The sequence below is a fragment of the Tasmannia lanceolata genome, unplaced genomic scaffold, assembly GCF_043159265.1.
Source record: "Tasmannia lanceolata isolate RefF3 unplaced genomic scaffold, GAP_Taslan_0.1 ptg000019l, whole genome shotgun sequence".
NCBI lineage: Eukaryota > Viridiplantae > Streptophyta > Magnoliopsida > Canellales > Winteraceae > Tasmannia > Tasmannia lanceolata.
The window spans coordinates 9,062,189-9,133,752 of record NW_027518696.1 but is presented as its reverse complement, the minus strand read 5'-3'; the positions used below and the strand labels follow the sequence as shown (position 1 = coordinate 9,133,752).

Genomic DNA, 71,564 nt, shown 5'->3' with positions numbered 1-71,564 from the left:
CCTCCGCGACAGAGCTCAAAGAGGCAGGGGTCAAGTGCAAGCAAAAGAAGATGAAGATGGGTAGCTTCTTAGAAGTAGATTTCAGTAAAGGGGTGATGTAAATTCCACATCTCTCAATCTATGATTCCTCTACCAATTCTCTGTTTCGAATCTTTGTCGCCTTCGAGCGATGCTTTCTAATCTCTGGAGCACACTTCAAAAGCTACACCATCTTGATGGATTGTCTCATCAATACCGCAGACGATGTCGCCATACTCAAACCAAATAAGATCATCTAACATATGATGGGTAGTGATGAAGAGGTGGCGCTTCTTTTCAACCGGTTGGGGAAGGGGGTAGCTGTAGATTTCCAAGATTGTTACTTCTCCTACTTGTTCAAGGATGTGAACAAATATTGCGAGACCAATTGGCACCTCTGGAGGGCAAACTTGGTGCGTCGTTATTTCAGGAAACCATGGACCATCATGTCTCTGGTCACAACCATTCTTATTCTCACTCTCACATTCACACAGACCTTCTTCTCCGTCTTCTCGTATGCCCACCCTCCTTAGTTATAACATCATTTGAATTAGTCGACCGTTTAGCAAAGAACAATTGTCACTTGATTTGTTCTAATTTTATTTGATTAAATTGCTTGTTTAGCTAGGAATGATTCTAATGTTTGTAGAAATGAATTTATTAGTAAACCTTTTGCCATGTTAAATGCTTTGAATTGATGAACCCAAGTTCATGTCAGAATTGTTGTGGTTCGAACCACCTGTTCCTGGACTGAGTGTTTTAGTAGCACCAGTTCAAGGCATTTGTATCAATTGGCAAAGTTAGAGGCAATTAATATTTAATAGAGTTGCATTAATTAGAAAATAGCATAGAATGGGCATACTGCCTGTTTTGGGGATCCACAAAGTTGTACAAATATGTTAGAACTCCTCAATGGTCTTGCAGACTAATTCATTTTTGAACAAAAATGGATCTTCCGTGATTAGTCATGAATCTTTTGTCTTTTCCAGCAACATCTGTTTATCAAAACCGGTAGCTGTAATGCTGTTTATCATCTTTTAAGTATAATTGCAGATCTCCGTGGAGAGCTTCGCTATTTCTAGTGCATCTTTCTTCGAGACTTCTGCCCCAGCGCAAGTTATTAGGACCCTGAAAATTCAATTGGGAGTGGATCCAACGGTAGTGATTGCACATCATTGTTAAGCATGTTACTGGTGAAAAGGATCTTCAAGAAAAGTTAAAGACGGGATATACAATATGCAAAAGTCCAGAAATCTTGACAGGAGTGGACCATATTCGATTGGCAAAAGTCCAAAACCTGCAGCGGCTAACCTTGCAAGCTTTGTCTATGCCTCATATGTTGCCAAGAAATGCTGGGCTGTGGGCCAGTGGCTCTTTACCCATGGCATATGTGGTCCATTGTTTTTAGAAGCTCCAAGTCCACTAATATTAGCAGATGGAACTGTCGAGCAGGCCTGTTGATCGCTATCCACACGGGTTTCTTTAGGAACTTGTGTTTAAAATAGTGAATTCGGAGAAAAATCCTCCTGATCAAAAGAGGAAAAGGAAAGTAAAGAAATTACTTTTATTTTACATACATCAAAAAGGATCCTCGATACTTCTTAATTTTGCAATGACGCACGAAACCACCTCTCCTTAGCATTACCTAGCTTATGAATGACCCTTCAAACATTGCCAACCACAATCATATCCCGCTATACTCACTTGCATTACACATGTATCCACCTAATATAATGGGACCAAACCAAGAAACATACCTAGGTAACATACAAAGTAAAATCAGTGGAGGTAAAATAGGAAGAGAGGCTAATGTTGTGAACTTCATTATCTTCTAAGAATGATGATCGTGACCCCAATAAGAAGGGTAGCAGCTAGAAGAGATACAATCGCCCATGGATGCCGGAGATACTCATGCCTCAAGCTGGCCCTCCAAGCATGCCATCTTCGATCAAAATAGAAATTCAGCTCGGCCGACACGCGGGAAAGATAACAATCGTTCACGTCTAAAGCGATCTCTCTACAAAGCCCGTTGAAGAGGCGTGCCACATCTTCTGTTAGAGTAATTAGGTCAAGCAAGAGGTTGCTTGAAGCATTACACCCAAGGTATCTAATTTGGAATACCAAGTTTGTTGCCTCCAGCCCCTATATATATTAGATACACTAGGGTTTTAATAGGTTAGTGGGCCCTAGCCCAAATAGGCCCACTACACCGGTCCATTATCTTATTGGGCTTATATTAGAACATACATGGGTTATATTATATACCCAACAATCTCCTCCTATGTTCTACATATAGCACAATCCAATAGATAGTTAATGTGATGTCCAAACAAAATTATTGAATCATCAATATCACCATATCAATAAAGATTTGTAATCCAACTGAAAACAAAAGTACTTTAAAGAATATCCAAGAGTTTTAGAAATAATCTAAACTCAAACATAAGCAGTTTCACATGTAGGTGAACTATTTAATCAACTGAAAAGAAAATAATAGTTCTCACTGCTCTATAAGGATTCACTCATCAAGTAAGTCATCCTCATCAAGATCCAAATTGAGGCAATCTCCTCCATTTTCGTCAATTCCTGTAAATTACCAAATATGAATTTTATTAAAAATGAATCCAATCATTTGTGTATTTTACTAAAAGTATCTAGTTCTACAGAAAGAACTTAGTACAATTTCATAATGGCTGAAAAATAAATATCAATATCAATAAGCATCAATGTCAAGTTTCAATCAAGAACAAGACCTGAACAGTTTCTTTACAAAGAACCATTCCATATTTTCATTTGGAATGTTACAGGCATCATATCCAAATTGAGTTAAGCTGTATCATCAAGTTTGGAATGAAACAACCTTTTCCAAGAATGACATGTCATCAAATGTGGAATGACATAAAGATAACTGTAAACATCATTGAAACATATCAAGTGCTTATCTTGGCCAAGATAGGGAGATTCGAAAAATTCAAAATAATATGAATGTAGGTTAAGACACGTCTACACAGTCTTTAACCCCATCTCCCTCACAGTTTTAAATATTCAATCTTTGTCCAGTCCTTTCGTAAGAGCATCGGCCAAATTATCCTTCGATCTCACATCAACCAAAGTGATAATACCTTGTTCTATAAGATAATTCAGCGTGGCATGTTTCAGCCTGACATGTCTTCTCTTACCATTAAAGAGTGAGTTTTTCACAACCGTAATTGTAGCTTGATTATCACAGAACAAACTTAAAGAATTAATCTTTACATGGGTCAATGGAATGTCGAGGATCAGATCTCGTATCCACTCTGCTTCATCTCCTGTAGAAACTAAAGCATAAAGTTCTGATTCCATAGATGACAGAGCAATACAAGTCTGTCTGTTTGACTTCCATGCAACAGCGGCTCCACCCAGTGTAAATACATAACCACTAGTAGATTTACTGTCTCCTAATTCTGAGCCCCATGATGCATCAGAATACCCTTCCAGGATAGGAGGATGGCCATTATAACATAGAGCATATCCTTGAGTACCCTTAAGGTATTTCATCAGCCTCATAAAGGCATCCCAGTGCTCATGGCCAGGATTACTAGTGAAACGACTCAGCATGCCAACTGTAAAGGCTATGTCTGGCCTAGTGCAACTCATAGCATACATGAGACTACCAATCAGTTTAGAATAATCTAACTGATTCACACTGTCTCCTTCATTACAGATCAGCTTCTTGGTATAATCAAATGGTGTCTCAATCGGTTTACACTCACTGTATCCCCCATGTAGAAAGTAGTTTTTCAATATAATGGGCTTGGCTAAGAGTAATCCCTTGCCTTTCAAAACTTACTTTCATACCAAGAATGGTGTCAACCACACCAAGATCTTTCATGTCGAATTCTTGAGCCAAAGTAGTTTTCACGTCACTCACTACAGAGAGATCGGAACCAAGAATCAACATATTGTCTACATACAAGCAAATAATCGCAACCTTATTCGACACAGAACGAAAGTAAAGGCATTTATCAGAGTAACTGGTCTGAAAACCAAAGCTCTTTACTAACTTGTCAAATTTTTGATGCCATAATTTAGGTGCTTGTTTAAGACCATACAAAGATTTGTGTAACTTACAAACTTTGTTGTCGAAACCTTCCATGATAAACCCTTCAGGTTGGCACATGTAGATTTTCTCTGTGAGGTCTCCATTAAGGAAAGCCGTTTTTACATCCATTTGATGCACAACATACTTCTCAATAGAAGCCAAAGCAAGAAGAATTCTTATCGTTGTCAAATGACAGACCGGTGAGTAAACATCAAAGTAGTCTATCCCACTGACTTGAGTATAGCCCTTAGCTACTAAACGTGCTTTATACCGAGCTATGGATCCGTCAGGATTAAGTTTCTTCTTCAAAATCCACTTACAGCCCACAGTCTTAGCCCATTTTGGCAAATCGACTAGCTGCCAAGTTTGATTTTGTAACAGAGAGCTCATTTCATCATCAATGGCTTCTGCTCACAACAAAGAGTCCCTAGATCTCATCGCTTCCTTATAGGTTGACGGATCAATCTCTACATGGTAGGTCACAAAATCCTCACCAAAGTTCTTGCGTACTCTATCTCTTGTAGAAACTCTTAAAGGTTCTGATGTAGAAATCAGTTTAGGACAGGTGTCAGAAATATTCTGTTCAAACTCTACATGCGATTCTGTAACCATCTCAGTATCGCCAGGTAGGTTCAAACCATGATCTCTGAGAAATTTATTCTCAAATAATACTGCATCTCTAGATTCTATAACCAAATTGGTAGATAGATCCAAAAACCGATCAGCAGCACTATCTTCTGCACCACCTAGATAAACACAAGTGTTGGTTCTAGGTCCTACCTTAAGTCTCCTAGGGTCTTGTATCCTCACATATGCAATACAGCCCCAAGTCTTAAGAGTGTCATATCTACAAGGATGTTTATGCCATAACTCATAAGGAGTAGAGGGCAACTTAGAGTGTGGTACTCTATTCAAGATGTGATTTGCAGTTAAAGCTACTTCTCCCCAATAGCTAGTAGGCATGCCAGCTGTCAATAACATAGAGTTTACCATTTCAGTTAACGTCCGGTTCTTACGTTCAGCTATGCCATTAGATTTAGGTGAGTAAGGAGCAGTAGTTTCAAGTATTATGCCCTGAGAGGCACAGAATTCCTTGAACTCTATCAAAGTGTATTCTCCTCCTCTATCACTCCTAAATCGCTTAATTTTCAAGTTCAATTGATTTTCAACACCATTTTTGAAAATTTTAAATTTATCAAAAGCTTCATCTTTCGATTTTAGGAGATAAATATAACAATATCTAGAAAAATCGTCTATAAAAGTGATTAAATACTTCCGACCACCTCAAGTAGTGAAACTTTTAAAATCACAGAGGTCAGAATGTATTAACTCAAGAAGTTGTGTGCTCCTAGAAACCGAACGAAAAGGTTTTCTAGTGATCTTGGTTTGTGCACACACTTCACATCTGTCAAATCTAATCGATGTATCTAAAGGTATATTATAAGTTTTAGCAAGTTTGACCATTTTTCTATAGTTCACATGTCCCAATCTAGTGTGTAACAACTTAGGATCAATCAAAGTGGAACTAACCTGACCAATGGTTTCATTTGCTAAACTCAGTCTATACATACCATCGATTAAGAAAGCACAACCAAAATAATAAGAGTTAACAGTTAAAGTTACTCTACCACCCAAAAAAGATGAACACATGCCAGCATTGTCTAAAAGACTAATATAAATTAAATTCTTTTGAATAGCAGGAACTACTTTAACATTTTTTAAAGTTAGTATTTTACCTGAAAAAAGGACCAAGTTCGCAGTTCCAGTGTGAGTCACCTCTGCCTCAGCTCCACTAGCCACTGTAACGGTCTCTTTCACACCAACAGCATCCGTAAGTAGTTTCTTCGAGTTGCAAACATGGCAGGTGGCTCATGTATTTAACCACCGGGCTGAAGAAGTACTGGCCTTACCGTTGCCTAACATGGCAATAAAACTCTTAGGCGCAGCACTGCCCACTATCATATGAGCTTCCTTTTGTGGTGTGTCAGATTTAGCCTTCTTAGGTTGTTTACACTCTGCAGCAAAGTGACCCAATTTCCCATAGTTGTGGCACTTGCCCTTCTTTTTCTGAAAGATAGTCTTTTTGGCCTCCAACTTGGGATGTTCACTTTTAGGTGACTTGGATTTTCGAGAAAATTTCTTGGGATATAATACTGCGTTAGCAGCAGACTGTTGTTGTCTAACCATCTCCAAGTTATTCCTAACTCGATTCTCATCTTCGATTCGAATGAATCGTTTGAGATCATCCAGTCCCACTTGCACCTTTTTCTGATACATCTCGGTTTTGAAAGAGTGCCATGCAGATGGTAACTTGTATATAATTGCACCCACAAGAAATGAATCACAGACAATTCATTATGCAACTTAGATCTCAAATTCTCTAGATCAGTAACTTGAGGAGTGATTTCCTTGTCTTCTTGAAACTTGAAATCCATGAATTTGTCCACTAGATGAGTCTTGGACAATTTCTCCTCTTTCTTGAATTGAGCATCTAAGTTGTCCCATATTGCTTTAGCAGTGTTATATTTACTGTAGGTTTCTGTAAGACGATCTGAAAGACAATTCAACAAGTAGTCTTTGCAGAAATCCTCATCTCTAAGCCATTGAGATTCATCAACTTCTTCATCCGTCTCAGCAAAGGTACTCAAAACGGTATAAAAACAGTTCATATATTTTAGATCGAATTGAGTCTTTCGCTTCCATGAGTTAAACTCAGATCCTCCAAACGACTGAAGTTTGACCATCTCAAACGGCATAGCATTCTTATCCATTGTATATTTAAAATGAAATAACAGTTGGAAAGAGTGCACCTGAATGGAGAGAATTCAACCACGAAAAATTCGACCAAAGAAATTCGGCCACCAAGATTAGCAGCGACAATTTTGGATTCAGCCAGCAACGTCCAAATTCCAATAACACCTAAATGCAAAAGTCGAATAACACCCAAATTGCAAATATCAACCACTGGCGGCCAACAACAAGGTGTCCAAGTGCCACAACCTCCTCCCAAAAAATGTTTCTGCCGTGAGATGATCCTTCACCAAAGAACCATTTTGCTTCAGTTGTGGGTTTCAACCCAGAGAGTGTCTGAAAGATGGGTTTCAACACAAAACATCCAAAAAAGGGGTTCGAAACCCACTTGTGGACCCCGATCCGAGATAGGCGGCGAGGGAACGGGTCCCTCACACCCTCTCTGGATCATCCACGTGTGTGGAGAGCTCTACCAAGGAACTCTCAAAACGGATGCCACCCTCATAGCATAGCACGAGTGTCGATATAAAAGAAAGAGATATGTCTCGATCCGGAGCCAAGGCTCGAAACCAAGACATACCTGAAATAAACTCAGAGTCGCCATCCATGGATATGCCATGGAACCCTAAAATCAAATCCTCTGTGCAATGGATAACCAGAAATATATATGGGTTCGTGCCTGGTTACGAATGGGGAAGGTCTGAGAGCACCCCCGATTCGTCCGAGTGCAAGCACTTGGTCTCTTATGCCATTTATTATTAACTCCAAAGAAGTTTTGGTAAAAATCATCTGAAATGGGAACAATCCTCAAGAATCGTCTACCTAAGCATGCATTTCCTGAGGATAAAGATAATAAACACATATAAAATAAAATGAAAGATGTGCCACCTAAGCATAGCTAGGTTATGAGTGACAAACCTAATGGGTGTCTAAGTTCTGATGTGCAAACACATGCAAGCTACAGCAAAAGGTATAGGATCAGTACGAGAAAGTAAGAAAACACATCAAAACATATAATAACAACATAATAAATCCTAAGACTCTAAATTATTAGCCCGAGTCCTTAGATGGTCTGGTATTCATCCAAAGAAGCCTACGTATCCCCGCCTCCACGAGAATCAAGGCAACGTAGTTCTTCGCGCCTATTCTAAGCTATGATGCCTAAGACACCTAGCCCTCTATCCTAAACTCAATCTAAAAGACCGGACCAATTATTAAAGTTTATTGTACGATTATTTAAATTCCAGTGAATTGTGAATTTTAGGACACCCTATATGCCCTAACTAAATGCAGATTAGCCCTAGGCTAATGCAGGCAGTTCCTACAACCTATGTGTAACTAGGCTATATTTCCTAAGGAAAACCAAAGGTGGACTACTGTATCCTACTCTAGTCATCATTCGGCGATGTGGATCGCCGACTGACCGGACGGAGGCGCTCCTATAACTCTAGGACAAACCCCTAACTCTAAAACAAGCACACAGCAAACAAACAATCAAACAACCTATCAAAAGAAAAACCCTAACTCTAAAACTCTCTATCTAGGAGAAACTCCTAACTCTAGAGGAAGATCTTTTGAAAACAAGATTTTAAAGGTTTTTGAAGAAGGTTTAAAACGTTTATTTACAAAAAAGTTTGGCTGGACTTGGGATGTAAATCCCAAGCTGCACTACGTACCTCGTGAAAGAGGATCAAGCCAACGTAGTTCGAAAATCGAACTCTCCTAATTACTGCTTCTAAAACACTCGACACTTTAGGCTTTTTACGGTTTTTCAAATGTTTTTGATTTAATTTCTAATGTTTTTGAGTTTTAAAATATTTAATGTTTTTGGATTTTAAAACTTTTTCCAATGCTTTTGAAGTTTTAAAGAGTTTTCACCCTTTTGGTCAAAGACCTAAGGGAAAATACAAAGCAAAACCCTAGGGCCAAACCCTAGAGCCAACAGGGGAAACCCCTAAACCAAGTAAACTAACGCCAAAGGCGAAGGAATGATCTAAGATCACAAGCGAGCACAGCTCTCCGAAGAAGACAAATGAGTTAAAGACTCCCTAACAAGAACAAATGGGTCAAAGACTCCTTAACAAGAACAAACGAGTCAAAGACTCTCTAATAACACCAACTAAGAGATGAAAGCGTCAAAGACGAATGAGTCAAAGACGAATGAGTCAAAGACTCACTGAAAGAGAATGAAACACGAGTCAAAGACTCCACTAATAACAACACAAAGGAAGCAACCGAGTCAAAGACTCTCTAATAAAAGCAACTAGAGGACAAAAGAGTCAAAGACTCTAATGATACTGCAAAAGGAAAGGCGAGTCAAAGACTCTCTAATAAACCCAACTGAAAGAACAAATGAGTCGAAGACTCTCTAAGAAAACTGCGAAAGAGATAAATGAGTCAAAGACTCTCTAATAACATCACCAAAGGAATAAATGAGCCAAAGATTCTCTGAAAGAAATGGAAACACGATTCAAAGACTCTCTAAGAGAGACGAAAACACGAATCAAAGACTCCACTGACAACAACTAAAGGATATACGAGTCAAAGACTCTCTAAGAGATGGAAACAGAGTCAAAGACTCCAAAAACACCGACTAAAGGATATATGAGTCAAAGACTCTCTAAGAGATGGAAACACGAGTCAAAGACTCCAAAAACACCGACTAAAGGATAAATGAGTCAAAGACTCTCTAAGAGATGGAAACACGAGTCAAAGACTCCAAAAACACCGACTAAAGGATAAATGAGTCAAAGACTCTCTAATAGATGGAAACACGAGTCAAAGACTCCACTAATGCTAATTAAAGGATAAATGAGTCAAAGACTCTCTAATAACACTACATAAAGGATGAATGAATCAAAGACTCTCTAATCAAGGCTGACTCCTATGCGAATGGACTATCGACTAAGGAGAAGCTTACAAGCAAACGGAATAAGAAGCTACCTAGCCCTCAGGGTGCAACAAATGTGCATATTTGGCAAAGGTAAAACAACCAACCGGGCTGGACAGCTACCTAGCCCTCAGGGTGCAACAAATGTGCAACCCAATACCCATAAGGGTAGGGGTATGAAGCCAAGTCGAGTAGTGTGTTCTCCCAAAATAAAAAAGCATACAAAGAGGATTAACGAGAGAATGAGACCGGACGGGTCTCCCAAACACACAAAGATGGGCTCTAAGCAACCTTATCATTGCCCTTGCAAAGGGGGAAGCAAGGCTAAGACAACTAATTGACCAAATTGGTCTCTAGTTAACATAGAGAAAATTGAGGCAATCTCAGAGAGGATTCTACAAATGAGGCTTGCCTCCAAAGGAGGATTGCCTAACGAGACAGAGTATGTCTCCTAGTACAGGTTCTATTATCTAAAGAAGTCTAGAAGACTACGCTAGTCCACCAAGAGAGTATAAAAGAACTACTAGGCAATCTCAAATTCAAATTCAAATTCAAATAGCATGATAAACAACATTAATTAGCCCAGACCAGCCGCTGGGTAGCCTAATGAAGTAAAAACAATATCAAACACTTCAAAATCAACCACAAACCCCAATACGGGGACTCCAATGAAATCAGATGATGCCAAAGTAATCATCTGATTTCCTGCACATATAATATTTCTACAAACCGCCTTGAAATCAGACGATATTCGTGTCAAGGACATCGAATAGTGCAAATCATCTGGTTTCCTTCTTCAATTAAATAATTTATTTAAAATAAAAATTAATTAGCCCAGACCAGCCGCTGGGTAGCCTAATGAAGTAAAAACAATATCAAACACTTCAAAACCAACCACAAACCCCAATACGGGGACTCCAATGAAATCAGATGATGCCAAAGTAATTATCTGATTTCCTACACATATAATACTTCTACAAACCGCCTTGAAATCAGATGATATTCGTGTCAAGGACATCGAATAGTGCAAATCATCTGATTTCCTTCTTCAATTAAACAATTTATAAAAAATAAAAAAGGATGAGTATGATAAGCTTTTGAGATAATCTCACTTGAACACCCTTTATTACCGCCTTCAAACCCTAACTCAAAGCTTAGTACAAGAGAAGAATATTAAAAAATTTAACAGATCATACAAATGCATCAAATGATATTTCTGATTTTTATAAATTTTGATGCATAACAGGGGGCATATCTGAAAGGTTGGGTAGGCTTACTAAACAAAAGAGGGGAGCGCTACTTAGATTGAACGAGTCCCCTAAAGATGGGCTTGGGCTATCGCCTTCATCGCCCTAGCAATGATAGGCAAGGCAACTGAGGGTAAATCCCTAGTTCCGATCATATAACAAATTCCAAAGGGACATTACTGATAAAAATGATAGTATAGCCGCAAAAGAAACAAAGCCTCTGCTATGACAACAAATACCCAATAATAAAACTGATGGCCCAAACCACAAAAGGCACAAAGCTTCCATGATGACAAATATCGGTAATAAGAGATGATATTTTGAACCACAAAAGAAATTGAATCTCTACTATACATCTTGACATCAAATATCAATGGTACAAAATGATAGTCCAAACTACAAGAGGAACAGTCTCCATGACAATGAATCCCTATTGATCCCATGGGTTATTCTAGGGCCCAATACCATCCATGATTGATCCCATTACAGGAATACTTTGAGATGGACCAAAACCATAAGGAATGCCCACAAACCACTATGACCCCTCAGGTCTAAGGACATATAAAGGGTCCTGAGTAACAATATAGCCTTATCTATATCCTTATCCACAAGCTATTTGTAAATGATCAGATTCAGTGCGGAAACCATTCAACGCACTCATTCTAAAGAGAAGCCCCAACCGTCTAAAACCTTCCCTTCTCACTCTCTTCCATTAGAAGACCACAAGGATTCCCTACATGCGTGCAAATAAGAAACCAATCCCAACAGGACGAATATCAAGAAACAGAATCCTCGTTTACAAGAGTTTCAAATCTCCAACAAACTTCACTCAAGTATGATTCTTGTCCAAAATCACATGCCAACCCTAATTAAAAGGAAATAACCTAAATCTCATACAAAAAAATGAAGAAGCAGAACAATAACATCAAACTCATTCTTTATCAATCATCAACTCAAAAAGGCTCCACTAAAAAAACTCCAAGATGGCAATCTCATTGAACACAGAAGATAAATACCAAGACAGAAAACAGATTGAAACAGTCCCTAAGACATAAAACAAAATTTAAAAGTAATACAGAGAGGCAAGCTGTAAGAACACGCACCTGTTGCTGATTCGCTACTTGTTCTCTGAGCTTACTTGCTTGTTTGCGAAAGGCATCCATGGAAATTGTTGTGCTTTACCTTCTTTTAAGTTTTGGATTCTTTTAGGGCATGATCTGAACAAGATCTCGGAGCGGAATCATGACGCTACCTGGTAAATTTAGCGAAGTATTTTGAGCTGGAGAGAATTACAGCCACGCCCGTCCAACTAAGAATTTTTAGAAACCCTAGATCTACGGAATCAAGAAAGAATAGATGGGTCTTGTTGCAGAAGAGGAGAGAAAGAGAAGAACTTCTGTAGCTTAAAAAAAAAACTGCAAATGCCCAGAGGTGGAAATGAGTTGGGGTTGAGAATACGATGGAAATGGAGATTGAGATGGGTTTGGGTGAAAAATCAATTGGAGGTTGTAGATGGGGTTGAGGTGGAAGATGGAGGTGATTGGAGTGGCCGGATTTGCAGAGGTGGCTGTTATGGGGAGGAGAATGGCGGTCGGTTGATGGTGGCTGTGGGTTTGTGTGGTGGTGAAAGATGGTAGAGATAGATGGGTTGATGGCTACCGGTGGTGGAGATGGACGGCCTATATGGTGGAGATGGAGTTGGCCGACGGGAGGGTTGACCGGAGATGGTGGTAGATTTGGGAAGAAGAAGAAGAAGAAGAAGAAGACAAGGCCGATCGGAGCCCCGACCAACTTACCGGAGGAGTGACGAGAAAACCCTCTCTCTCTCTCTCTCTCTCTCTGCTATTAGGGTTTCAAAATGGGTTTTAAGGGGTTTTGCAGAGAAGAAGAAGGTGGGGTTGCTGGTCTCAGAGAAGGTGGCCGGCCGATCAAAGCTCCGGTTAGAGGTGGTGCCTTGGATCGCAGAGGAGGAGGAAGATGGTAGCGGGGGTTGATCGGAATCGGGGAGTGGCCGGAGAAGTTTCTCTCTTTCTCTCTTCTGCCTCTTTTTCCTCTACCCCCTCTGCGAAAAATGAAGAAAAACCTCCTTTAATGCCCGAGAATCTCAGATCCAGATCTGAGATTTTCCCTGAAAATCTCATATCTGAATCTGAGATTTTCTCTTCTTCTCCCTTCCCTCTCTGATTTTTTTTTAACGAGAATCCCCTTCTCCTCTACCTTCGATGGTTTTTTTTTTTTTTTTATCAAAAACAAAATGATAAATTTGACCCCTTTATTCTACCCCTGGACACCCCCCTTTTCAGATGATTCATCCCCCTTTTGGCCAGCATTGCGCTCACTCCCTTGGTTCGTTCACTGAGCAAACGCGCTCGGTTCTCGACGAAATTTTACAGGGACCTCGGTGGGACCCTGAGCTAGTCTAGAGTGTAATTTGGGGTCCATACACACTGATTTGAAAAAGTTATGCACAAAACAAGGAGGTGCAGGGCACGGTCAAAATGGGGTGTCTACACCACTGTAATTCTACCCAACTGAGCGAAATATCGAGGGTTTGAATAGGCCAGAAAACAGATCCCATTCCCAAATAAAAAAAAATCTGTGGGTCTGAAGAAACCCACGCCCAATACGATTGAGAGAGGGTAGGATTCAGAGTGGATCCAATGTTTCAGCCTCCAAGCAAAAATCATATTTGCAGCAGATGAAGTCTTGGCTTTCTTCAATGAGAATGAGAGACCGACCAAGGTAGGAAAGACAGACGTGTCTTTTTTGGCAAAAAACCAACGATGGAGAAAGAGACACAAGTCTCTTACAAGAGGGTGGGTTCACCACCGTTTCTTCCAATAGCGTGAGAGAGAAATCACAAAGGGATTTTCAAATCTGAAGAGTTATTGAAGAAGTTCCAGACGTGTGGTGATATGCAGCCAACGGTGAGAGAGAAGCCGATTAGGGGATGAGACACGGTCTCTCAAACCGTGAGAAAAGAACTGATTATTTGAGTTCGAAAAGAACCCCAAAAACAGGAATCGAACCGTGTTATCCCTGACCTTGACGAAAAAGAGATCAAAACGAGAGAGAAAGAGAGAGAGTCGATCACAAAAAAAGATTTTTTAAGGTTCTAATGCTTCAAGATTGTTAGAGTAATTAGGTCAAGCAAGAGGTTGCTTGAAGCATTACACCCAAGGTATCTAATTTGGAATACCAAGTTTGTTGCCTCCAGCCCCTATATATATTAGATACACTAGGGTTTTAATAGGTTAGTGGGCTCTAGCCCAAATAGGCCCACTACACCGGTCCATTATCTTATTGGGCTTATATTAGAACATACATGGGTTATATTATATACCCAACATCTTCCTCGCTCCCTAGCCCGTGATCAATGATCCCTTGCCGCCGCAAGTAACCAACATCTTTTGGGCAATTGATCAGCCCATCCATGAAGCTGATGTAAGAGGTAACATGGTTGTTGCAATGGGGGTAGCACTGTTCGAAGGCCATCAGGTTGAGGAAGATGGATTTGGTTGAGTCGTGGATTACCAAGGGAGGGATTTCGAGAATGCTCTTATGGAATTTGATGTCCATGAATTTGTCTGATTTTCCCTTTCGAAATTTGATTCCACAGCTTCTCAGGGCTAACACGCAGTGCACCATGAGTTGGTTCTTGTGCATCTTAACCGTACACCACTCGAACTCGAACGTGGTTAGCTCCTGTTGACGTATAAATGATTAAATAAAATCAACTTAATTGGTTGTTTTGACATGGTGCCAGAGCTATTGCCTTACGGTGGTTTGGCTACCATGATTTTTTTTTATGATAAATAGCTATGTTTGGTTGCTCGGGGGTGGCTCTGAGAGTAGTGGAATAAGAAGTCAAAAGGGGGAGACAAGCATAGATGTCTAGAATTAAGATTCAGAGAATAGTGGACTAGTGGTACGTAGTGTTTGGTTGTGCGGCAGTCCAGAGAGTAGTGAAAAAAGTAGGGTATCGTTATGAATATAGAGGTGAAGAGAGGGAGAGAATAAGACAAGACACTATTTCTTCCATCAAAATTTTACCATTTCGGTATAATTTGGTTTGAATATGAGAAGGGGGGGCATTAGTGCCACATCGGCGCCACATGGGCAAAAAAGCAATGATAATGTTCCAAGCATGTTGGGGAGTGGAGTTTTAATGCAATATTGGCAACCAAACAAAGAATTAGCATTCCCATGCAACCAAACAGGTTAGTGTCTCCACGTAGTGATAGAGGGGCCGGGGGGGCGTAGGAGAAAGAGAGGTTTGAAAGGCGCAAGATGGGATTGAGAAATGGCTAAAAATGAGGAAACTTAAGAATAAAAAGAAAAAAATCTACTCAAAATAGGATCAGCCTTTTTGCTGATTTCTACCCACTTCTCACCCTCGTTTGCTCAAATCTCTCTCCTTCTCCCATCCATGCTCCTCCTCTCTCACCACTTGAAGACACTAATTTATGAAAATATAAATTCATGGCTGCCAGAATTGTTAATACCTGGTAAGGAAGGAGACTCTGGTGGATGACATGGAGCAGATGAAGGCCTTCTTCGTCTAATTCATGGGATAGAGGTGTACCACCTTCCATCAAATACGAGAACTCCATCTGCGCTCTGATTATGTCAGGAAGGGTATTGGGGTCTTTTTTCCACCCGTTTTTGAAGAATCGTGCGGGTTTCGTCCATAAGATGAAAGGTACCCCGTTTAGTACCATGTTGCAATAAATGCCCACGTTCCGTAATTTTCTCTGAAAAAACAATGGGGTCTCCGGCGGGTTGGGTTTCAGATTGAAAAACCCTGAGAATTCTGGGGTTGGATTTGAGTTAAAGTTTAAAAACCCGACCCAAGCTAGATATTTATGTTTTTAGGAGTTCTGGACCATTTACATTTGCAGATAGGATTGTTAATCAGTGCCGTTGATCACTATCCACGCGGGTTTCTTTAGTAACTTGTTGTGTTGAAAATAGTGACATGAGAATTCGGAGAAAAATCTTCTCTGGTCAATAGATGGGAGGTTGGTGAGAGGAGAGAAGGAGAGTAGGACGAAACGATGAAAGAGGCAAGAAGTAGAAATGAAAGGGGGGAAACTCCAAAAGTCATATAGACAATAATTTAGTTAGATGGGTTATGCTCACTCTCCCATCTAACTCTCGACCCACCATGTATCGTAAGCACATGGATGTACTGATAATGATAGTTGGTTTTGTGGGCCACCACAAAACCATCTGGGAAAATCCAGTGTCCCACCCTGAATAGATGATATTCTGACGGGAAGTTATAAATGGGTCCCCCAAAAATAAGTTCGATCAAACCCTTGATTGTTCAGATGGGATCTCCATTAAGCATGGGAGCAGACAATCCTGAACACACATGGTGAGAATGATGGAGATGCGAGTGGTGCTAGCAATACATTTACTTAAATCTATGGCCTAGTGTGAACTGTGAAGCCCACATTTATGACTTCATTTTCATTTTCCTTATATGAAGAAGAAGAAGAAGAAGAAGGGTGAGAAAGAGAGAGAGAGAGGAAGGAGGAGGAGGAGAACGGATGATGGAAAACATAGAAAACCATAGAGAACATACAACAGTAGATATTGATAAAGCATGGGTTACTTCCATGAGACAGAAACTTTCAGCCACTAGCAGCGAGCCCGCGAGTAAAGATCAACACAGCATTTACATAGTCCCCCAGCACATCTATGAGACTGATGAGAAGGCCTACGAACCCAAAATCATCTCCATCGGCCCGTATCATCATGGAAAGCAATGCCTACGAACCATGGAAGAACACAAATGGCGGTATCTAAACGCAATCCTCTCTCGAAACATGGATCTCAGCTTAGAGAATTACTTAGCAGAGATCAAGAAAATGGAGGTGCGAGCGCGAAGCTGCTACTCCGAAAGTATCAACCACTTTGAGAGCAATCAGTTTGTTCAAATGATGGTGCTCGATGGCTGTTTCATCGTCGAGCTTTTCCTCAATTCCGAGGCAAAGATGGCAATGAAGGAAGAAGAGATCTTCCTTCTAAAGAAGGAAGCCGATGAAGATCCCATATATGGCACAAACTGGATGCTTCTCCTTGTAGCCCATGACATGCTCCTCTTAGAGAACCAACTCCCTTTCTTTGTCTTACAGTTTTTATTCAAACTTGTCGACAAATCGAGCACCCCTTCTTCTCTGTCGCAGCTTGCCCTCAATTTCTTTCATAATTTCTTGCCTAGAAAGAATGGAATTGATCCTACAGATGAAGACCGCGGAAAAATCCTTCATCTCCTACACTTGTTTCATTCTGGTTTTTTGCCAGTTAAGAAGAAAGCACTCGATTTCTTGTCTTATTATTATTACATACGCCCCGCGCCTCCCAAGTTAATCCCCTCCGCGACAGAGCTCAAAGCGGCGGGGGTCAAGTTCAAGCAGAAGAAGATGGATATGGGTAGCTTCTTAGAAGTAGATTTCCGTAAAGGGGTGATGGAAATTCCACATCTCTCAATCTATGAGTTTACCAATTCTATGTTTCGAAACTTTATCGCCTTCGAGCAATGCTTTCCAATCTATGGAGCTCACTTCACAAGGTACACCATCTTGATGGATTGTCTCATCAATACCGCAAATGATGTCGCCATACTCAAACAGAATAAGATCGTCGAACATATGATGGGTAGTGATGAAGAGGTGGCGATTCTTTTCAACCGGTTGGGGAAGGGGGTGGCCGTAGATTTCGAAGATTGTTACTTCTACTACTTGTTCAATGATGTGAACCAATATTGCAAGACCAATTGGCACATCTGGAGGGCAAACTTGGTGCATCGTTATTTCAGGAATCCATGCACCATCATGTCTCTTGTCGCAGCCATTCTTATTCTCACTCTCACATTCACACAGACATTCTTCTCCGTCTTCTCGTATGCCCGCCCTCCGTAGTTTTAATTTCATTTGAATTAGTCGATCGTCTAGCAGAGAACAATTATCACTTGATTTGTTCTAATTTCATTTAGATTTATTGATAGTTTATGTGATTGCTATCAAGTTTGAAGAAATGAAGTTATTAGTAAACCTTTTGCAGTCTGTAAGTTTTTAATTAATAAACCCAAGTACTTGCCAGAATTGTTGTGGTTCAAAATCACTTGTTCATGGCCAGAGATTTGTAGTAACAGTGGTTGTTTCCACTGACAGCTTGACTGGAGGCAAAGTAAGTACTCATGGTAGTTGCATCAATTAGCAAAGTTTGAAGAAATTAATAGAGCTGCATGGATGAAATTTAGCATGGATATTGAATTCTGCCTATTTTGGGAATTCTCAAAGTTCTTCTACAAATCAGTTAAAACTCCTTAAGGGTCTAACAGACTAATTAATTTTTGGACCAAAGATCGGATCTTCCGCGAATAGTAATGAACTAATGATTCTTATATATTTTCCAGCAGCATCTGTTTATCCAAACTGGTTGCTATAATGCTGGTTATCATCTTTTAAATATAATTGTAGATCTCCGTGGAGATCTGCACTATTCTTGCTATGAGATTTTGCACTAGCACTAAGTTATTAGGACCCAGAATATTCAATTAGTGGATCCATTGGCAGTGGGACTGCACATCATTGTTAAACATATTTGCACAATGCTTAAGCATGTTCAAGTTGAATACTGGTGAAAACTTCCCAGGTAAAAATCCTGAAGACAGTTTTATTTGTAGTTCTGTTCCTTACCTTGGGTACAGTAAATAGTTCAACTAAGAAATCCCATTTGACTCGTACCCATCCCTAGCTATGAGAAAGCATTTAGTTTAAAACTCTTTGCCTTTGGAAGCGTGTCTTGATAAAATTTGAACATTGATGCAGGCAGAGACTCTTTCTTCGAAACCACCAAAAACTATTGACTCCTTAAAATTCAATTAAGAGAAAAGCGTCTTAACACCCATCTAAACTAACACACTTTCTTCAAGACGACCTAAAAGTATTGACTCCTTAAAATTCAATTAAGAGAAAAAAGTCTTAACACCCATCTAAACTAACACAGCCATTTACAAACTGCAACTAGAACTGAGAAAAAACTGCCATTTAAGGGAGTTTTTATATGGGTCCGTGTGTATCTGCAGCCGATTTTATAAGAGGCTGCCCTTGGATCAAACACCAAGGGCAGCAACTATGTTGTACCCAATAGTCAAACAACTGGCCGTGGCCCACTTACATTTTCTGGTTGGACCGTTGATCAAGGCTGTTGATCAATGGGACTTTGGTGAGAAGAAAGAAAAGCAGGAAGAATCGAGGAAAGAGGGAAGAAGCCTACATCTATGACTAGATTTTCATTTTCCTTATATAAGAAGAAAAGGCTGAGAGAGGAAGGGGGAGAAAGGGATGATGGAAAACAAAGATAACCATATGGAACATGCAGTAGATATTGATGATGCATTGGTTACTTCCATGAGACATAAACTCGCAGCCACTACCAGCGAGCCGGCGAGTAAAGATCAACACAGCATTTACAGAGTCCCCAAGCACATCTATGAGACTGATGAGAAGGCCTACGAACCCAAAATCATCTCCATAGGCCCCTATCACCATGGAAAGCAATGCCTACAATCCATGGAAGACCACAAGTGGCGCTATCTAAATGCAATCCTCTCGAAACTTGGATCTCAGCTTAGAGAATTACATAGCAGCGATCAAGGCATTGGAGTCGCAAGCGCGAAGCTGCTACTCCGAAAGCATTGATCACCTCGAGAGCCATGAATTGGTCCAAATGATGGTGGTGGACGGCTGTTTCATCGTTGAGCTTTTCCTCAAGAGCAAGGAGACAATGATCGAGTGGAAGAAGGCCATGGACGAAGGAAATTTCTTCTTTCCTGACTGAAAGAAGGAAGCAGAAGATCCTATATATGGCACAAATTGGATGCTTCCCCTTGTAGCCCATGACATGCTCCTCCTAGAGAACCAACTCCCTTTCTTTGTCTTACAGTCTTTACTCGAGCTTGTCAACAAGTCGCGCACCCCTTCTCTCTTACAGCTCGCCCTTGATTTCTTCAATCATCTCTCGCACGGAAACAATGGAATTAAAACTACAGCCGAAGACCCCAGAAAAGTCCTTCATCTACTACACTTGTTTCATTCTAGTTTCTTGCCGGTTAACAAGAAATCACGCGAATTCTGCTCTTACTATTGCTACTTGCCCCGTCTTGCTTTCACAGACAGGTCCCTGGCTTCGTGGAACAAAAGACGGCCCGCACCGCCCAAGTCGATCCCCTCTGCAACAGAGCTCAAAGAGGCAGGAGTTAAGTTCAAGCAGAAGAAGAGCATGGGTAGTTTCTTGGATGTAAATTTCAGTAAAGAAGTGATGGAAATCCCACATTTCCCAATCTATGATTGTACCAATTCTCTCTTTCGAAACTTATTGCCTTCGAGCAATGCTTTCCAATATCCGGAGCTCATTTCACAAGCTACGCCATCTTGATGAATTGTCTCATCAATACGCCGAACGATGTTGCCATACTCAAGCATAATAAGATCATAGAACATACGTTGGGTAGTGATGAAGAGGCGGCGCTTCTATTCAACCAGTTAGGGAAGGCAGTTGGCGTCTATTTCGAAAATTGTTTCTTCTCCTGCCTGTTCAAGGATGTGAACAAATATTGTGAGACCAATTGGCACGTCTGGAGGGCAAATTTGATGCGTCGTTATTTCAACAATCCATGGACCATGATGTCTCTGGTTGCTGCCATTCTCATTCTCACGTTCACATTCACGCAGACCTTCATCTCAGTCTTCTCGTATGCCCACCCTCCTCAGTTCTAATTTCATTTGAAATAGTAAATCGTTTAGCAAAGAACAATTATCATATGATTAATTCTAATTTCATTTGAAATTGTTACGGTAAGAACAATTCTATATCATGTTTGAAGAAATGAATTAATTAGTAAACCTTTTGCCAGTCTAGAAGTTTTTAACTGACGAACCCAAGTTCATGTCAGAATTGCTGTGGTTCGAACCACCTGTTCATGGCTGGAGAGTTTTTGTAACACTGATTGTGCCAACTGGCTACTTTCTTTTAACCGGTGAAAAAGGTTTGAAATGGGTGTCCGCAGAATTAAAAGGCGTGTAAATATCAGCTGCATGCGAATATATCATTTCCCTTTGTTTAGATTTTTAATAAAGAAGGCCCATCATCTATAAGCAGACATCATACGATGTATATTTTTTGAAAAATCACTTGGGCTCACTTTGTTCAAAGATCTAGACCGTTCATTTAATGGGCCCCAACATAAATCGGCCTTGCCTCGGAAGTCATATCATTAGGATGACCCTAACTCTTTTGATCTGTAAAGAATTATATATGGTGTCGTTCTTCTACATATCGGAGGGTTAGGATCATCCTATGGAGATGATTTTTGGGTCACAACCTATTTACATTGAAGCCAAACAAGTGAATGGGTTGGATCCTATATGGCCTCCGTAATTAGGTGCACATATATTAGGTGGGCCCTCTGTGCATGGCGTCTGTGTGTATGTGCACATATTTTTTTGTTGTGAAAAGGCCTTCAAACAACGTGGTATATGACGTATCATATACTTTTTTTGTTGCCCCTTCGAACAAGATGGGGCCAACCTATTATAGCACATAAAGAAGAGATTAAATGGCGTTCGTGATCATTGTTCCAAGATCTAAACCAATCAATTGTTTGGCCTCAATGTAAATAGGCTATGTTTCAAAAATCATCTCCATTGGATGACCCTAGCCCTCCAATTTGCTAACGAATGACACCATATATAATTCTCTATCTAGGTTAGGATCACCCTATGGCGATGATTTTAGCGGCACTTTGAATCTTCGAACAAAGTGGGCCCATGTAATTTTTTTTCTTGAAATATACATTGTATGATGTTTGTGCATAGGCTATGTATTTTTTGAGGAATGATAGATACAAGGGAGCCCTTGAATAAAGAGCCGCAAAAGGGCTCATAATTGGATTCACGTCAACAAATGTAACTAATTTTTCTTTTTCAACCGATTTTAAAATGTAACTGAAAATGGCGTGATCCAATGAAGAGCCCTTTTGCCACTCTTTATGCAAGGGCTCCCTTGTATCTATCATTGCTCGGTTTTTTTTTTTTTTTTTTTCAAAGATCTAAACAAGAAAATGATGTATTTGCCCCCTTTTTCTTTTGTGGACAACCATTTTCCACTGTGAAAAGGCTATAGTCATAACACAATAGAGGGGGTGGCCCGAGGAAGAAAAGGGGTCGAATATATCACTCCCCTAAACCATTCGGTTGCTGGCTACACCAAGTGTTCACGTTACAAGAGTGGAGAATGGATAGAGTGTGTGTGTGCAATGAGAGAAGGTTGAGGGTAGTTTTATTATTTTAAAATTTTTAGGGGAATGGTATTTTCCCTTCTCTGATGGATAAAATCCCCCTTTAACGTTATTCATTAAGTTTTAAAGGCAAAGAAAAACGTTAAAGGGGGTGAATTTATCCTTCAGCGGTGAACCATTCTCACAGAAACAGTTAGTTGAGGGTATGGCAAATTTTAATGGAAAAATAACTGCCGTTTGTTGTTTGTTTTTTGAGGGTATGGCAATTATATTCCAAAATCAGGTACTAAAAGACGAGGAATGATAGATTGAAGGGCCGTCTTTGTGCAAGGGCTAAAGAAGGGCCCTTGAATAGATCCACGTCATTTTTAAAGTCGGTTGAGAAGCTGAAATATAAAATTCTTAAAGGAGAAATGATAGATACAAGGGAGCCCTTGCATAAAGAGCCGCAAAAGGGCTCTTTATTGGATCCACGTCATCAAATGTGTCATCAAAATTTTACTTTTTCAACCATTTTAAAATGTAACTGAAAATGACAGTTTAACAATAATTTTGCAAAGCAAGACTAATTGGCAAACATCCTTCTTTTCTGTTTGCCACTGGTGGAGCAAAGATGAATGGAGATTGTCATTGTCTTTGCCAAAGTAACCTTTTCTCACTTGATTTATGCTCTGATTTCGGCCATTAACAATGACCATGAAGAAGGAAATTAGGGTTTCTTCCTGACGACAGTAAGTAGGAAGTAAGGCTTTCAGAGGAGAGAAGAAGAAGAAGAAGAAAAGGGTGAGAGAGTAGGAGGAGGAGGAGGAGGAGGAGAAGGAGATAATGGAAAATGCAGGTAACCAAGTAGATATTGATGAAGCATGGGTTACTTTCATGAAACACAAGCTTGTAGACACTAGTAAGATGCCGGCGAGTAAAGAGCAAAGCAGCATCTACAGAGTCCCCAAACACATCTATGAGACTGATGAGAAGGCCTATGAACCCAATATCATCTCCATTGGCCCGTATCACCATGGAAACCAATGCCTACAAGCCATAGAAAACCACAAATAGCGCTATCTAAATGCAATTCTCTCCTGAAACATGGATCTCTGTTTGGAAAACTACTTAACAGTGATCAAAGCAATGGAGATGCAAGCACGAAGCTGCTACTCCGAAAGCATGGACCACCTTCAGAGCAATGAGTTTGTTCAAATAATGGTGGTCGATGGCTGTTTCATTGTCGAACTTTTCCTCAAGCACAAAGAGGCAGTGAAGGCAAAGGAGAAAGGAGGGTTCGAAGAAGATCTCATATATGGCACAAATTGGATGCTTCCCCTTGTAGCCCATGACATGCTCCTCCTAGAAAACCAACTCTCTTTCTTTGTTTTACAGTCCTTATTCGAACTCATGGACAAACCGAACACCCCTTCCTCTCTCTTGCAGCTCACCTTCGATTTCTTCGATCCTCTCTTACCAAGAAACAGTGGAATTCATCCTCCAAGCAACGAAGTTCTTCACCTCCAACACTTGTTTTACTGGCGTCTTTCTCCACCTGTGGATATTACTTTAGACTACTGTGAAATCCAATGCTTCAGCTACAATCCCACTCTTTCTTTGGACAGCGAGTCCTCAGTATCAGGCAGCGAAAGACCACGTAAACCATGCAAGTCGATACCCTCAGTGACAGAGCTCAAAGCGGCTGGAGTAAAGTTCAAGCAGAAGAGGATTGGTATCTTCTTGGATGTAAATGTCAGTAAAGGGGTGATGGAAATCCCACATATCTCAATCTATCATTCTACCAATTCTCTCTTTCGAAACTTTATCGCCTTTGATCAGTGCGTTCCTACCTCAAGAGCTCACTTCACAGACTACACCATCTTGATGGACTGTCTCATCACTACACCGAAAGATGTTGCCATACTCAGGCAAAATAAGATCATCCATCATATGTTGAGTAGCGATGAAGAGGTGGCGCTTCTTTTCAACTGGCTCGGGAAGGGGGTCGCCATCAATTACAAAGATAGGCACCTGTCCAAAATGTTCAAGGATGTGAACAAATATTTCGACACAAATTGGCATGTCTGGAGGGCAAACTTGGTGCGCAGTTATTTCAGCAATCCATGGACCATGATATCTTTGGTGGCAGCCATTGTTATTCTCACTCTCACATTCATACAGACCTTCTTCTCCGTATTGTCGTATGCCCACCCTCCTTAGGTCTAATTCCATTTGAAAATGTTTAGCTAAGAACAATTCTCAAGTGATTGCAATCATGTTTGAATAAATGAATTTCCTAGCAAAACTTTTTCCAGTCTAGAATTTTTAATTGATGAAAGCAAGTTTATGTCAGAATGTAGTGGATCGAACCACCTGTTCATGGCTAGAGTTGTAGTAACACTGGTTGTGCCCACAATGTTCGACAGGAGGCAAATTACTAATGGCAGTTGCATCAATTAGTAAAGTTAGAGAAAATTAATAGAGCTGCACTAGATGAAATTAGCATGGAATGGACATTCTGCCTGATTTGGGAATCCTCAAAGCTGTACAAATCTGTTGACATGTTTTGTCCCCGAAAACTATTTTTATGCCCATGGATCTCAACTCAATTCTCTCATACTAGTGAGAAATCCGACAAGGATTTACTCATCACATATCAGAATATCTCGGAATACAGTACAGAATTCATCAATTTAGGCCCTCCTCAAGGATCCTACTGACTAATAAATTTTTGGACCAAAAATTGGATGTTCTGCAATCTACCATGAATATATCTTCTGTAGTTTCCAGCAACATCTGTTCATCAAAACCTATAATGCTGGTTAACATCTTTTAAAAGTATAAGTGCAGACCTCTCACGACGTTCACTATTACTCAAACATCTTGCTGAGATTTTTCAATTGCACCATAGTTAAGCAAGTTATCAGGATCCAGAAAAAATCAATTAGAAGTGGATCCAAGAGCGGCCTGACTACACCATCAGCCATGTTCTAACTGTATACTCGTGAAAAATCTCACCCATCTAAACTAACAGCCATCAAACTACTGCTACAAAAAGAGAGAGTAGAAACTGCCATTTAAGGTTTCATTTTCTATTTCCTTCTATTTTTGGTGTGCTCAAATGTCTGGATATGAGATTTCCCTGCTGAATATGGATCTCCATCATTTCATGTTTCAATCTTCCTTTGCATGCCATACTTGAAAAGTCAAGATCATCCAATGAAAGCAAAGAGGAATAATCTGGTGGAAATCATTGCCATACAGGACATTGAGGGTTGGACAATCAAACTGGCCATCCATTAAGTGAACCCCACATTATAGAAGAATCACATTAATCTTTTCTCACTTTAACCGTCCGTTTGCAAGCCATCAATCAAATAGTTCACCTAATTATCAGCCACAATAAATCCATCTAAGGGATAGTTTAGATCAGCAAGTGATCCATCCACACTATTTGCACTAGATCATTAATCAAAATTCATCTGCATGAAGGGAAATCATGTTATCATTGTTTCATTATTCCTTGCCTAATGCATCATATAACTTTTGTATTCTATGCTAAAGCCTAACGCATTCTTGGTACCTAAAATTGTCCAGGAAAAGTTGAGTTTTAGACATTGCATACTGAATGTTTTCATAAAAACAAAAATAGAGAGGACAGCTAATATTCACAAGTTCTCAACCTATAAACTCTTTCTAGTGCAAATTACTATAGCTGAACTGGCCAAGCTTATGTTTGTCAAAAAGGGCCAACTTGTTGATTTTGCACACATCCATTTTCTCAAATATCAAAAGGCTTACAACTGAATCTCAGTCCCTGAAGGAATAAAAGATACCGTACATCTAGCATCCTGCCTTGTGCCCGCTAGCCGGCCAACACCTTTCTAATTTATTTGAATTTTTTGGAGTTGAGGCTACCCGTTGCTTATGTCACGTGGTTTGGGTGCTGGCTACATGGGGGAAGATAAAAAAAAGTGCATAGGGCGCATAGCCGTTGTCGGTGAGTGCCATTTTTCATGATTCCTTTATCAACCCTAAGATACTTGAAGAAGCGTGAGACTGGTGAATCTAGTGTCAATCGATTCATTTGTGACTTTTCCGAGTCATTGGAATAGCTTATTTGGTTAATGACTTATTTTGTTCCAGTATTGAACATCTAAGCAGAGAGAGAGAGAGAAAAGAGAGAGATAGCAATTGGCAAATCCCTTCTCGAGAATGGTAGCATGTTGGGACCCACATTTTACACTTCATGTTTTGATTAGGTGGGGCCCACCATCTCCCCTATCCGGCTATCCCATGCATTATGTAGAGCCCACAATTTTCATCTTATATTTTGATGTAGTGGGGCCCAATATTTACATCTCATGTTCGGATGGGTGGGGCCCACTATTCTTACTGAAATTTTTTTATGAGGAAATTTGTTTTTCTTTTCAAGATTAGAGAAAGGTGATATGATTGGTTAATTTAGAGAAGCATTTTCATAAATTGAAGGTCCTTCTAAATCAGAATTGAATAGGGTTGGTTCAACTTCTTCTTTTTTTTCTAATGTTAAAAAAGTAGGAAATTTTTGGAATCCAAAATTCCAAATCAGCCTTTCTCTGCCCATTCCCACTTTCTCCACGATAAAAATTCCAAAATTCTTGCTTTCGAAAATTCCAAAATTCCAAAATTCTTGCAATCCAAAATTCCAAAATTCCGAAATTCTTGCAATCCAAAACTCCAAATAAGTTTTCTTGTTCTTTGTATTTTATTCTTGCTTTCGAATTGTGTAGATCTTCTCGATCACCCCGGGTTTCCCTTGTTACTTTTCCCTTTAATTCATTCCAAAAGAAAAAGGGTCAGATAGTCATAGGAGCAGCAGCAAGGGATGATGGAGAATGCAGATGAACAGATGGATATTGATGAAGCATGGGTTACTTCCATGAAACACAAGCTTGCAGCCACTAGTAGCGTGCCTGCAAGTAAAGAGCAAAGCAGCATCTACAGAGTCCCCAAGCACATCTACGAGACTGATAAGAAGGCATATGAACCCAAAATCATCTCCTTAGGCCCCTATCACCATGGAAAGCAATGCCTACAAGACATGGAAGATCACAAATTGCGCTATCTCAATGCAATTCTCTCTCGAAACGTGGATCTCAGCTTAGAGAATTACTTAGCAACGATCAAGAAAATGGAGACGCGAGCTCGAAGTTGCTACTCTGAAAGCACCAACCACCTTGAGAGCAATGAATTTGTTCAAATGATGGTGGTTGATGGTTGTTTCATCGTCGAGCTTTTCCTCAATCACGAGGAGGCAGTGATGGCAAGGGAGAAGGGAGAGTTCGTTCCTGGCCGAAACAAGGAAGCCCAAGAAGATCCCATATATGACACAAATTGGCTGCTTCCCCTTGTAGCCCATGACATGCTCCTCCTAGAGAACCAACTCCCTTTCTTTGTCTTACAGTCTTTATTCGAACTCGTCCACAAATCGAATATCCCTTCCTTTCTCTTCCGGCTTACCTTCAATTTCTTCGATCCTCTCTTGCCAAGAAACAGTGGAATTCATCCTCCAAGCGACAAAGTTCTTCATCTCCTACACTTATTTTACTGGCATTTTTCACCATCTGCGGATAATATTTTAGACTACTCTGTAATCCAATGCTTCACATACAATCCCACTCTTGCTTTGGACAGCGGGCTCTTGGCATCAAGCAACAAAATACAACCTGAACCGCCGACATTGATCCCCTCAGTGACGGAGCTCAAAGAGGCAGGAGTCAAGTTCAAGCCGAAGAAGATGATGGGTAGCTTCTTGGATGTAAATTTTAGTAAAGGGGTGATGGAAATCCCACATATCTCTATCTATGATTCTACCAATTCTCTCTTTCGAAACTTTATCGCCTTCGAGCAGTGCTTTCCTACCTCAAGAGCTCACTTCACAGACTACACCATCTTGATGGACTGTCTCATCAATACACCGAAAGATGTCTCCATACTCAAGCAAAATAAGATCATCCATCATATGTTGGGTAGCGATGAAGAGGTGGCGCTTCTTTTCAATCAGTTGGCGAAGGGGGTGGCGGTCAATTACGAAGATAGGTACCTGTCCAAAATGTTCAAGGATGTGAACAAATATTGCGAGACTAATTGGCATTACTGGAGGGCAAACTTGGTGCATAGTTATTTCAGCAATCCATGGACCATGATGTCTTTGGCTGCAGCCATTGTTATTCTCATTCTCACATTCATACAGACCTTCTTCTCCATCTTCTCTTATGCCCGCCCTCCTTAGGTCTAATTCCATTTGAAATTGTTTAGCTAAGAACAATTCTCATGTGATTGCTATCATGTATGAAGAAATGAATTTAGTGGAAAATCGTTTGCCAGACTAGAAGTTTTAATTGATGAAACCAAGTTGATGTCAAAATTGTTGTGGATCGAACCACCTGTTCATGGCTAGAGTTGTAGTAACACTGGTTGTGCCCACTGCTTTGTTTGGTTGCACAAAAGCTCGGCAGCCATCGGAATTTGGTTTGGATTTGGCATGCCATTCCATATTTGGTTGCCAAAATAGCATTGGTCTCCCTTGGTTGTCTCCCATGTAATAATTACTTGTGTGATGATGTGGATTCCTTGCCCCCTCTAAAAGCAAATCCTTCCAAAACTAATGAATTTTGGTTGAATTTTCTTGGGAATGATGCTCTCTCTATCTCTCTCTTCCCTCTCTCTCTTTCGTCATCCCTATATTGGTAATGACACCCCTACTTACTCCTATTTTCCGAGGATATGCCACTGATTCACTATTTCCCGATGTAATTCTAGACAATTCAAAATGCTTGTCTCCTACCGTTTGACTTCTATTGACTTCATATTCTGTGAAACAACCAGTTACTCCAATAGCTTAAGCTTTTGGAGAAGTTGGTTATTTAACATGGTATCAGAGCCAAAGTTCACAAGTTCAAACCTCCTGGATAGCAAAAATCCACATGCAATGGTCGGCCCAAAGTGGGACCACATGTGCCACGTGTTTGCCAAGTGGGCCACACGTGCGGGGGAGTGTTAAAGTTTAAAAGATAAATAACACCTTCCGGATAGCAAAATTCCACATGCAATGGCCAAATCTAAAAGAGGGGCCACATGTGCCACGTGTAGGCCAACCCAAGAAAGAGGGGCCACATGTGAGGGGGAGTGTTAAAGTATAAAAGATTAAATGACGCCTTCTCCAACAGCTTAAGCTATTGGAGAAGTTGGTAAGTTTAACATGGTATTAGAGCCAAAGGTCTCGAGTTCAAGCCTCCCGGATAGCGAAAATCCACATGCAATGGTCGGCCCAAAGTGGGACCACATGTGCCATGTGTTTGCCAAGTGGGCCACACGTGCTGGGGAGTGTTAAAGTATAAAAGATAAATAACGCCTTTCACCATTAGCTTAAGCTTTTGGAGAAGTTGGTTATTTAACATATTCCACTACTTTCCGAGCCACCCCGAGCAACCAAACAGAGCACACAGTGTTTGGCAGGTAGTTGCATCAATTAGAAGAGCTTTTGCAGAGGAAAAGTATACATGGTAGTTGCACCCATTTAAACTAATAGCTATCAACAAACTACAGCTGAAAAAATGAGGGTAGAAACTGGCATTTAAGGTTTCATTTTCTCTGTCCTTCTATTTTTGGTGTGCTCAAGTGTATGGATATTATATTTCCCAGCTGAATATGGATCACTGTCATTTCATGTTTCAATCCTCCACTGCATTCCAGGCTTGAAAGGTCAAGATCATCCAATGAAAGCAAAGATGAATAATATGGTGGAAATCATTGCCGTAAAGGATATTGATGGTTGGGAAATCAAACTGGACCACCCATTAAGTGAGTTCCCAAATAATAGAAGCCACCAATCAAGTAGTTTACCTAATCAGCCACCATAGTAAAGCCAGCAAAGGGATAGTTTAGATCAGTAAGTGATCCATCCAAACTATTTGCAATTTGCATTAGATCATTAATAAAAAATTATCTGCATAGATGGAATTGTAAATCATGTCATCCTTGTTCAGTTACAAAAGTTGTAAAGAACAACAATTCATAAGATAACCCCACAAAACCAACCATCATTGATATGCTTCAATATTCCTTGCCTAGTGGATCATATAACTTTTTTATTACATGCTAAGCCTAATGCATGCTTGGATCCAAGAAAAGTTGAGATTTTGACATTGCAAACTGAAATTTCTCATAAAAATGAAAATTGAGAGAACTAATAATCTCAAGTTATCAACCTATAAAACTCTTTCTAGTGCAAATTACTATAGCTGAACTGGCCTAGTTTATTTTTTTCAAAAAGGGCCAACTTGCTGATTTTGCACACATCCATTTTCTCAAATATCAAAAGGCCTGAAATTGAATCTCAGTCCCTGAAGGAATAAAGGATACCTTATAATGGATTGAAAAAGGACAATAAATAAAAGAAACAAGAAGAAAAGGAGCGGAAATTTTTTTCCTCTGGCAGTAGGCTTAAAACGTCTTCTCTATGTTGGTTAATTTTTGTCATTTTTGGGAAAGATTCAAAGCTATTCCAAGCCTTGCGTGACCAATCAACTTCACTATTTAAGTACTAAAATGGTTGTACACAATATTTTCAAGATTGTCAAGGCCCAAAACATTAGTTTTACCTGCATTCTAGTAGTGCAACTGTGCTACCTTTCTGTAGGCGTGCTAGTGCTGAAGAAAACTGAAACCACATGTGGATACACCTGAGGGGATTGAGTCATGGATATCGGTTGACCCTTGCGGTAGCTATCCACCACCTGCAAGGACTGCAATGCTTGAGGAGCTAACCCAGCACCAAGAAAGTAATAAGTATCATGGTATGGAGCAATTGGAACATCAATTGATGACCAATAGCTCTTGAAACTAAATTCAGTAAACCAACCAACACATTGAACACCTTTGATGAGCAAGGCTGGCCTCGAACATGAACTCATCGGTCTCTTCTCACAGTATTGGCCGGAGAATTCTGCTCAGAAAGGATCTTTAAGATATTAACGAACGCCCGAAGTCAATCCCACACACTCAAGCCATAGAGAGCTTCAACAGGTGACTCCTGAAACTTGAAGCAATTCTCCACGACAGGGTACTATGGTTGGCCAACAAAACAGAAAAAAAAAAAAACAAATAAATAATATCAGTAAATTTTGAGAAATTTTATTTCTATTAAAACAAAATTCTCCTGTTACAGACCTGAAGTGGCTTTGGTATCTTGGTTTTGATGTATGGCCACCATCTATCCTCTACAAGTGACTTTACGAGACAGCAAGCACTCAACCTTGTGAATAAGAGAAATAAAAAAAAGTTCTTTGCGTTCTTCCTCTTCTTCTATATTGTGTTTTTGCTATTTATTTTCTACAGAGTGGTATCAGAGCAGAAGTTCTTGGGATTTCCATAGAGCAGAAATGCCTAGGCGACTTCAAGAAAACACCGGCAAGGGTTCGGTAAGTTCACAACATGGCAGGTAACACAAATTCTTCAAATTTTCAGCAAAGTGTTCCTTTATTTAAAGGTGATAATTTTCAATTTTGGTCAATTAAGATGAAGATGTTATTCGTGTCTTATGAATTATGGGAATTGGTAGAGAATGGGTATGACAATTTTGCAGAACTTGAAAAATTGACCGCGGCACAGAAGAACGAATTAAATGAGAATAAAAAGAAAGATGCAAGGGCTCTTTTCCTCATCCAACAAGCCATGGATGAACCAATATTTCCAAGGATCATGGCTGCAATTATATCAAAAGAAACGTGGGATTTGCTTCAAGAGGAATATCAAGGTACTTCGAAGGTAATCTCTGTTAAGTTACAGACCCTTCGTCGTGATTTTGAGAATTTGATTGTGAAAAATACTGAATCAATTCAAGTTTTTTCTCTAGAGTGAGTTCTATTGTAAATCAAATAAGAATTTATGGAGAAAAATTAGATGATCAAAAAATTGTTGAAAATGTGTTAAGGAGTCTTCTGAATAAATTTGATCATGTAGTTGCTGTCATAGAAGAGTCTAAAAATTTATCTAAATACTCTATTAATGAATTAATGGGTTCTTTGGAAGTACATGAGCAGAGATTGAATAGGACTGCAGAAAATCCACTGAAAGTGGATTTAAAGAAAAAATCAGAGAATACAAATAAGAGGAAAAGGATTGTACGCTCGAATGCCCAATCACATGTGGGCACACTTTGTTAGGATGATCCAAAGCATTCATTTGAAAGGCCCTTACATAGATGGGGTGTGTACTAAAAATCAGCTCCATAGGATCATCCTAACCCATCCATTTGTGGAGGGCGAAATGGACAGACCACAAATCTACCCATTTTTCCCTGGGGTTAGGATGATTCAATGGAGCTGATTTTTAGTACACATCCTATCTATGATAGGGCCTTGCAAATGAATGCTTTGGATCGCCACAAAAAATGTGGGACCCATGTGATTTGGGGCAATCGAGCATACCATAAGCTTGGTACGCTCGAGCGTACAATCATTTTCCTCTACAAATAAATCAAAGTGGAGGTAACCATGAATTTACTTCTTTATTTTGTTCCATTTGCAAAAAATCAAATCATACTGATAAGGATTGTTGGTATAAGGATAATGAAAATCAAAATAGAAATTTACAACAATATTTTTATTACAAAAATATTGTCATATTGAAAAAAAAATTGTCATCAAAAGGCTAGAGAACAGGCAAACTATCATGAAGAGAAAAGTTGAAAAAAAAGATAACGTATTTTTATCATGTCTTACTGCTAATGTTGAATTGAATGATAAAATATGGTATTTAGATAGTGGTTGTAGTAACCACATGACCGGGAACAAGGATTATTTTCTAGAAATTGATGAAACTGTCAAACCACGAGTAAGGATGGGTGATAACATTCATGTTAGTGCCCATGGAATTGGTCCTATTGTAGTTTCTATAATTGTTGGCAAGAAACAAATTCAAGATGTTATGTATGTTCCTGGGTTGGCTCCAAACTTGCTAAGTTTGGGTCAATTAATAAAAAAGGGCTACCGTGCTATCTTTGATGAAGGAGAATATAAACTTTATGATAAGAAAAGTATGAAACTAGTTCTCTCCATTAAGATGACAGAAAATAAGATGTTTTCACTAGTGTTTTCAAAATTAGTATTCAATGCTTTTACTGCATCTAATGATGACTCTATGTTATGGAATAGAAGATATGGACATTTAAATTTTGATGGATTATCTTTATTACAAAAAATTGAATATGACTGTTGATATTCCTTCTTTGAAATAGGATGGAAAGGTCTGTGAAGCTTGTGTTTTGAAAAAACACTACCGTGAGCAATTTTCAAGTAGTAAGTCTTGGAGGGCATATAAGCCGTTGATGCTTATACATGCCGATATTTGTGGCCCTATGCAAACTTTATCCTTGAGCGGAAATAAATATTTTATTCTATTTATTGATGATTACACAAGGATGACATGGGTTTACTTTCTGAAATAAAAAGATGAGGCTTTTGCTATCTTCAAACAGTTCAATGCTCTTGTTAAAAAACAAAGTGGTCATTCTATTGTTACTCTTCATACTGACCGTGGTGGTGAATTTATTTCCAAAGAATTTTAGGATTTCTGCCATGAAAGTGGAATCAAAAGACAGTTGACAGCGAGTTACACCCCACAACAGAATAGAGTCGCAGAGCAAAAAAATAAAACCTTTGTTGAGGCTGAAAGGACCATTCTAAAAGACAAAGGGTTGCCTAATGATTATTGGGCTGAAGCAGTAGCCACGGCAGTATACCTATGCAATCGCGCTCCTAGAAAAGCTGTTCAAGAAAAAACTCCACATGAGGTTTGGAGTGGAAGAAAACCCAATGTAAGTCATTTTAAAATTTTTGGTTCTATAGCCTATGGGAGAGGGGACAGACAAGACTGGATCACTATCCACGCGGGTTCGTCTATGAGAGGGGAGGAGAGGAGAGAAGACTAGGACAAGACATTGGATCGCTATCCACGCGGGTTACTTTAGCAACTTCTTGTCTAGAAAATAGTGAACCCAGAATTTGGAGAGGAACCCTCTTTGAGGAGACTAGGAAAAAACGACAAAAGAGGGAAGAAGAAAGGAAAGGAGGAGGAGGAAGAGGAAGCAAAGGAGGGAAAACTCAAAAAATCAAGGGAAATGATTTCAACGCTACAATGTTTTGATAAACATTCGCTCCACATGTTTGTCGTGTAGTATTTAAGGGCTTTAAGAGCTTTTTAAGAACCGTAATATTCCTCTGACAGCCCTTTAAATACTACACGACAAAAGTTGGACTGCATTTTTATCAAAATATTGGAGCGCAAAAATCATTTCCCAAAATCAAATGGCCAATAATTTATTTGGATGGGTTATGCCCACTCTCCCATCTAACTCTTGGACCCACCATATGTGGTAAGCACATCCATGTAATGATCAGGATAGTTGGTTTCTCTTGGGAAATCCAGTCCCACCGTGAACAGATGATGTTGGGGAAATTATAAATGGGTCCCACAAAAATAACTTCCACGATCGAGCCCAGTTGTCGTCGATGTGGGATGGAAGCATGAACCAGTCAATCATGTGTACACACATGGTGAGAATGATGGAGATGCTAGTGGTACTAGCAATACACACTTTTTATCTATGGACTAGTATGACTGTGAAGCCCACATTTAGGACTTCATTTACATTTTCTTATATAAAGAAGAAGAAGAAGAAGAATAGAAGGGTGAGAGAGTTTCAAAGGCTCTCCACGAATAGTGAGGCCGATAGACTAGCCAGGGAGGGAGTTTCAAGGGCGGACTTGGAAATTTTCGATTTCCCACCACCTTGATTTATTTTGTGTATTTTTCTTTTTTGGTTGCCTTTTACTTGATCATCTTGATCCCAGGTTGCTTCCGGCTTCCTTCTTTAGTAATATAATTCTTTGCCCCGAGAAAGAGAGCGAGAGAGAGAGAGAGGAACGATGGAAAACACAGATAACAATAGAGAACATGTACAGTAGATATTGATGATGCATGGGTTACTTGCATGAGACAGAAACTTGCAGCGACGAGGAGCGAGCCATCGAGTAAAGAGCAGAGCACCATCTTCCGAGTCCCGAACCACATCTATGAGACTGATGAGAAGGCCTACGAACCCAAAATCATCTCCATCGGCCCGTATCACCATGGAAAGCAATGCCTACAAACCATGGAAGATCACAAATGGTGCTATCTAAATGGCGCTATCACAAATGCCCCGTACCACCTATTATAGCACATAAAGAAGAGATTATATGGCGTTCGTGATCATTGTTCCAAGATCTAAACCAATCAATTGTTTGGCCTCAATGTAAATAGGCTATGTTTCAAAAATCATCTCCATTGGATGACCCTAGCCCTCCAATTTGCTAACGAATGACACCATATATAATTCTCTACCTAGGTTAGGATCACCCTATGGCGATGATTTTAGGGGCAATTTGAATCTTCGAACAAAGTGGGCCCATGTAATTTTTTATGACTATGGCCTAGTGTGAACTGTGAAGCCCACATTTATGACTTCATTTTCATTTTCCTTATATGAAGAAGAAGAAGAAGAAGAAGAAGGGTGAGAAAGAGAGAGAGAGGAAGGTGGAGGAGGAGAACGGATGATGGAAAACATAGAAAACCATAGAGAACATACAACAGTAGATATTGATAAAGCATGGGTTACTTCCATGAGACGGAAACTTTCAGCCACTAGCAGCGAGCCCGCTAGTAAAGATCAACACAGCATTTACAGAGTCCCCAAGCACATCTATGAGACTGATAAGAAGGCCTACGAACCCAAAATCATCTCCATCGGCCCGTATCATCATGGAAAGCAATGCCTACAAACCATGGAAGAACACAAATGGCGGTATCTAAACGCAATCCTCTCTCGAAACATGGATCTCAGCTTAGAGAATTACTTAGAAGAGATCAAGAAAATGGAGGTGCGAGCGCGAAGCTGCTACTCCGAAAGTATCAACCACTTTCAGAGCAATCAGTTTGTTCAAATGATGGTGCTCGATGGCTGTTTCATCGTCGAGCTTTTCCTCAATTCCGAGGCAAATATCAAGAGGAAGATGGCAATGAAGGAAGAAGAGATAGAAGAGATCTTCCTTCTAAAGAAGGAAGCCGATGAAGATCCCATATATGGCACAAACTGGATGCTTCCCCTTGTAGCCCATGACATGCTCCTCTCAGCGAACCAACTCCCTTTCTTTGTCTTACAGTCTTTATTCAAACTCGTCGACAAATCGAGCACCCCTTCTCTGTTGAAGCTTGCCCTAGATTTCTTTCATCATTTCTTGCCTAAAAACAATGGAATTGATCCTACAGATAAAGACCCCGGAAAAATCCTTCATCTCCTACACTTGTTTCATTCTGGTTTTTTGCCAGTTCAGAAGAAAGCACGCGATTTCTGGTCTTATTATTATTACATACCGCCAACCAAGTTAATCCCCTCCGCGACAGAGCTCAAAGCGGCGGGGGTCAAGTTCAAGCAGAAGAAGATGGATAAGGGTAGCTTCTTAGAAGTAGATTTCCGTAAAGGGGTGATGGAAATTCCACTTCTCTCAATCTATGATTTTACCAATTCTATGTTTTGAAACTTTATCGCCTTCGAGCAATGCTTTCCAATCTCTGGAGCTCACTTCACAAGGTACACCATCTTGATGGATTGTCTCATCAATACTGCAAACGATGTCGCCATACTCAAACAGAATAAGATCATCGAACATATGATGGGTAGTGATGAAGAGGTGGCGATTCTTTTCAACCGGTTGGGGAAGGGGGTGGCCGTAGATTTCGAAGATTGTTACTTCTCAAAACTGTTCACGGATGTGAACCAATATTGCGAGACCAATTGGCACATCTGGAGGGCAAACTTGGTGCATCGTTATTTCAGGAATCCATGGACCATCTTGTCTCTGGTCGCAGCCATTCTTATTCTCACTCTCACATTCGCACAGACCTTCTTCTCCGTCTTCTCGTATGCCCGCCCTCCGTAGTTTTAATTTCATTTGAATTAGTCGATCGTCTAGCAAAGAACAATTATCACTTGATTTGTTCTAATTTCATTTAGATTTATTGATAGTTTATGTGATTGCTATCAAGTTTGAAGAAATGAAGTTATTAGTAAACCTTTTGCAGCTATTTACAACCCAAGCCACCATCCTTTTAAGTATAGAATAAACCAAAATAACTTTCGAATTTACGAAGCCATGCCACTGGCCCTAAAAAAACGAGTTTTACTTCTCAAACGTGTATTTTCACCCAAAATAGAAAACCAACCATATTCCCTCCCATTCCACCACCCAAATCTTCCATAAATTGCCAAATCTTTTCAAAGAAAATAAAACCAAAATCTAGATACCATATCCCCACAAAAAATCTGATTTTCCCCTTTAACCTTCCCCAAAATGCCCAAATCATTGTCAAATCCCTAATTTTCCATCACCAACGGCCATTTTACCTATAAATACCCTACTTCATAACCCTTCAAATCACAAAAAAATCACAAGGCACAAGCCTCACACTACAAGCTTCCAAACTCGCTCTCTCTCAAGCTCTCTCTTTTTATATTATCTGCAATTTTCTTCTCTTAGCCTTTTACATTTTTTTCAATTTTTCTCTATATTTTCATTGTCCTTCCATCATTTACCACCGGGGCAGCAGCTTGACGCAGTCTAAAAGGCCTTCAAACATCCCCTTACGACTCTCAGCTCCAACCTCTCCTCCTCTGCCTGGCTCGTGCATAGTTCGGCATCCATCTCTCAAACAGGGAAGGCCTGAACTCTTTATACTCTTATTCATAATCTGTCCATGCTAATTTGTTGTTCTGTTTATGTTTTGCTTAATTTATTTATGATCATCTCCTAAACAATATCATTTGCACTTTCAACTGATCTACAGCAGTAGACCTTTGCTTTGTCTGACTTTGTCATTCATTCAAGTTCAAATTTTATATAGAAACCAGTCTTTCTTGCCATACTGCTACACTTAACACATCTCTCTTTGTTTTAGAGCATTTCAGCATAGGACATTCACGTACTCTTGCTCGGTCTCCATTCGCTCACGCTAAAGCTCATCAAAACAGCCAACAGGTCCTTTCGTGCCGCATACGCTCCGGCGAACAGATCTTAGACTTCAGTTTCGCCTCTAGTCACGAATTTTAAAGTGCACTAAGACGGTCCAAAAAGAAAAAAGAAAAAAATCAGTTCACTATTGTACACCAGCATTGTAATTAATTGATCAAGCAAAGCTCACCACAACAGGTTAGTACTCCGAACCTTAAAACTCGCAGAAAGTGACTGAAGCCTCAAGCCTCAAAATTATCCCAACTCCTAAGATAAGATTGAACTTAAATCAAATCCTGAAATTTCAAATTTAGTAGTTTTCAGTAAGTACTCGTGGTAATTGCATCAATTAGCAAAGTTTGAAGAAATTAATAGAGCTGCATGGATGAAATTTAGCATGGATATGGAATTCTGCCTATTTTGGGAATTCTCAAAGTTCTTGTACAAATCAGTTAAAACTCCTTAAGGGTCTAACAGACTAATTAATTTTTGGACCAAAGATCGGATCTTCCGCGAATAGTAATGAACTAATGATTCTTATATATTTTCCAGCAGCATCTGTTTATCCAAACTGGTTGCTAAAATGCTGGTTATCATCTTTTAAATATAATTGTAGATCTCCGTGGAGATCTGCACTATTCTTGCTATGAGATTTTGCACTAGCACTAAGTTATTAGGACCCAGAATATTCAATTAGTGGATCCATTGGCAGTGTGACTGCACATCATTGTTAAACATATTTGCACAATGCTTAATCATGTTCAAGTTGAATACTGGTGAAAACTTCCCAGGTAAAAATCCTGAAGACAGTTTTATTTGTAGTTCTGTTCCTTACCATGGGTACAGTAAATACTTCAACTAAGAAATCCCATTTGATTCGTACCCATCCCTAGCTATGAGAAAGCATTTAGTTTAAAACTCTTTGCCTTTGGAAGCGTGTCTTGATAAAATTTGAACATTGATGCAGGCAGAGACTCTTTCTTCAAAACCACCAAAAATTATTGACTCCTTAAAATTCAATTAAGAGAAAAGCGTCTTAACACCCATCTAAACTAACACACTTTCTTCAAGACGACCTAAAAGTATTGACTCCTTAAAATTCAATTAAGAGAAAAAAGTCTTAACACCCATCTAAACTAACACAGCCATTTACAAACTGCAACTAGAACTGAGAAAAAACTGCCATTTAAGGGAGTTTTTATATGGGTCCGTGTGTATCTGCAGCCGATTTTATAAGAGGCTATCATTGGATCAAACACCAAGGGCAGCAACTATGTTGTACCCAATAGTCAAACAACTGGCCGTGGCCCACTTACATTTTCTGGTTGGACCGTTGATCAAGGCTGTTGATCAATGGGACTTTGGTGAGAAGAAAGAAAAGCAGGAAGAATCGAGGAAAGAGGGAAGAAGCCTACATCTATGACTAGATTTTCATTTTCCTTATATAAGAAGAAAAGGCTGAGAGAAGAAGGGGGAGAAAGGGATGATGGAAAACACAGATAACCATATGGAACATGCAACAGTAGATATTGATGATGCATTGGTTACTTCCATGAGACATAAACTCGAAGCCAGTACCAGCGAGCCGGCGAGTAAAGATCAACACAGCATTTACAGAGTCCCCAAGCACATCTATGAGACTGATGAGAAGGCCTAGGAACCCAAAATCATCTCCATAGGCCCCTATCACCATGGAAAGCAATGCCTACAATCCATGGAAGACCACAAGTGGCGCTATCTAAATGCAATCCTCTCTCAAAACTTGGATCTCAGCTTAGAGAATTACATAGCAGCGATCAAGGCGTTGGAGTCGCAAGCGCGAAGCTGCTACTCCGAAAGCATTGATCACCTCGAGAGCCATGAATTGGTCTAAATGATGGTGGTGGACGGCTGTTTTATCTTTGAGCTTTTCCTCAAGAGCAAGGAGACAATGATCGAGTGGAAGAAGGCCATGGACGAAGGAAATTTCTTCTTTCCTGACCGAAAGAAGGAAGCAGAAGATCCTATATATGGCACAAATTGGATGCTTCCCCTTGTAGCCCATGACATGCTCCTCCTAGAGAACCAACTCCCTTTCTTTGTCTTACAGTCTTTACTCGAGCTTGTCAACAAGTCGCGCACCCCTTCTCTCTTACAGCTCGCCCTTGATTTCTTCAATCATCTCTCGCACGGAAACAATGGAATTAAAACTACAGCCGAAGACCCCAGAAAAGTCCTTCATCTACTACACTTGTTTCATTCTAGTTTCTTGCCGGTTAACAAGAAATCACGCGAATTCTGCTCTTACTATTGCTACTTGCCCCGTCTTGCTTTCACAGACAGGTCCCTGGCTTCGTGGAACAAAAGACGGCCCGCACCGCCCAAGTCGATCCCCTCTGCAACAGAGCTCAAAGAGGCAGGAGTTAAGTTCAAGCAGAAGAAGAGCATGGGTAGTTTCTTGGATGTAAATTTCAGTAAAGGAGTGATGGAAATCCCACATTTCCCAATCTATGATTGTACCAATTCTCTCTTTCGAAACTTTATTGCCTTCGAGCAATGCTTTCCAATATCCGGAGCTCATTTCACAAGCTACGCCATCTTGATGAATTGTCTCATCAATACGTCGAACGATGTTGCCATACTCAAGCATAATAAGATCATAGAACATATGTTGGGTAGTGATGAAGAGGCGGCGCTTCTATTCAACCAGTTAGGGAAGGCAGTTGGCGTCTATTTCGAAAATTGTTTCTTCTCCTGCCTGTTCAAGGATGTGAACAAATATTGTGAGACCAATTGGCACGTCTGGACGGCAAATTTGATGCGTCGTTATTTCAATAATCCATGGACCATGATGTCTCTGGTTGCTGCCATTCTCATTCTCACGTTCACATTCACGCAGACCTTCATCTCAGTCTTCTCGTATGCCCACCCTCCTCAGTTCTAATTTCATTTGAAATAGTAAATCGTTTAGCAAAGAACAATTATCATATGATTAATTCTAATTTCATTTGAAATTGTTACGGTAAGAACAATTCTATATCATGTTTGAAGAAATGAATTAATTAGTAAACCTTTTGCCAGTCTAGAAGTTTTTAACTGATGAACCCAAGTTCATGTCAGAATTGCTGTGGTTCGAACCACCTGTTCATGGCTGGAGAGTTTTTGTAACACTAATTGTGCCAACTGGCTACTTTCTTTTAACCGGTGAAAAAGGTTTGAAATGGGTGTCCGCAGAATTAAAAGGGGTGTAAATATCAGCTGCCAGCGAATATATCATTTCCCTTTGTTTAGATTTTTAATAAAGAAGGCCCATCATCTATAAGCAGAGACATCATACGATGTATATTTTTTGAAAAATCACTTGGGCTCACTTTGGTCAAAGATCTAAACCGTTCATTTAATGGGCCCCAACATAAATCGGCCTTGCCTCGGAAGTCATATCATTAGGATGACCCTAACTCTTTTGATCTGTAAAGAATTATATATGGTGTCGTTCTTCTACATATTGTGCATAGGCTATGTATTTTTTGAGGAATGATAGATACAAGGGAGCCGCAAAAGGGCTCATAAATGGATTCACGTCAACAAATGTAACTGATTTTTCTTTTTCAACCGATTTTAAAATGTAACTGAAAATGACGTGATCCAATGAAGAGCCCTTCTACTGCTCTTTATGCAAGGGTTCCCTTGTATCTATCATTGCTCGTATTTTTTTTTTTTCAAAGATCTAAACAAGAAAATGATATATTTGCCCCCTTTTTCTTTTGTGGACAACCATTTTCCAGTGTAAAAAGGCTATGGTCATAACACAATAGAGGGGGTGGCCCGCGGAAGAAAAGGGGTCGAATATATCAGTCCCCTAAACCATTCGGTTGCTGTCTACACCAAGTGTTCATGTCACAAGAGTGGAGAATGGATAGAGTGTGTGTGTGCAATGAGAGAAGGTTGAGGGTAGTTTTATTATTTTAAAAATTTTAGGGGAATGATATTTTCCCTCCTCTGATGGATAAAATCCCCCCTTTAACGTTATTCGTTAAGTTTTAAAGGCAAAGAAAAACGTTAAAGGGGGTGAATTTATCCTCCAGCAGCAGTGAACCATTCTCAGAGAAGTGTTAAATCCGTAATTAGGTGCACATATATTAGGTGGGCCCTCTGTGCATGGCGTCTGTGTGTATGTGCACATATTTTTTTGTTGTGAACAGGCCTTCAAACAACGTGGTGTCCCACTGTATATGACGTATCATATACTTTTTTTGTTGCCCCTTCGAACAAGATGGGGCCCACCTATTATAGCACATAAAGAAGAGATTATATGGCGTTCGTGATCATTGTTCCAAGATCTAAACCAATCAATTGTTTGGCCTCAATGTAAATAGGCTATGTGATACGACCACAAATCAACGGCCAACTTCCACAAGGAACCGGCAATCACCCAAGCATCTCAGTGATTACACATATTAGCAGTTATGGGAAGTTATATTACTTGTGGTCATAATTCCAATGGAAGTTATTTTCAGTTATCTTATTTTCTGTGTAAAGGGATGATGTATTCACATTTGAAACAGTAGAATAATTATCATAATTCTCAATTTCATCTTCTCCCACTTCCATTTTCTGGAGGACCTGTCCTCGAAAACAGGGATCTATCATTGGTGCTTTCATTGATTCTTCTCCCATCATGGCAGAAGGAACCCGCCTCCGCATACTCGACGAAACCGTCACCAACCACACCGATCAACTCGCCACCATAACGGAGCAATTAGCCGCACTGGTCACCACCGTCACATCCTTCGACGGAAAGTTGGAGCAACTCCGTCTAAACTGCCCTGAACCACGCACGCCCGACACTCAATCCACCCACACACCCAATTCCCGGTTCCTAAAGCTAGATTTTCCGCGATTTGACGGAATTGATCCGCTTGGCTGGATCTTCAAAGCCGAACAATTTTTTGGCTACCACAATACGCCCAGTGATCAACGACTCACAATCTCCTCATTCCACATGGATGGAGCAGCCCTTGCATGGTTTCAATGGTGCCACCGAAACCATCAATTTCAAACATGGGACGGATTCACCCGAGCGCTCGAAACACGGTTTGGCCCATCTCAATATGTCGACCACCAAGGCACATTGTCGAAATTAACACAAACTACAACTGTTCTTGCGTATATTACAGACTTTGAAACCTTAGCAAACCGTACTGATGGCCTACCACCATCCTTCATGCTTAGTTGCTTCATCTCTGGCCTCAAACCAGAAATTCGCCGCGAAGTCCAAGTATCCCAACCAACACACCTTGCACAGGCTATTGGCCTAGCAAAACTTCAGGCTGAAAAACTAAACGACATACATCGTTCGTCGTTCCGACCCATTCCTTCCACCCCATCCCCACAACCGCCACCACCAACTACATCAACATCAACCCGTTGTCCTATCCGCCACCTTACACCCGCAGAAATGCAAACTCGACAGGAAAAAGGATTATGTTTCAACTGTGATGAAAAATTCTCCCGCAACCACCGTTGTAAGCCACAATTTCATCTCATGCTCGCCGATGAAACCGATGAAACGATTGACATGGCATACCCAAACATTGAACCCGGACTAGTGGTCCCTGAAGACAACCTTCTACTGGATACACCGGCAGAAATTTCTCTTAACGCATTCCAAGGGCAACCGTCCCCACGTACCCTCCGCTTCACCGGAAATCTACACGGAGAACACGTCCAAATTCTTGTCGATGGAGGAAGCACCCATAATTTCATCCAAGAACGCGTCGCTGCCCATCTAAAACTGCCATCCCACTCACACCCACCATTCTCCGTCACCGTTGGTAGTGGTGAAACCCTCACGTGCAAGGGACTGTGCAAAGATGTTCCACTTAAAATTGGAACAACTACCTTCCAAACAGACCTTTTCATCCTACCATTACATGGCACAGATGTTGTCCTCGGAGTTCAATGGTTAATACCATTGGGACCTGTTACCTTCGATTACCGCCACCTTTCCATGTCCTTTAAGTGGAACTCCACCAACGTCACTCTCTTTGGTGAATAACTACCAACAGTCCATTCCATTCAACCATCACAACTACAACGCTACTTTCGCACTTCCGCCGTAGCCTCATTGTATAACATCTGGCCAGTTCCCCCACAAAGGACACCTCCAACAACACATCCAGACTTACACCTAATACTAACCGAATACAGCTCTCTTTTCTCACCACCCCATAGCCTTCCTCCCACTCGCCAATGTGACCACCGCATCCACCTAACCCCTGGATCAGCCCCTGTAAACGTCCGACCCTACAAATATCCATATTACCAAAAATGCGAAATCGAGCTATTGGTTACAGAAATGCTAAAGGACGGTATCATACAACCAAGCACCAGCCCATTTAGTTCACCCGTCCTTCTTGTCAAAAAGAAAGATGGTACATGGCGATTTTGCGTCGACTACCGTGCACTCAATGCCGTAACAGTGAAGGACCGTTTCCCTATTCCGACAGTTGAGGAATTATTTGATGAATTACATGGTTCTCAATATTACTCAAAACTGGATCTCCGCTCCGGTTTCCACCAAATCCGTGTCCACCCTGCAAGCATACTAGCAACCGCATTTCGAACACACGACGGTCACTATGAATTTTTGGTCATGCCCTTTGGCCTAACCAATGCACCCTCTACCTTCCAAGCTGCCATGAACACCACATTCTCCCAGTTCCTTTGTAAGTTTGTCCTCGTCTTCTTTGATGACATCTTGATTTATAGCCCCACTTGGGAAGCCCACCTTGACCACCTCCGTCAAGTCCTCCAACTGCTCTATGTCAACCACTTCAACCTCAAACTCTCCAAATGTTGTTTCGGCGAACAGAAAATCGAATATCTTGGCCACATTATCGCAAGTCACGGTGTTGCCGTCGACCCTACAAAAATCCGAGCCATTACCCAATGGCCACGTCCGACAATCATCAAACAACTCCGGAGCTTCCTCGGTCTAGCCGGCTACTATCACCGTTTTGTCAAAAATTATGCCTCAATTGCAGCCCCTATAACCGACCTCCTCCGAAAGGATTCGTTTCATTGGTGTCCAGCCGCTGAGTCCGCATTCGAGTCTCTAAAATCTTCCCTCACTACAACACCCATCCTACAACTCCCGGATTTCACCGAGACATTCATCGTCGACACGGATGCTTCCGGTAAAGCTATTGGCGTTGTTCTGTCCCAACAAGGCCATCCCATAGCCTTTTTCAGTAAGACACTCTCAACCCGCTTACAAGCATCATCAACATATGCACGGGAAATGTTTGCCATAACTGAATCAGTCCTTCGCTGGAGACACTACCTCCTTGGCCACGATTTCCTCATCCGCACGGACCACCGACCTCTCCAATATCTCACTACAAACTCCAGAGCAACAATATTGGCTCCAAAAATTGGTGGGCTACAACTACAAAATAATTTACAAACCCGGCCGCGAAAATGTAGTGGCTGATGCCCTTTCTCGCTGCACCGATTCAGAACTGTTCGCGTTCACCATGCCATACACAAATATCATCCACAACATCCAAAAGGAAATTGTGAACGACCCTCATACCCAAACACTCCTCGCTGAACTACAAGCGACCCCGGCCACAAACCCACATTACACTCTCAAGAACGGAGTCCTCTACTACAAAAACCGTGTCTACCTACCCCCAACATCATCTTTGAAGACTGTGGTTTTCAAGGAACTCCACTCTACACCATCAGGTGGTCATTCCGGATACACAAGAACATTGGCACGGATTCGACAAAGTTTTTATTGGCAAAGGATGCGGAAGGATATCCAATTTTGGGTCGGCGAATGCCTCATTTGTCAACAAAGCAAATACTCAACCCGCTCACCACAAGGTTTGTTACAACCGCTACCCATCCCTACACGTGTATGGGAGGATATAGCGATGGATTTCATCACCAACCTACCAACTTCAAATGGGAAAACAACCATCTTCGTAGTGGTGGACCGTCTAACAAAATATGCCCACTTCATGGAATTAGCCCCAAACTATACTGCAGCCAAAGTTGCAGACACGTTTATATCCAATGTGGCCAAATTACACGGGATACCTCGTAGCATCGTCAGCGACCGTGACCCACTGTTTCTCAGCTCTTTCTGGAAAGAGTTGTTCCACAAACAAGGCACGACACTTCGCATGAGCAGTGCCTACCATCCTCAGACAGACGGCCAAACAGAAGTCCTGAACCGTTGCCTGGAACAGTACTACGAAGCTTCTGCATGGATCATCCACGACAATGGACAAACTACCTCACTTGGGCGGAGTATTGGTACAACACCACACAACATTCAGCGATTGGTATGACGCCATTTGAGGCGGTATACGGCCGAGCACCACCAGCCATTCCAGACTACGTGCCATCAATTTCCGGGGAAAATACAGTCGACAACGAATTACGCACAAGGGACGACATCCTCTGTCAACTCAAGCAAAACTTGGAACGTACCCAACATCGCATGAAGCAACAGGCCGATCAGCGAAGAACCGACAAACAATTCTGGAGCTTGCGTTAATTTCGACAATGCACCTTGGTGGTCGACATATTGAGATGGGCCAAACTGTGTTTCGAGCGCTCGGGTGAATCCGTCCCATGTTTGAAATTGATGGTTTCGGTGGCACCATTGAAACCATGCAAGGGCTGCTCCATCCATGTGGAATGAGGAGATTGTGAGTCGTTGATTTGTGGTCGTATCATCGTTTCAAAAATCATCTCCATTGGATGACCCTAGCCCTCCAATTTGCTAACGAATGACACCATATATAATTCTCTACCTAGGTTAGGATCACCCTATGGCGATGATTTTAGGGGCAATTTGAATCTTCGAACAAAGTGGGCCCAAGTAATTTTTTTTCTTGAAATATACATTGTATGATGTTTGTGCATAGGCTATGTATTTTTTGAGGAATGATAGATACAAGGGAGCCCTTGCATAAAGAGCCGCAAAAGGGCTCATAATTGGATTCACGTCAACAAATGTAACTCATTTTTCCTTTTCAACCGATTTTAAAATGTAACTAAAAATGGCGTGATCCAATGAAGAGCCCTTTTGCCACTCTTTATGCAAGGGCTCCCTCGTATCTATCATTGCTCGTTTTTTTTTTCAAAGATCTAAACAAGAAAATGATGTATTTGCCCCCTTTTTCTTTTGTGGACAACCATTTTCCAGTGTAAAAAGGCTATAGTCATAACACAATAGAGGGGGTGGCCCGAGGAAGAAAAGGGGTCGAATATATCACTCCCCTAAACTATTCGGTTGCTGGCTACGCCAAGTGTTCTCGGTACAAGAGTGGAGAATGGAGAGAGTGTGTGCAATGAGAGAAGGTTGAGGGTAGTTTTATTATTTTAAATATTTTAGGGGAATGATATTTTCCCTCCTTTGATGGATAAAATCCCCCCTCTAACGTTATTCGTTAAGTTTTAAAGGCAAAGAAAGACGTTAAAGGGGGTGAATTTATCCTCCAGCAGTAAACCATTCTCACAGAAACCGTTAAAGGGGGGATTTTATCCTTAAGAGGGGGAAAATATCATTTCCCAAATTTTAATGGAAAAAATAACTGCCGTTTGTTGTTTGTTTTTTGAGGGTATGGCAATTATATTCCAAAAGCAGGTACTAAAAGACGAGGAATGATAGATTGAAGGGCCCTCTTTGTGCAAGGGCTAAAGAAGGGCCCTTGAATAAATCCACGTCATTTTTAAAGTCGGTTGAGAAACTGAAATATGAAATTCTTAAAGGAGAAATGATAGATACAAGGGAGCCCTTGCATGCTCTTGATTGGATCCACGTCATCAAATGTGTCATCAAATGTAACTGATTTTACTTTTTCAACCATTTTAAAATGTAACTGAAAATGACAGTTTAACAATAATTTGGAAAAGCAAGACTAATTGGCAAACATCCTTCTTTTCTGTTTGCCACTGGTGGAGCAAAGATGAATGGAGATTGTCATTGTCTTTGCCAAAGTAACCTTTTCTCACTTGATTTATGCTCTGATTTCGGCCATTAACAATGACCATGAAGAAGGAAATTAGGGTTTCTTCCTGACGACAGTAAGTAGGAAGTAAGACTTTCAGAGGAGAGAAGAAGAAGAAGAAGAAAAGGGTGAGAGAGTAGGAGGAGGACGAGGAGAAGGATAAAGGGATAATGGAAAATGCAGGTAACCAAGTAGATATTGATGAAGCATGGGTTACTTTCATGAAACACAAGCTTGCAGACACTAGTAAGATGCCGGCGAGTAAAGAGCAAAGCAGCATCTACAGAGTCCCCAAGCACATCTATGAGACTGATGAGAAGGCCTATGAACCCAATATCATCTCCATTGGCCCGTATCACCATGGAAACCAATGCCTACAAGCCATAGAAAACCACAAATGGCGCTATCTAAATGCAATTCTCTCCCGAAACATGGATCTCTGTTTGGAAAACTACTTAACAGTGATCAAAGCAATGGAGATGCAAGCACGAAGCTGCTACTCCGAAAGCATGGACCACCTTCAGAGCAATGAGTTTGTTCAAATGATGGTGGTCGATGGCTGTTTCATTGTCGAGCTTTTCCTCAAGCACAAAGAGGCAGTGAAGGCAAAGGAGAAAGGAGGGTTCGAAGAAGATCCCATATATGGCACAAATTGGATGCTTCCCCTTGTAGCCCATGACATGCTCCTCCTAGAAAACCAACTCTCTTTCTTTGTTTTACAGTCCTTATTCGCCTCATGGACAAACCGAACACCCCTTCCTCTCTCTTGCAGCTCACCTTCGATTTCTTCGATCCTCTCTTACCAAGAAACAGTGGAATTCATCCTCCAAGCAACGAAGTTCTTCACCTCCTACACTTGTTTTACTGGCGTCTTTCTCCACCTGTGGATATTACTTTAGACTACTGTGAAATCCAATGCTTCAGCTACAATCCCACTCTTTCTTTGGACAGCGAGTCCTCAGTATCAGGCAGCGAAAGACCACGTAAACCATGCAAGTCGATCCCCTCAGTGACAGAGCTCAAAGCGGCTGGAGTAAAGTTCAAGCAGAAGAGGATTGGTATCTTCTTGGATGTAAATTTCAGTAAAGGGGTGATGGAAATCCCACATATCTCAATCTATCATTCTACCAATTCTCTCTTTCGAAACTTTATCGCCTTTGAGCAGTGCATTCCTACCTCAAGAGCTCACTTCACAGACTACACCATCTTGATGGACTGTCTCATCACTACACCGAAAGATGTCGCCATACTCAGGCAAAATAAGATCATCCATCATATGTTGAGTAGCGATGAAGAGGTGGCGCTTCTTTTCAACTGGTTGGGGAAGGGGGTCGCCATCAATTACAAAGATAGGCACCTGTCCAAAATGTTCAAGGATGTGAACAAATATTTCGACACAAATTGGCATGTCTGGAGGGCAACTTGGTGCGCAGTTATTTCAGCAATCCATGGACCATGATATCTTTGGTGGCAGCCATTGTTATTCTCACTCTCACATTCATACAGACCTTCTTCTCCGTATTGTCGTATGCCCACCCTCCTTAGGTCTAATTCCATTTGAAAATGTTTAGCTAAGAACAATTCTCAAGTGATTGCAATCATGTTTGAATAAATGAATTTCTTAGCAAAACTTTTTCCAGTCTAGAATTTTTAATTGATGAAAGCAAGTTCATGTCAGAATTGTAGTGGATCGAACCACCTTTTCATGGCTAGAGTTGTAGTAACACTGGTTGTGCCCACAATGTTCGACAGGAGGCAAATTACTAATGGCAGTTGCATCAATTAGTAAAGTTAGAGAAAATTAATAGAGCTGCACTAGATGAAATTAGCACGGAATGGACATTCTGCCTGATTTGGGAATCCTCAAAGCTGTACAAATCTGTTGACATGTTTTGTCCCCGAAAACTATTTTTATGCCCATGGATCTCAACTCAATTCTCTCATACTAGTGAGAAATCCAACAAGGATTTACTCATCACATATCAGAATATCTCGGAATACAGTACAGAATTCATCAATTTAGGCCCTCCTCAAGGATCCTACTGACTAATAAATTTTTGGACCAAAAATTGGATGTTCTGCAATCGACCATGAATATATCTTCTGTAGTTTCCAGCAACATCTGTTCATCAAAACCTATAATGCTGGTTAACATCTTTTAAAAGTATAATTGCATACCTCTCACGACGTTCACTATTACTCAAACATCTTGCTGAGATTTTTCAATTGCACCATAGTTAGGCAAGTTATCAGGATCCAGAAAAAATCAATTAGAAGTGGATCCAAGAGCGGCCTGACTACACCATCAGCCATGTTCTAACTGTATACTCGTGAAAAATCTCACCCATCTAAACTAACAGCCATCAAACTACTGCTACAAAAAGAGAGAGTAGAAACTGCCATTTAAGGTTTCATTTTCTATTTCCTTCTATTTTTGGTGTGCTCAAATGTCTGGATATGAGATTTCCCTGCTGAATATGGATCTTCATCATTTCATGTTTCAATCTTCCTTTGCATGCCATACTTGAAAAGTCAAGATCATCCAATGAAATCAAAGAGGAATAATCTGGTGGAAATCATTGCCATACAGGACATTGAGGGTTGGACAATCAAACTGGCCATCCATTAAGTGAACCCCACATTATAGAAGAATCACATTAATCTTTTCTCACTTTAACCGTCCGTTTGCAAGCCACCAATCAAATAGTTCACCTAATTATCAGCCACAATAAATCCATCTAAGGGATAGTTTAGATCAGCAAGTGATCCATCCACACTATTTGCACTAGATCATTAATCAAAATTCATCTGCATGAATGGAAATCATGTTATCATTGTTTCATTATTCCTTGCCTAATGCATCATATTACTTTTGTATTCTATGCTAAAGCCTAAAGCATTCTTGGTACCTAAAATTGTCCAGCAAAAGTTGAGTTTTAGACATTGCATACTGAATATTTTCATAAAAACAAAAATAGAGAGGACAGCTAATATTCACAAGTTCTCAACCTATAAACTCTTTCTAGTGCAAATTACTATAGCTGAACTGGCCAAGCTTATGCTTGTCAAAAAGGGCCAACTTGTTGATTTTTCACACATCCATTTTCTCAAATATCAAAAGGCTTACAACTGAATCTCAGTCTCTAAAGGAATAAAAGATACCGTACATCTAGCATCCTGCCTTGTGCCCGCTAGCCGGACAACACCTTTCTAGTTTATTTGAATTTTTTGGAGTTGAGGCTACCCGTTGCTTATGTCACGTGGTTTGGGTGCTGGCTACATGGGGGAAGATAAAAAAAAGTGCATCGGGCGCATAGCCGTTGTCGGTGAGTGCCATTTTTCATGATTCCTTTATCAACCCTAAGATACTTGAAGAAGCGTGAGACTGGTGAATCTAGTGTCAATCGATTCATTTGCGACTTTTCCCAGTCATTGGAATAGCTTATTTGGTTAATGACTTATTTTGTTCCAGTATTGAACATCTAAGCAGAGAGGTAGAGAGAAAAGAGAGAGATAGCAATTGGCAAATCCCTTCTCGAGAATGGTAGCATGTTGGGACCCACATTTTACACTTCATGTTTTGATTAGGTGGGGCCCACCATCTCCCCTATCCAGCTATCCCATGAATTATGTAGAGCCCACAATTTTCATCTTATAATTTGATGTAGTGGGGCCCAATATTTACATCTCATGTTCGGATGAGTGGGGCCCACTATTCTTACTGAAATTTTTTTATGAGGAAATTTGTTTTTCTTTTCAAGATTAGAGAAAGGTGATATGATTGGTTAATTTAGAGAAGTATTTTCATAAATTGAAGGTCCTAAATCAAAATTGAATAGGGTTGGTTCAACTTCTTCTTTTTTTTCTAATGTTAAAAAAGTAGGAAATTTTTGGAATAATTTTTCTTTCCAAAATGTTCCGGAAAATTCTTGCAATCCAAAATTCCAAATCAGCCTTTCTCTGCCCATTCCCACTTTCTCCACGATAAAAAAAACACTAGATACAGATTTTTTTCAGCCAACCCATTACAAAAAATCCCAGTTTCTTTTGAGCCTCAAAACCTTCAATATATCTAAGGACCTTGCAGACTAATTAATTCTTGGACCAGAAATTGGACACGATTAGTCATGAATCTTGTGTGTTTTCCAGCAACATATGTTTATCAAAACCGGTCGCAATAATGCTAGTTATCATCTTTTAGAAGTATAATTGCATATCTCCCTAGAAAATTCAATTAGGAGTGGATCCATTGGCAGTGTGACTGCACCCCACCTTGTTAAGCATGCTTGCACAATCCTTGAGCATGTTCAAGCTGAATACTGGTGAAAACTTTCTAGGTAAAAACCCTGAGGACAGCTTTACCTGCATTTCTGTTCCTCACAATGGGTACAGTAAATAGTTCCAACATCATGTCGGGCACAAAAGTGTGCAAAAGAAATCCTATTTGAGTCGTACCCATCCCTAATTATGAGCAAACATTTAGCTTCAAACTCTTGTATTTAGAAGCGTGGCTTGATGAGATTTGAACATTGTGGCTTGATGAGATTTGAACATTGTGGCAGGCATAGACTCTTTCTTCAAAACCACCTAAACATATTGATTTTTAAAGATTACTTTGAAGAAAAGCACTCTTAACACCCATCTAAACTAGGCTACCAAGAAACGCTATGCTGTGGCCCACTTACATTTGCTGTTTGGAGCGTTGATCAAGTCTGTTGAAAATGTTTTACCGAGAGTTCCTAGAAAAATTGAACTAGTCAAAACTCAAAAGATAGGACGTTTGGGAGAGGAGGGAAAGAGGGTAGGATAAGGATTGTTGGGAAATTATAAATGCGTGCCACAAAAACAGGTACCTGTCCATGGTCAAGGATGTGATGGAGAAATTATAAATGGGTCCCACAAAAATAACATTGGTATTGGATGTCCAGTGGCAATAAGCATGAAACCAGCAAATCATGTACGCACATGGTGAGAATGATGGAGATGCGAGTGCTACAAGCAATACACGCACTTAATCCATGGTGAGAATGATGGAGATGCGAGTGCTACAAGCAATACACGCACTTAATCTATGGACCAGTGTGAACTTTGAGGTCCACATTTAAGACTCCCTTTTCCTTTTCCTTTTCCTTTTCCTTTATGAACAAGCCTCTTTGGATGCTCAAAGGAGTGGGGAAGTAGAACAAAAATTAGGGTTGTAACCATGGTTTTAAATTTCATCCGAAATCTCGGATTTCGGGCAAGACAGAAACTGAAACGTTCCGAAACCGAAATTGGCGAAACGTACCAAATTTCGGTCGAAATTTCAGAAATTTCTTCAATTCCGGCGAAATTTGGAAAAAAATATTGATTTTTTATTACTTTCCCAAATTTCGGCCCAAAAAATCGACATTTCGAGTGTCTTTAACGAATTTCGGCTGAAATTTCGGTTTCGGCTATGTCCGAAATTTATGCCGAAACCGAAATTTCAAATCATGGGTGTAACTCGGGTCGGGCTGGTCTGGTCTAGTTTTCCAAAACCCTACCCTACCTGAGAATTATCTCAGGTTGGGTTGGGTCTAATTTTTTACAGGAAAACCCGATATTTGTAAACCCGACCTTACCCAAGATGGTTTCTCGGGTTGGGTCGGGTCGGGACGGGTTTTGATTTTTTAGCGTAGGATAGTGACTAATTTTGAAGTTTGTAGGAAAAAAAAAAACAAATCTTCACACCAAAAATCTCTAAATTTATGTCATCAAGTGTATAAATTTTAGGAAAGGTAAAAATCTATATCAACGCCATTATTTGTGGGTGCCGTGTCGGCCAACATGTTGCCCTACTACCCCCAAAATATTTTTCTCTCGTTGGAAGAGGAAAAGGTGGGAATCTTCTCTCTCTAGGGAATTGCCCTTGCCAAAAGCCCTCACTTTTCTTTTCTGTTTGCCATGATCAAGCAAAGATGAGTGATCTCGTCATTGTCCATGCCAAATTCACCTTCTCTCACTGATTTATGCCCGAATTCCTACTAGTCTTTCTCAGTTTGGTTAAACGTACCATCGAGAGGGATTGTAAGTGGGACCTCCATACACCACTCATGAGCAGTACGTAATAACACCTGATTTAATGTACTCACACCTGCACCTTCCCCCTTAAAATCCTAACCTTCCTACCGGGTACATTACCATAGCTCGATCATCATCCCCTCCATGGAGGTTTTCTAGGTGGATAGATGAAATATCCAATTGAGTGGCAGGCTCCAATATTTCATATCATTGTGTAAGGAGATAGGCGAACTCTAAGGTCGATAGGCTAGCAAGGGAGGGTTGCTTAAGGTCGGATTTGGAAATCTTTGATTTCCTTCCCCTTCATGCGTCTTCTTGTTCTTTGTATTTTATTCTTGCTTTCGAATTGTGTAGATCTTCTCGATCACCCTGGGTTTCCCTTGTTACTTTTCCCTTTAATTCAATTCTTTGCCATTCCAAAAGAAAAAGGGTGAGATAGTCATAGGAGCAGCAGCAAGGGATGATGGAGAATGCAGATGAACAGATGGATATTGATGAAGCATGGATTACTTCCATGAAACACAAGCTTGCAGCCACTAGTAGCGTGCCTGCAAGTAAAGAGCAAAGCAGCATCTACAGAGTCCCCAAGCACATCTACGAGACTGATGAGAAGGCCTATGAACCCAAAATCATCTCCTTAGGCCCCTATCACCATGGAAGGCAATGCCTACAAGCCATGGAAGATCACAAATTGCGCTATCTAAATGCAATTCTCTCTCGAAACGTGGATCTCAGCTTAGAGAATTACTTAGCAACAATCAAGAAAATGGAGACGCGAGCTCGAAGTTGCTACTCTGAAAGCACCAACCACCTTGAGAGCAATGAATTTGTTCAAATGATGGTGGTTGATGGCTGTTTCATCGTTGAGCTTTTCCTCAATCACGAGGAGGCAGTGATGGCAAGGGAGAAGGGAGAGTTCGTTCTTGGCCGAAACAAGGAAGCCCAAGAAGATCCCATATATGACACAAATTGGCTGCTTCCCCTTGTAGCCCATGACATGCTCCTCCTAGAGAACCAACTCCCTTTCTTTGTCTTACAGTCTTTATTCGAACTCGTCCACAAATCGAATATCCGTTCCTCTCTCTTGCGCCTCACCTTCAATTTCTTCGATCCTCTCTTGCCAAGAAACAGTGGAATTCATCCCCCAAGCGACAAAGTTCTTCATCTCCTACACTTATTTTACTGGCGTTTTTCACCATCTGCGGATAATATTTTAGACTACTCTGTAATCCAATGCTTCACATACAATCCCACTCTTGCTTTGGACAGCGGGCTCTTGGCATCAAGCAAAAAATACAGCCTGAACCGCCGACATTGATCCCCTCAGTGATGGAGCTCAAAGAGGCAGGAGTCAAGTTCATGCCGAAGAAGATGATGGGTAGCTTCTTGGATGTAAATTTTAGTAAAGGGGTGATGGAAATCCCACATATCTCTATCTATGATTCTACCAATTCTCTCTTTCGAAACTTTATCGCCTTCGAGCAGTGCTTTCCTACCTCAAGAGCTCACTTCACAGACTACACCATCTTGATGGACTGTCTCATCAATACACCAAAAGATGTCTCCATACTCAAGCAAAATAAGATCATCCATCATATGTTGGGTAGCGATGAAGAGGTGGCGCTTCTTTTCAACCAGTTGGCGAAGGGAGTGGCAGTCAATTACGAAGATAGATACCTGTCCAAAATGTTCAAGGATGTGAACCAATATTGCGAGACTAATTGGCATCACTGGAGGGCAAACTTGGTGCATACTTATTTCAGCAATCCATGGACCATGATGTCTTTGGCTGCAGCCATTGTTATTCTCATTCTCACATTCATACAGACCTTCTTCTCCATCTTCTCGTATGCCCGCCCTCCTTAGGTCTAATTCCATTTGAAATTGTTTAGCTAAGAACAATTCTCATGTGATTGCTATCATGTATGAAGAAATGAATTTAGTGGAAAATCGTTTGCCAGACTAGAAGTTTTAATTGATGAAACCAAGTTCATGTCAAAATTGTTGTGGATCGAACCACCTGTTCATGGCTAGAGTTGTAGTAACACTGGTTGTGCCCACTGCTTCGTTTGGTTGCACAAAAGCTCGGCAGCCGTCGGAATTTGGTTTGGATTTGGCATGCCATTCCATATTTGGTTGCCAAAATAGCATTGGACTCCCTTGGATGTCTCCCATGTAATAATTACTTGTGTGATGATGTGGATTCCTTGCCCCCTCTAAAAGCAAATCCTTCCAAAACTAAAGAATTTTGGTTGAATTTTCTTGGGAATGATGCTCTCTCTATCTCTCTCTTCCCTCTCTCTCTTTCGTCATCCCTATAATGGTAATGACACCCCTACTTACTCCTATTTTCCGAGGATATGCCACTGATTCACTATTTTCCGACGTAAGTCTAGACAGTTCAAAATGCTTGTCTCCTACCGTTTGACTTCTATCGACATCATATTCTGTGAAACAACCAGTTACTCCAATAGCTTAAGCTTTTGGAGAAGTTGGTTATTTAACATGGTATCAGAGCCAAAGTTCACAAGTTCAAACCTCCTGGATAGCAAAAATCCACATGCAATGGTCGGCCCAAAGTGGGACCACATGTGCCACGTGTTTGTCAAGTGGACCATACGTGCGGGGAAATGTTAAAGTTTAAAAGATAAATAACACCTCCTGGATAGCAAAATTCCACATGCAATAGCCAAATCTAAAAGAGGGGCCAAATGTGCCACGTGTAGGCCAACCCAAGAAAGAGGGGCCACATGTGAGGGGGAGTGTTAAAAGTATAAAAGATTAAATGACGCCTTCTCCAACAACTTAAGCTATTGGAGAAGTTGGTAAGTTTAACATGGTATTAGAGCCAAAGGTCTCGAGTTCAAACCTCCCGGATAGCGAAAAGCCACATGCAATGGTCAGCCAAAGTGGGACCACATGTGCCACGTGTTTGCCAAGTGGGTGTTAAAGTATAAAAGATAAATAACGCCTTTCTCCAATAGCTTAAGCTTTTGGAGAAGTTGGTTATTTAACATATTCCACTACTTTCCGAGCCACCCCAAGCAACCAAACAGAGCACACAGTGTTTGACAGGTAGTTGCATCAATTAGAAGAGCTTGAGCAGAGGAAAAGTATACATGGTAGTTGCACCATCCTTGCCGGTGAAAAATCTCACCCATTTAAACTAATAGCTATCAACAAACTACAGCTGAAAAAATGAGGGTAGAAACTGGCATTTAAGGTTTCATTCTCTCTTTCCTTCTTTTTTTGGTGTGCTCAAGTGTATGGATATTATAATTCCCAGCTGAATATGGATCACTGTCATTTCATGTTTCAATCCTCCACTGCATTCCAGGCTTGAAAGGTCAAGATCATCCAATGAAAGCAAAGATGAATAATATGGTGGAAATCATTGCCGTAAAGGATATTGATGGTTGGGAAATCAAACTGGACCACCCATTAAGTGAGTTCCCAAATAATAGAAGCCACCAATCAAATAGTTTATCTAATCAGCCACCATAGTAAAGCCAGCAAAGGGATAGTTTAGATCAGCAAGTGATCCATCCAAACTATTTGCAATTTGCATTAGATCATTAATAAAAAATTATCTGCATAGATGGAATTGTAAATCATGTCATCCTTGTTCAATTACAAAAGTTGTAAAGAACAACAATTCATAAGATAACCCCACAAAACCAACCATCATTGATATGCTTCAATATTCCTTGCCTAGTGGATCATATAACTTTTTTATTACATGCTAAAGCCTAATGCATGCTTGGAACCTAAAATTGTCCAAGAAAAGTTGAGATTTTGACATTGCAAACTGAAATTTCTCATAAAAATGAAAATTGAGAGAACTAATAATCTCAAGTTATCAACCTATAAAACCCTTTCTAGTGCAAATTACTATAGCTGAACTGGCCTAGTTTATTTTTTTCAAAAAGGGCCAACTTGCTGATTTTGCACACATCCATTTTCTCAAATATCAAAAGGCCTGAAATTGAATCTCAGTCCCTGAAGGAATAAAGGATACCTTATAATGGATTGAAAAAGGACAATAAATAAAAGAAACAAGAAGAAAAGGAGCGGAAATTTTTTTCCTCTGGCAGTAGGCTTAAAACGTCTTCTCTATGTTGGTTAATTTTTGTCATTTTTGGGAAAGATTCAAAGCTATTCCAAGCCTTGCGTGACCAATCAACTTCACCATTTAAGTGCTAAAATTGTTGTACACAATATTTTCAAGATTGTCAAGGCCCAAAACATTAGTTTTACCTGCATTCTAGTAGTGCAACTGTGCTACCTTTCTGTAGGCATGCTAGTGCTGAAGAAAACTGAAACCACATGTCGATACACCCGAGGGGATTGAGTCATGGATATCGGTTGACCCTTGCGGTAGCTGTCCACCACCTGCAAGGACTGCAATGCTTGAGGAGCTAACCCAGCACCAAGAAGTAATAAGTATAATGGTATGGAGCAATTGGAACATCAATTGATGACCAATAGCTCTTGAAACTAAATTCAGTAAACCCACCAACACATTGAACACCTTTGATGAGCAAGGCTGGCCTCGAACATGAACTCATCAGTCTCTTCTCACAGTATTGGCCGGAGAATTCTGCTCAGAAAGGATCTTTAAGATATTAACGAACGCCCGAAGTCAATCCCACACACTCAAGCCATAGAGAGCTTCAACAGGTGACTCCTGAAACTTGAAGCAATTCTCCACGACAGGGTACTATGGTTGGCCAACAAAAACAGGAAAAAAAAAAAAACAAATAAATAATATCAGTAAATTTCGAGAAATTTTATTTCTATTAAAACAAAATTCTCCTGTTACAGACCTGAAGTGGCTTTGGTATCTTGGTTTTGATGTATGGCCACCATCTATCCTCTACAAGTGACTTTACGAGACAGCAAGCACTAAACCTTGTGAATAAGAGAAATAAAAAAAAATTCTTTGCGTTCTTCCTCTTCTTCTATATTGTGTTTTTGCTATTTATTTTCTACAGAGTGGTATCAGAGCAGAAGTTCTTGGGATTTCCATAGAGCAGAAATGCCTAGGCGACTTCAAGAAAACACCGGCAAGGGTTCGGTAAGTTCACAACATGGCAGGTAACACAAATTCTTCAAATTTTCAGCAAAGTGTTCATTTATTTAAAGGTGATAATTTTCAATTTTGGTCAATTAAGATGAAGATGTTATTCGTGTCTTAAGAATTATGGGAATTGGTAGAGAATGGGTATGACAATTTTGCAAAACTTGAAAAATTGACCACGGCACAGAAGAACGAATTAAATGAGAATAAAAAGAAAGCTGCAAGGGCTCTTTTCCTCATCCAACAAGCCATGGATGAACCAATATTTCCAAGGATCATGGCTGCAATTATATCAAAAGAAACGTGAGATTTGCTTCAAGAGGAATATCAAGGTACTTCGAAGGTAATCTCTGTTAAGTTGCAGACCCTTCGTCGTGATTTTGAGAATTTGATTGTGAAAAATACTGAATCAATTCAAGTTTTTTCTCTAGAGTGAGTTCTATTGTAAATCAAATAAGAATTTATGAAGAAAAATTAGATGATCAAAAAATTGTTGAAAAAGTGTTAAAGAGTCTTCCGAATAAATTTGATCATGTAGTTGCTGTCATAGAAGAGTCTAAAGATTTATCTAAATACTCTATTAATGAATTAATGGGTTCTTTGAAAGTACATGAGCAGAGATTGAATAGGACTGCAGAAAATCCACTGAAAGTGGATTTAAAGAAAAAATCAGAGAATACAAATAAGAGGAAAATGATTGTACGCTCGAGTGCCCAATCACATGTGGGCACACTTTGTTAGGATGATCCAAAGCATTCATTTGAAAGGCCCTTATATAGATGGGGTGTGTACCAAAAATCAGCTCCATAGGATCATCCTAACCCATCCATTTGTGGAGGGCGAAATGGACAGACCACAAATCTGCCCATTTTTTCCCTCCGCTTTTGGAGGGGTTAGGATGATTCAATGGAGCTGATTTTTAGTACACATCCTATCTATGATAGGGCCTTGCAAATGAATGCTTTGGATCACCACAAAAAATGTGGGACCCATGTGATTTGGGGCAATCGAGCATACCATAAGCTTGGTACGCTCGAGCGTACAATCCTTTTCCTCTACAAATAAATCAAAGTGGAGGTAACCATGAATCTACTTCTTTATTTTGTTCCAATTGCAAAAAATCAAATCATACCGATAAGGATTGTTGGTATAAGGATAATGGAAATCAAAATAGAAATTTACAAATATTTTTATTACAAAAATATTGTCATATTGAAAAAAAAAATTGTCATCAAAAGGCTAGGGAACAGGCAAACTGTCATGAAGAGAAAAGTTGAAAAAGAAGATAACGTATTTTTATCATGTCTTACTGCTAATGTTGAATTGAATGATAAAATATGGTATTTAGATAGTGGTTGTAGTAACCACAGGACCGGGAACAAGGATTATTTTCTAGAAATTGATGAAACTGTCAAACCACGAGTAAGGATGGGTGATAACATTCATGTTAGTGCCCATGGAATTGGTCCTATTGTAGTTTCTATAATGGTTGGCAAGAAACAAATTCAAGATGTTATGTATGTTCCTGGGTTGGCTCCAAACTTGCTAAGTTTGGGTCAATTAATAAAAAAGGGGTACCGTGCTATCTTTGATGAAGGAGAATATAAACTTTATGATAAGAAAAGTATGAAACTAGTTCTCTCCATTAAGATGACAGAAAATAAGATGTTTCCACTGGTGTTTTCAAAATTAGTATTCAATGCTTTTACTGCATCTAATGATGACTCTATGTTATGGCATAGAAGATATGGACATTTAAATTTTGGTGGATTATCTTTATTGCAAAAAATTGAATATGACTGTTGATATTCCTTCTTTGCAATATGATGGAAAGGTCTGTGAAGCTTGTGTTTTGGAAAAACACTACCGTGAGCAATTTCCAAGTAGTAAGTCTTGGAGGGCATATAAGCCGTTGATGCTTATACATGCCGATATTAGTGGCCCTATGCAAACTTTATCCTTGAGCGGAAATAAATATTTTATTCTATTTATTGATGATTACACAAGGATGACATGGGTTTACTTTCTGAAATAAAAGGATGAGGCTTTTGCTATCTTCAAACAGTTCAATGCTCTTGTTGAAAAACAAAGTGGTCATTCTATTGTTACTCTTCATACTGACCGTGGTGGTGAATTTATTTCCAAAGAATTTTAGGATTTCTGCCATGAAAGTGGAATCAAAAGACAGTTGACAGCGAGTTACACCCCACAACAGAATGGAGTATCAGAGCGAAAAAATAGAACCTTTGTTGAGGCTGCAAGGAGCATTCTAAAAGACAAAGGGTTGCCTGATGATTATTGGGCTGAAGCAGTAGCCACGGCAGTATACCTATGCAATCGCGCTCCTAGAAAAGCAGTTCAAGAAAAAACTCCACATGAGGCTTGGAGTGGAAGAAAACCCAATGTAAGTCATTTTAAAAATTTTTGTTCTATAACCTATGCTTTTGTTCCATCTGAAAAAACACAAAAGTTAGACGATAAAAGTAGAAAGTGTATTTTTATTGGTCACCATTTTATTAGAAAAGTCACTGCCAAAGGAGAAGTTGATTTAAAGCATTGCAACACTGAAGGTCAAGTGGCGGATATTTTTACTAAAGCTTTGCCAGAAGAAAAGTTCAAGAAATTTCGTCAGATGATGGGAATACAGTCATTCACCTAGTTTGACTCAAGGGGGCGTGTTGGAAATAATTCAAACGGTGGAATTATTTTAGAAAGTGAGTGAGTCTTTTTTTGTCATGTTTCTTATTTCTTAGAACCAGTGATGAGTCTTTTATTGTTTTAGGAAAGTGTTGAATTAGGAAAGTGAGGAACGTTTCTATCTTGGAAGGTGTGTTTCCTTTTTGTGGTCAAGAGCAATATCTTATAAGGATGTATGTGTTAGTTGGTTTTAGATGTGAATAAGAGAAATAACTTGTGTTCTTCCTCTTCTTCTATATTGTTTTTTTGTTATTTATTTTCTACACCCTCCTTAGTTGTCAACGAGTGCGATCTTAATGGTCTATATAGGCTTCCCTGGAAGTTTGGAACCCTAAAACAAGGGTTAGGTCCCATTAGTAAATTTCTTATTTTTGAGCAGCAAATCAGTCATCCCATAATGAGCAATGTAATTACCAATATAACCATCGTCAAATCTGTAATTACTTCTAAATAGATTGTATGCACAATTCCCTCAAACAGTTTCCAAATTAATCACATTTATTAAACCCCCCTTTTGATCTAAGTTTAATATTGAATTTAACTGTTTTTCCAATCAGTTAAAAGCAAGATCATCTCATGGGCAGACCAAGCAGCAAGAAGAAAGTCACGCGTAGGCTTTTTAACAGAGGCTACAACCCTTTTCGTGGTCAAGGAGGTATGGAGAGAACGTTGCGCCAAAAAAATGGATGGAAAAACCTCGCCCGCTTTAAGAATCATAAACACCATCAAAGGCCACATTAGATTTATCTCTGATTATGCCATCAACTGCAAGGTTCCTTCTATGCTATAAAAGTTAGCCTGAACGCAATTGGGCATCACCACCCGAGTTCTTAAGTGCACAAAAGATGGTTGGCTCTGTTGGAAGAGTCCACCTAGGGCTTGTTCAAGTTGAATACAGACGGGGCAGCAAAAGGTAATTTGGGAAAATCTAGTGGCGAAGGGATTCTTAGGGATGAGAATGCCAAAATCATCATGGCCAACTCCATTTGTTATGAGAAAAGCACTAATATGTTCAAAAAAAGAAAAAAAAAAAAACTCCTAAATGCTACCCTGATGCTCTATTTATAGAGAAAGTGGGTTATAGAATCTTCCACGTGACATGTTGCCCCCCTCCACGTGGTCCCACGTGGCCCATTGTGATTTTTCCAACTACAGTCTACATCCATGTGATCCCTTGTGACCCCATGTAGCCCACAACTACCTCCATGTGGCCCCATGTGATTCTCCAACCCCCGCTCCACATCATTACCCCCTCTTCCTCCTTATTACAAATTTGACCTCACTACAATGGCCACTCAAACAGACACTCATTACAGCTATACCTCACTACAAAAGACCCACTCAAACACTCAACTATACCTCACTACTACAAAGAGAGATATGATGCCAAAGCGTTATTGGTGCTCTTTCTTTTATGGTGTGTTCCTCTTCTATTTGGGTTTTGGGTTTCTATCCTCTCTCTTTTCGATTTTCTTCCACTAAACTAGGATTGCGACTTAGGTTGGATCGGATTGTGGTTAACAAAATGTGAATCGGCAAAACACGGGATGACAAAAATTCGAGTTTAATATGGTATTGGTTCAAAAAAACATAGTAAAAAAAAACAGAAACACAAGAAAAAGAATATAGAATTTTGCATTTACAAATATTGTGAGGGTAAAATTGGAAAGATGGCCAAAAAAACATGTTTTAAACTTGTTTAAAACTTTTGCCTAAAAACATATTTGAAGTTTTATTCGTTGTAAAAGTTTTAAATGGAGTTTTAAACGGCAAACCAATAAAACGCGTTTTTTTCCAAGAAAAAAAAAAAAAAAAAAAACATGGAGTTTTGCTAACTATGGGTTGGATCGGGTTTTCCAAAACCCTACCCTACGAGAGAAATTACCTTGGGTTGGGTAGGGTCGGGTCTAATTTTTTATAGGAAAACCCGAGATTTGTAAACCCCACCCTACCAAGGTAGTTTATCAGGTTGGGTCGGGACGGGTAAGGTTTTAATTTTTTAGCGTAGGATAAGTGACTAATTTCAAAGATTGTTAGGGGAAAAAATCATCACACCAAAAATCTCTAAATTTATGTCATCAAGTGTAAATTTAAAAAGAAACTATATTTTCACATAACAAACATGATAACCATAATGAAAACAACTATATCAATATATTGGGAAATAATTGATATGTTATTCAAGAGATATTTAAGAAAATCATAGTAAACCTATATGAGTCGGGTTAGGTTTAGGGTTTTATTTCTTTAAACCCGACCCTACCCAAGGCCCATGATTTCTAAACCCGACCCATGTTATTTTTGGGTCAGGTCGATGCTCGTCCGGTAAAACCCGACCCACGACGCAACCTTAATAAAAACCAAGTGTGAGGACTACATACTAGAGGTGCAACTGGGAAAGGCAACCCTATTTAATTTTGGGCTGGGTTAAAACTTGAGGCCTTGGGTAAGCCTGTGGGACCTGGGTAGAAGTCATCCTCAAAAGCTAGCCATTAAGGAGAGAGTGCCTTGTAAGTCCTACAGATCAGGTTCTATATTCCGACGTGGGATCTTTTCTTTCGGGTGGAACCCCAATAAACGCGACCCCATCACTCTAATTTTATTGTGATTTTATTATGATTTTCGAAATCTAAGGGTCGAATTATTTATCATGATAAATCAGTGACTCCAAAGTGGTGAGAGAGGGGAAGGCGGATGAAATGGCAAAAATCCGGAAACAAAATACAAGAAACTAGCGTCTCCAAGTGGTAGAAGTGGCAAAAAATCAAGAAACTGCTGATTGGATTTTAAGTAAAAAATTTTGTTTCCTGATTTTTTTGTCGCTTCTCAACACCGAAGACAGTAGTTTCCTGTTTTTTGTTTCCTGATGTTAAGTGACTTCACCCACATCTCTACTTGGAGACACAGATTTAGCATGAAAAAAATTCACCTTAGCCAAATGGGCCCTTAATCCCTTATTGTTTCTCCCCTGGGCCAACCCGAACCCTACCAGACAAGTTGGGTTAGGGTTGAGAGATTTTGAGGCAGTAGTGTTAGGGTTGATTCTCCTCGACCTGAGGCTCAGGCTAGGGTTGAGGTGAGGTTGGCCTCAACCCAATCCAACCTAGCCCAAGTTGCACCCCTAGTACATTGCATCGATACTGTTTCTCAACATCATCAAATAATGTTGGGAGCTGAATTGACCATTCACCTAACTGCAGGTGATAAGCATTTGCTCAATTGCCCCATTGCCATATCTGGGTGACCATTAGGCCGTGGTTCTTACCTAACCAAAGATTAAAAGGAAAAAAATATATTTTTAGGCCATGTTTGACAAGCATGAATTTATTTTTCACCATAAATTTAGTTTCTCAAGTGGTGAGAGACAGGTAGGGCACTAGGGCGGGTGGGAGGGGGATAAATTTTTTTTCATGAATGCTTTACTGAAGATTCAAGGTTTCCTGGTGCACCTCACACATGTAGACATATGAAAATGGTTAGCAACTCTGTTTTTTTTCTTAAATGATGGTATTTTATTAGATAAGAGAGGCCGAGACCAAGATGGTCATCAAATCACAGGCACAAGAAGGATACAAAAGAGAAAAACACGACTAGGATAACAAAGCCTCAAGGCCGTAAGAAATAACTTTGAATGTATTTGATGGGGTCCAAAATCTGCAGCCAATCGGCTGTTGACACGTGGCCCTTACAGGAACCACTGCAAAGCCAACACCTGTCCCTGCTAGGTATGACGCCTGGACCAATCGGGGACTTCCACCTGCCCCTCCTAGGTATGAAACCTGGTCCATACAGGGGCTACCACCTGTCCTGGACAGGTGGCTCAGGATCACTATAAATAGCCTTCACTTGTGCTAAGGTGAGGGATCTGAGATCAAAACCCTAAGCTTTTTGCTCTGACATTGCTCTGCACTCCTGCTCATACTGACTTGAGTGTCGAAGCGCCCGTCCGGAGCACCACTCCAGGTTGGTCTTCTCACCCTTTGTATTCTTGTCTGTGCCCTTGTGCAGCACAGGACTCCTTAGCCCTTCAGCTGTGGCTTGCCAGATCAGCCCTTCCGGCCCTACCATAACCTGTTACCAATTTTAAACCTAACAGATTTGGCGCCATCCGTGGGACCCCGAACCAAAAAGTTGTTCGGAACCTCACTCAAGCAATGGTAGGGAAAAACGGAAAGCATGTGCCAACCTCCCGGACGACCCGGGCTACAGCCCCCCGCGAAGGAAGAAGCGAGCGACTGGCCTCGCAGATAAAGGTCGGGGTGGTAGGGGAGCAAAGTCCGACTCGCTCGGACCGCTCAGACCCTACCCCGACCCCAAGGGAGATGCGGGCCCTTTTCCAAGAAATGACCGCTGTGATTGCGCAGTTCAGGAATCCGGCCCCCGCACTCCAGCAGCACCCAGTCGAGGCTTCTCAGCCCACCCAGAGGAGGGGAAGCTCCCGCCGAGAGCACACGCCCCTGCCCCGGGATCAGACTCGTCACTCCACAAGACGAGATCACCTCTCCCGGGACAAGCATGTGCGCCCCGAGCCTCGCCTACATCACCGGTCACAATCTCCTTCCGTACAAAAGCATGGTAGCCGGAGAGACCCCACGCACGGAGAAGGATCGCGGCACCGGCGAGGGAGTCCGGCCAGTCAGTCCGGCTCTGCTATGAGCCCGTCGGCAAGAAGAGAGAGGCCCGTCCACCGGGCAGAGAGAGACGACCCGATGTTACTAAGGATCCAGCAGATCGACCACCGGATTGAAGAGCTCGCCAGAGAGCAGGGCCGGCCTGCCTCCCGGATCTTCACAAGCGCTCCCCCATTTTCGGACAGAGTGCTCAGCGCGGCAGCCCCCGCGGGCTGGAAGATGCCGCAGATTTCGCAGTATGACGGGACCACCGACCCCGTGGACCACTTGGAGACTTTCAGGACTTCAATGCTCCTCCACAGGGCGTCGGATGGATTACTTTGCCGGGCATTCCTCACCACATTGACTGGAGCCGCGAGGGACTGGTACTCGCGGCTCAAACCCAGGTCCGTGGACAATTTCGATGACTTTGGGGACGACCTAGCCCGTCACTTTATGAGCAGCAGAAGACCTAGAAAGACGACGGCTTCGCTGATGGCCCTCAGGCAGGGAGATGATGAGGCCTTGAAAGTGTTCGTTGGTCGCTTTAATAGGGAAGCCCTTCAGGTTCCCAACCTAGATCCCTCCGCGGCCACGAATGCCCTTCTGGCCGGCGCCCGATCAACTGACTTCAGACGAGCAGTGGCCCGGCGCAATCCGCAGTCCCTCGCAGACCTGATGGCCGGGGCGAAGGAGTACATCTCGGTGGAGGAAACTCTCGCCGCCCTGGACTCTGCTAGCAAGAGAAGGCCTGAGGAGAAGAACCCTACCAAGCAGCGTAGGGATGATAAATCTCAGAAGAAGGAGAGAAGCCCTTCCCGCAAGGAGAGAAGCCCCCACCCGAGAGAGCATTACACGCGGCTGACCGCGTCCAGAGCACATATCCTGGCAGCCATTCGGGAAGAGGATTTCATCCGGTGGCCGGAGAGGCAAACCTCGACAGGGAAAAGAAACATGTCCCAGTACTGCAGGTTCCACAAGGACCACGGCCATGACACCAATGCGTGCATTCATTTGAAGGAGGAGATCGAGCAGCTGATCAGCAGAGGGTACCTCGGAAGGTACTTAAAAAATAATGACAACAGAAGAGAGCGCAAGGACAAGCCGAGGAACAGAGGCAGAAGCCCCCGGGGCGCTCAACCTCTGGGCGACCGCATCCAAGCTCTTGCCCCGGCCAGCCCCCCTCCTCAGGTACCTCAACCTCAACCTCATGGTGTTATTGGTACCATTTCAGGAGGGCCGACCGCAGGAGGAACCTCTTCATCAGCCCGCAGGACTTATGCCTGGCAGGTCAACGCCGTCCATACCTGCAGCAAGAAGGCCAGGCTAGAGGATGAGATATCCTTTTCAGATGCAGATCTCGACGGCCTGATCCTCCCGCATGATGATGCCCTGGTCATCACCATGCTGGTGGCGAACTGGGAAATGAAGAAGATCTTGGTCGACAACGGGAGCTCCGCAGACATCCTCTATTATCACGCCTTCGAGCAGATGCTGATCGGAACTGACCGTCTGAAGCCGGCCAACTCTGATTTGTTCGGGTTCTCAGGAGAAGTTGTCAAAGTTGAAGGGCAGATCGAGCTTCCGGTTCTTATCGGGGAGCCGCCCTGCCAGTCCTTCGCCATGGTGAACTTCTTGGTGGTAAGGGCCAAGTCGGCCTACAATGCTATCCTGGGACGCCCCGGCCAGAATCTCCTCTGAGCTGTTCCCTCCGCCTATCATCAGAAGATGAAGTTCACTACACCAGGAGGTATAGGGGAAATCAGAGAGGATCAGCCCCAGTCGAGGCAGTGCTATGCGGCGGCACTGAAAGGAAAGAATGTGTCCGAGTCTCTACCAATCAAGCTGTTTGATCTAAGGGATGAAGCCCAGATCATAGTAAACGAACCGGCCGAGGACCTTATATCTATCCCTTTGTACAGCGATGACGACCAGAGGGTTGTCCAGATTGGCTCTGCCCTGTCAGAGGCCGCGCAGCAGGATCTTGCTCAGTTCCTCAGAGCCAATGCAGATGTCTTTGCCTGGGCTCCTTCAGACATGCCCGGCATCGACCCTGCAATTAGCACCCATGAGCTCGGCGTTGATCAGACCTGCAAGCCCGTAAAACAGAAGAGGAGGCACTTTGCACCGGAGAGGCGAAGGGCCATCAGAGAAGAGGTGGAAAGGCTTCTGAAGGCCAACTTCATCCGCGAGATCCAGTACCCGGACTGGCTCGCGAATGTGGTGATGGTGAAGAAGTCTAATGGGAAGTGAAGGACCTGCATAGATTTTACAGACCTGAATAAGGCCTGCCCGAAGGACAGCTACCCGCTCCCAAAGATCGATCAGCTCATCGACGCTACTGCAGGTCACGAGCTGCTAAGTTTCATGGACGCCTTCTCAGGATATAATCAGATCAGAATGCATGAGTCTGACATTCCGAAGACATCCTTTGTAACCGATCAGGGGACTTATTACTATCAGGTTATGCCTTTTGGACTGAAGAACGCAGGGGCCACCTACCAGCGGCTCGTCAACAGGCTGTTCAAAGAGCAGATCGGCCGCAATATGGAAGTATATGTGGACGATATGCTGGTCAAGAGCAGAGCTGCCTGCAATCATGTTGCCGACCTCAAAGAAGTGTTTCAAGTCTTGAGGGAGCACAACATGAAGCTCAATCCGACCAAGTGTACGTTCGGCGTCGGAGCAGGCAAGTTTCTGGGCTTCATGGTGAGCCAGAGAGGGATAGAGGCAAATCCTGAGAAAATCAAGGCGGTGATGGAGCTGACTCCGCCCAGAACTATCAGAGAAGTACAGCGACTGACCGGGTTAGTGGCCGCCCTGGGGCGGTTCATCTCTAAGTCCGCGGAAAGATGCCTTTCGTTCTTCAACGTAGTCAAAGGTATAAAAACCGCGCCCTGGACTTCGGAGTGTCAAGCGGCATTTGAAGAGCTGAAGCAGTACTTGTCCTCTCCGCCGTTGCTGTCCAAGCCAGAGCCAGGAGAAGAGCTGATTCTGTATCTCTTAGCGGGACCTTTGGCAGTTGCAGCAGTACTGATCAGAGAGGAGCACCACCAGCAAAAGCCGATCTACTATGTCAGTAAGGTCCTCCATGATGCAGAGACCAGATATCAGCGAGTCGAGAAGCTCGTATACGCCCTCGTTATGGCGGCCAGAAAGTTAAGGCCGTATTTCCAGGCGCATACGATCAAGGTCTTGACGGGACAGCCCCTCAAGCAGATCCTCCACCGGCCAGATACTTCAGGCCGACTTGTGAAGTGGGCCGTGGAGCTCAGCGAGTTTGACATCAAATATCTGCCCAGGCTAGCAATCAAAGCTCAGGTTCTTGCAGACTTCATAGCTGAATGTACAATGCCAGATTCAGACCCCGGGTCGGAAGCAGCGCCTCCTTTAGAAGCAGAACCAGTTATACCCGAGCAGCAGATCGAAGCCGAAGCTGTTCCGCTTCCCGGGCTTGAGAGTGCAGCTCCACCAACCAGCCCGCTTCCATGTTCTGAAGAGCCGCTCTGGGAGGTATATGTCGACGGATCTTCAAACAAAAGTGGCAGCGGTGCCGGACTAGTTCTCACAGGACCAGAGGACTTTGTCCTGAATTATGCCCTGAGGTTTGGTTTCCGTGCGTCAAACAATGAGGCAGAGTACGAAGCGCTCATCGTCGGAATGAACCTCGCCATTCAGGCCCGCGCTCAGAGACTGAAGGCGTACTGCGATTCACAGTTAGTTGTATGCCAGATCCAAGGAGTATATGAGGTCCGTGAAGAGCAAATGATCAAGTATCTGCAAAGGGTGCGTAGCCTGGCCAGTAAGTTCGGAAGTTTTGAGGTCATCAGAGTCCCCCGGACTGAAAATGCAAAGGCTGATGTGCTCTCAAAGCTAGCGGCATCGGGCTACACCGCTCTCAGAGAAATTCGTATGGAGTTCCTAAAAACCTCCAGTATTGATGGCCAGCCCGTCGTAGTAATGCAGATCGACGATGAGCCGTGCTGGATGGATGAGATCATCAGATATCTGCGCAGCGGAGAGCTCCCCGGAGAGAAAAAAGAGGCCTGTAAAGTCGTACAGCGGGCAGCAAGGTTTTCACTTGACGGCGAAGCTCTGTACAAGAGATCTTACACCCTCCCGTACTTGAAGTGTCTCCGGCCAACTGATGCCCTGTATGCCCTGCGAGAGACCCATGAAGGGATTTGTGGAGAGCATCTTGGGGGCAAGGCCCTCGCCATCAAAGTCCTTCTAAGAGGCCTGTACTGGCCTACACTAAGACAAGATGCTCTGAGCCTTGTGAAGAAGTATGAGAAGTGTCAGAAATTCTCCCCAGCCGTTCACTAGCCTGCCGTGCCAATGCCCCGATCATCAGCCCTCTCCCTTTTGCTGTCTGGGGAATGGACATTTTAGGTCCTTTTCCGCCGGCCTCCGGAGGCCGCGAGTTCGTCGTTGTCGCCATCGACTACTTTACTAAGTGGGTAGAAGCTGAACCTCTGGCCAAGATCACCGAGCAGAGCGTCCAGAACTTTTTCTGGAAATCAGTGGTGTGCAGATTCGGGATACCCCGGGTCCTCATAACAGACAATGGCAAGCAGTTCGACTCAAGGAACTTCAGAAAGTTTTGTTCAGATCTGAAGATTGAGCAAAGGTTCACTTCCGTGGCACATCCTCAGACAAATGGACAGACCAAAGTGACGAACAGGACTCTGCTGCAGGGGATAAAGAAAAGACTTGATGATAAGGCCGGACGCTGGGTTGACGAGCTGTACCAT

General features: G+C 41.3%; 6 protein-coding genes, 2 long non-coding RNA genes and 3 pseudogenes across 9 annotated transcripts; 9 read left to right on the top strand and 2 right to left on the bottom strand.

Annotated features, from left to right (window-relative positions):
- Window positions 1-16,519: 16,519 nt before the first annotated feature.
- Window positions 16,520-17,916, top strand: LOC143852271 (UPF0481 protein At3g47200-like). The gene has a single exon (XM_077361674.1). The coding sequence runs from the start codon at window positions 16,543-16,545 to the stop codon at window positions 17,914-17,916; it is 1,374 nt and encodes a 457-aa protein (XP_077217789.1). The 5' UTR covers window positions 16,520-16,542.
- Window positions 17,917-19,347: 1,431 nt separating this feature from the next.
- Window positions 19,348-20,778, top strand: LOC143852270 (UPF0481 protein At3g47200-like; annotated as a pseudogene).
- A 2,606-nt stretch (window positions 20,779-23,384) lies between these two features.
- LOC143852269 (UPF0481 protein At3g47200-like) lies at window positions 23,385-24,500 on the top strand. The gene has a single exon (XM_077361673.1). The coding sequence runs from the start codon at window positions 23,385-23,387 to the stop codon at window positions 24,498-24,500; it is 1,116 nt and encodes a 371-aa protein (XP_077217788.1).
- Window positions 24,501-27,150: 2,650 nt separating this feature from the next.
- Window positions 27,151-28,554, top strand: LOC143852268 (UPF0481 protein At3g47200-like). Its single transcript, XM_077361672.1, has one exon. It carries the CDS (start codon window positions 27,151-27,153, stop codon window positions 28,552-28,554), a length of 1,404 nt encoding a protein of 467 aa, XP_077217787.1.
- Window positions 28,555-30,777: 2,223 nt separating this feature from the next.
- Window positions 30,778-31,418, bottom strand: LOC143853306 (uncharacterized). The gene is made up of 2 exons (XR_013237070.1): window positions 31,186-31,418; window positions 30,778-31,060 (listed from the first exon to the last, which is right to left on the bottom strand). It is a non-coding gene; the product is annotated as an uncharacterized LOC143853306 (long non-coding RNA).
- Window positions 31,419-35,920: 4,502 nt separating this feature from the next.
- On the top strand, window positions 35,921-37,435 carry LOC143852267 (UPF0481 protein At3g47200-like; annotated as a pseudogene).
- A 2,812-nt stretch (window positions 37,436-40,247) lies between these two features.
- On the top strand, window positions 40,248-41,294 carry LOC143852266 (UPF0481 protein At3g47200-like). The gene has a single exon (XM_077361670.1). It carries the CDS (start codon window positions 40,248-40,250, stop codon window positions 41,292-41,294), a length of 1,047 nt encoding a protein of 348 aa, XP_077217785.1.
- Window positions 41,295-48,551: 7,257 nt separating this feature from the next.
- LOC143853492 (UPF0481 protein At3g47200-like) lies at window positions 48,552-50,052 on the top strand (annotated as a pseudogene).
- A 4,834-nt stretch (window positions 50,053-54,886) lies between these two features.
- LOC143852265 (UPF0481 protein At3g47200-like) lies at window positions 54,887-55,741 on the top strand. Its single transcript, XM_077361669.1, has one exon. It carries the CDS (start codon window positions 54,887-54,889, stop codon window positions 55,739-55,741), a length of 855 nt encoding a protein of 284 aa, XP_077217784.1.
- Window positions 55,742-55,752: 11 nt separating this feature from the next.
- On the top strand, window positions 55,753-56,289 carry LOC143852264 (UPF0481 protein At3g47200-like). The gene has a single exon (XM_077361668.1). The coding sequence runs from the start codon at window positions 55,753-55,755 to the stop codon at window positions 56,287-56,289; it is 537 nt and encodes a 178-aa protein (XP_077217783.1).
- Window positions 56,290-57,498: 1,209 nt separating this feature from the next.
- Window positions 57,499-59,178, bottom strand: LOC143853329 (uncharacterized). Of its 2 annotated transcripts, XR_013237076.1 has the most exons (3): window positions 58,940-59,178; window positions 58,681-58,815; window positions 57,499-57,910 (listed from the first exon to the last, which is right to left on the bottom strand). It is a non-coding gene; the product is annotated as an uncharacterized LOC143853329 (long non-coding RNA). The 2 variants fall into 2 exon arrangements; XR_013237075.1 differs by lacking the exon at window positions 57,499-57,910 and having other exon boundaries at window positions 57,976-58,815.
- Between the last annotated feature and the right edge of the window lie 12,386 nt (window positions 59,179-71,564).

Coding starts and splice junctions, on each gene's coding strand:
- LOC143852265 (XM_077361669.1), top strand. CDS start 54,887: ATGGAGAATGCAGATGAACAGATGGATATTGATGAAGCATGGATTACT.
- LOC143852271 (XM_077361674.1), top strand. CDS start 16,543: ATGATGGAAAACATAGAAAACCATAGAGAACATACAACAGTAGATATT.
- LOC143852266 (XM_077361670.1), top strand. CDS start 40,248: ATGGTGGTGGACGGCTGTTTTATCTTTGAGCTTTTCCTCAAGAGCAAG.
- LOC143852268 (XM_077361672.1), top strand. CDS start 27,151: ATGGAGAATGCAGATGAACAGATGGATATTGATGAAGCATGGGTTACT.
- LOC143852269 (XM_077361673.1), top strand. CDS start 23,385: ATGGATCTCTGTTTGGAAAACTACTTAACAGTGATCAAAGCAATGGAG.
- LOC143852264 (XM_077361668.1), top strand. CDS start 55,753: ATGGAGCTCAAAGAGGCAGGAGTCAAGTTCATGCCGAAGAAGATGATG.